The 67,440-nt window shown below is 36.5% G+C and overlaps 1 protein-coding gene across 1 annotated transcript; it reads right to left on the reverse strand.

Annotated features, from left to right (window-relative positions):
* Nucleotides 1-7,485: 7,485 nt before the first annotated feature.
* On the reverse strand, nt 7,486-17,601 carry HSPA13 (heat shock protein 70kDa family, member 13). Its single transcript, XM_012001955.1, has 5 exons — nt 17,369-17,601; nt 15,453-15,793; nt 12,416-12,629; nt 10,327-10,494; nt 7,486-8,958 (listed from the first exon to the last, which is right to left on the reverse strand). Exons 1-5 carry the CDS (start codon nt 17,391-17,393, stop codon nt 8,291-8,293), a joined length of 1,416 nt encoding a protein of 471 aa, XP_011857345.1. The 5' UTR covers nt 17,394-17,601; the 3' UTR covers nt 7,486-8,290.
* Nucleotides 17,602-67,440: the final 49,839 nt, after the last annotated feature.

Here is a 67,440-nt window from a genome sequence, read left to right on the forward strand (position 1 = left end):
AGGCTCCGTGGGTGTGGGACCCTCCCGGCCAGGTGTGGGATATAATCTCCTCGTGTGCCCGTTTGCTTAAAGCACAGTATTGGGGTGGGAGTTACCCGATTTTCCAGGTGTTGTGTGTCTCTGTTCCCCTGGCTAGGAAAAGGGATTCCCTTCTCCCTTGCGCTTCCCAGGTGAGGCGATGCCTCGCCTTGCTTGAGCTCTTGCTGGTTGGGCTGCAACAGCTGACCAGCACCGATTGTCCGGCACTCCCCAGTGAGATGAACCCAGTACCTCAGTTGATAATGCAGAAATCACCTGTCTTCTGTGTCACTAGCGCTGGGAGCTGGAGACTGGAGCTGTTCCTATTCGGCCATCTTGCTCCACCCTGGGCCTTTCTTTTAAAAGAACATTTAAAAGCTAGAATGCAAAAACATAGTAGTTAAGAGTTCAGGATCTCAAGACAGGATACCTATGTGAACTCAACCACTTAATAGTTGTATAAACTTGAGTAACTTTACATATTTCTCTGTGTTTATTTGGGAGTCATAATTCTATTTACCTCCTAAGTATGCTTTGGAAATTAAATCATGTAATACATGTAATCACTTAAGACAGTGTCTAGCACATAGAAAACATTGAATAACATATTGGCTATTATTTAAACACCAAAACTCATTGTTCCTTATAACCATAGTCTCACATTTACAAAATCACATCATAGGACACTTTTTTTTTTTTTTATTTTGAGCTAGAGTCTTGCTCTGTCAGCCAGACTGGAGTGCAGTGGCATGATCTCAGCTCACTGTAATCTCCATTTCCTGGGCTCAAACAATTCTCCTGCCTCAGCTTCCTGAGTAGCTGGGATTACAGGCATGTGCCACCATGCCTGGCTAATTTTTGTATTTTTAGTAGAGACGGGGTTTTACCCTGTTGGCCAGGCTGGTCTGAAACTCCTGACCTCAGGTAATCTGCCCACCTTGGCCTCCCAAAGTTCTGGGATTACAGGCATGAGCCACCACACCAGGACACACTCCTTTTTTTTTTTTTTTTTTTAGATGGAGTCTGTCTCTGTTGCCCAGGCTGGAGTGCAGTGATGCAATCTTGGCTCACTACAACCTCCGCCTCCTGGGTTCAAGTGATTCTCTTGTCTCAGCCATGTGACACCACACCCAGCTAATTTTTTATATTTTTAGTAGAGACGGAGATTCACCATGGTAACCAGGATGGTCTCGATCTCCTGACCTCGTGATCTGCTGGCCTCGGCCTCCCAAAGTGTTGGTATTACAGGCGTGAGCCACCGCACCCGTCCCAGGACACACTCTTAAGTAAATAAAAAGTGCAAAAAGTTTATAAAAGCCTATTTTATACACAGCAAACTTGGGATAACTGGAGATTCAAAGAAGATATAGGCCTCAGTGATGCATAATATTATCTCAGTGAGATCAAGCAAATATGAGGAGGCAGCAGTTAGGAACTTCTTCTAGCTCCTTCTAGTTCTCCTTTCCTACTTTCCTGGATGCAAGTAGATCATTTTTTAATACAAGAAGTAAGAACTTCTGGTTGTACTGTTATCGACATGTCTCTAAATCTCCTTATGAAAAGGAAGGCTATTTGGTAATTCACGTGTCTACTATGCTGCTGGGTTAATGGGCCGAGGTAATGGGTCTGAACCATAAGAAGAGTTCCTGGCTTCTTGATGATTGCTATCTAGGTAACCCAGGCTTCTCACTGGTTACTTTCAGAATGCCCAGTCTGAGCTTAGTTATCATTGTTGCCCAAAGATAGTAACTTTTTGCTCATCTCAATAATGCTGCAAAAAGAGAAAAGGAATAGGCATAGGAGGAAAATGTAAAATAGATCGTAAATAGAAAAATATTTTTGATGAATTTGCTTCAAACATTTAGAAAGAAAATAACACATATGCATTTTTTTGTGTGACAAGGACAGTAACATAGGATCAGTTTTGAATTCATATTTAAACAACTCAGATCTTCCTTAATGTGCTTGTGATGACTGGTCTATGGCCTTTTAAAACTCTGATATGCACAGTAGAAATAATGTGGTGATCAAGACGAAGACTAAAATGAATGATTTGGAATGCAAGACAATGGAGTGCAAAAGGAACTAGGCGTAAATATTAGTACAGCTTTAGTCACCACTAATTCCCTGTGAACATCTACTTCTGGCTTTCTGTCGTGAGCATTTGTGCAACAATTTCCAGATTTTACAGAACATCCTAGTGCTTGACCTATATTACCATACCTGTCTACAATATTAGAGAGGTAACAAACAAGAATTACTATCAGTAATGATACATAAGGTCTTGAAAAGTGTCGTTTCATATATTCTGTTAGACTTTTTAGTTAATACAGGCAGGAGGAAAATCAGTTTTCTTTTATTCCATCTTGGGCAGAAGCAGAAGTCCAATAAAAGATAATGTGACCAAATGTTTAAGTACATAAGGGTCATAAATTGAAAAGTACAAACATGAAAAGAAGTAAAACAAAGAAGTGTAAACAACCACATGGCTTGTTGTTCTCAGGTAGAAAGAAGTCCCAAAATAGAGAGTACAAAGTTGGTTAAGGTGGCTCCATATCACCTGGGCTGTACCTATCTGTTTCAAACATCCACAGCATGTTTGTTGCTTGGTAGTTGCAAACTCCTTGCTATCTCCAGTATCATGTCTGCATTCCAAGAAGGAGAAATGAATGGTGAGCAGACATTTGTACAATCTAAATGTGTAAAAAAAAAAAAAAAAAAAAAAAGTCTGAGTTTATACCTAGTGATTTATGCTTATATCTCATTGGCCAGAATATGTCACAGAGCCATCCCTAGCTGCAAGGGAAGCTGGAAAATATAGTTTTTGAAGTAGGGATATTGCTGCTCCAAATAAAAGTGGGTTCCAGAAGTAAGCATGAATAAAATAAATATTATGATAGCATTTAGCAGGGTCTGCCACAACTACTCAAAGAACTTTTCAATCATGTCAAAATTATCTTATTAGTTTAGCAACTTGGGAGACAGAGGAAGGGTACTGATTACACCTAATAATTGAGACCCAATTTCCAGTTTCCAACAGTCCATGTTAAATAATTTAAGGTGAATGAACTCTAAAAAAAAAAGTGTTTTTATATTAGCTTTACATACACACACACACACATTCACACATATATATGTATACATATAATATATATAAAATAAGTTACAGAGTTACAAGTGTTAGAGCATTTGAAATTTTTTAGGTATTTTAGGTAGGACAATTAATAGGTAATTCAATGAGGTATCAAACAGACTGTATTTATTCCTGCTTTAAAATGTGAATAATTTAATGTGAGGCAAATCATTTATAATTCTTGTAAAAACAAAGTAAATGCTTTACCAAAGCAAAATTTTTTTCATAGTTCATCAGAAGAACCCTCAATAATTTACAGAAATTTTAGACCCATTGAATTAGTCTCTGATGATACTGGGGAATGTAACCTATTTGTTGCTCCTTAACAAGCCCACATAAGGCCATGCGCAGTGGCTTATGCCTGTAATCTTAGATTTTGGGAGGCTGAGGTGGGTGGATCACCTGAGGTCAGGAGTTCGAGACCATCCCAGCCAACATGGCGAAACCCTGTTCCTACTGGAAATACAAAAATTAACTGGTTGTGGTGCTACCTGCTGTAATCCCAGCTACTCAGGAGGCTGAGGCAGGAGAATAGCTGGAACCTGGGAGGTGGAGGCTTCAGTGAGCTGAGGTCGCACCACTGCACTCCAGCCTGGGAGACAGAACGATACTCCATCTCAATCAATCAATCAATTAAAAAAACCCACATAAAATTGACAGTCACTGAACTTTGTTCATTTCTGTATCTACCATATGTATTAATTGTTATCGCTTTCTTTGTGCCAGGCACTTACAAAAACCAAGTGAAATAGGTGCTATTGATTTCATTTTGTATTTAAGAAATCGATAAATTCTAAACCTGCTTGTTGAAAATGTAAAGGAATAAAAAGCATAAATCTCCAATGTTAACATTAGCTGGTAAATACGAGGTCTTACATGGATACTATCCAGGTTTGGTAACTGAACAGAAAAGGTACTATGGGATTGTATTCTGTAATGGATAAGGCAGCACAGCACTGGAATTACAAGCATAGACTGGATTTGAATCCTGACTTTCTCACTTAATAGTTGTAATCCTGGGAAAACTGCCTAACATATCTATGCCTTAATTTCCCTATTTGAAAATGCAGATAATAGTACCTCCTCAAATGGTGCTAGAACTAAATTGATTAGTATTAGTAAAATATTTAGAGCAGTGCCATAGTAAGAACTCTATTATCTGCTGTTGTGTAACAAATTAATCCTAAGCTTAGTACTTTAAAATAACAGAAATGAATGATCTCACATTTTCTGTGGGTCAGGAACCTGGTAGTTCAAACTGTTTATAATTCTTGCCAAAACAAGAATTAAGGTGTCTCATGACATGGCATTCAAAGAGTCAACTGTGGCTGCATCATCTCAAGACTTAGTAAGGCTGGAGGGTTCATTTCTTTTTTTCTTTTTTTTTTTTGAGACGGAGTCTGGCTCTGTCACCCAGGCTGGAGTGCAGTGGCCGGATCTCAGCTCACTGCAAGCTCCGCCTCCCCGGCTTACGCCATTCTCCTGCCTCAGCCTCCCGAGTAGCTGGGACTACAGGCGCCCGCCACCTCGCCCGGCTAGTTTTTTGTATTTTTTTAGAAGAGACGGGGTTTCACCGTGTTAGCCAGGATAGTCTCGATCTCCTGACCTTGTGATCCGCCCGTCTCGGCCTCCCAAAGTGCTGGGATTACAGGCTTGAGCCACCGCGCCCGGCCGGGTTCATTTCAAGAAGGCTGTCTCAGGTAGCTGGAAATTCGTGCCTTCTGTCAGTGGGGGGTACCTGTCTGCCTCCATGTGGCCTCTCATCTTCTAGGGTGTCTTTCTACACCTGTATTCACCAAAACAGCTTCTTTACATGGTCTTCTTAATGTGGCAGCTGGGATCCGAAAGAGAAAGCCAGTGAGAAGGTGCATCCAAGAAGGAAGCTGATCTTTTTTAAACCTAATTTCAGAAATGACATCCCAGTATTTCTGCCCTATTATTCATTAGCAGTGAGTCATTATCTCTTGCCCAAATTCAAGAGAATAGGATTACACATGGATGTTAATTCCACAAGGTGGGATCACTGGATCCCACATCAGAGGCTGCCTACCTCAGTGAGGCACTATCTGTTAATTAAGATAAATATGAACTATTGCTGTATTCCTTCATATATTTGAGTCTCTCCAAGGCCAAGTCTACCGTCATTATCTAAAGGCTCATGTTAAAAGATTAAATTAATCAAATGAATTTCTTAAAGAAGCAAAACACAATTAATATATTGTTTATTTGTCCAAAGACTACTATAAACTTTGGTTAGAGAAATATTTATTAACCATCAACCAAAGGAATCCTGTTATGCAGGATTATTTATTAACTAGCTAGATTAGGTTAGCTTAGTTTCTGGCTCCACCATGGTCAGAAGCCATGAATTGGTGTTCAGAATTCTGAAGACACTGTTCATATGCTACAAGAACTGTCTTTTCTAAATTAGAGAAATAAGTGGAAAGCATATAACCAATACAAAGGATATGGAGAAATGTACATTTCAGGAACAACTAGGCCACAGTTACTGAGATTGAGGGCCTAGGGCATCAAATCAGTTCCATCCTCTTTTTTATTTATATGCCTGAAAAGTATACTCCAACTAGTCCTGAATGAAAAAGTACATAGTTTAAAAAACAAACTGCAAAATGGTATTTATTTACATTAAAACATGAATTGCCTGTATACACATGAATAGAAGAGGAACAATCTGTTATGCACAATAACTGTAATATTTAGTACATGTTATACACAGTAGTATCTGTTAAGTCAGTGGTTTGAGTGAAAACACAGTACCAAAACATTCCGGATACAAAATAAATTACTCATTCACATATTCTAATCATACAAGACACTTAATATTTTAAAAGTTACGTACTTCAAATAACACTGGCTAAATGTACAACTAAAGTGTATTAAGTTTTTTTAGGAAAAGACTTCAGATTGTTATTCATAAATGATCCCTTTCAGGATGCATTATCTTTTAAATAAATAAACTAAATTGACTTCAAGACTATTTATAAATAGCCCACTAAAATATGATTGAACACATTCTTTCATTTTATTAAAGGTGTAGCTATATACTAGAGAATATGCTCAACTACTGCCTCCAAATTCCAACACTGTCATTCTAATTTGCAAATAGAAATTATTTAAATTCCAACTTTAGTACATGAGATTAGCTGCCTGCCCTATGTTGTCAACTGTTTCCAAAAGTATTAACAGATTAACAGACTGTCTTGAACATTTCAAACGTTTGAGAAATTCAAGGGTTTTTTCTATGTTTTAGGTTAAAGCTGAGCCTATATATGGAGATTTTGAGATAAACTGAACACTTTTAGAAGACCTTCACAAAGAGTTTTTCAATTCTAAAATCTATTACAGATTTATATAAAGTCCAAGAGAACATTTGGAATATTTTCATAATGCAGTGAAGAATTCATCTTTGGCATTTCTCCATTCATTCTAAAACATTTCAACAAACATTTTATACATGTCTATCTACCTACTATTGACATTTTCTGTACACAAAAGTATTTGATTGAAATTTGAGTTTTAACAGCAATTTCATTGCTAATAATTTTTTTTTAGATATGAAAAGTATTAGTAACATTCAGTTTTTTACTATGAGAAGCTGAAATATTTTGATGTTGTTGAAATGAATTTGCTCAGTTTCCTTCTTCGATGACTGGCAATTCAACATCCTATCAAATTCAGCAATGGATAAAGCAGACATACTTTACATTAAAAAACAAAAATTGTGACAAGGACATAATTTTTGAATAATATGAAGCATTCCTCTATTAAGGAAAATATGTGTGTGTGTGTGTGTGTGTGTGTGTGTGTGTATATATATATATATCCATATATCTTCAAATGAAATGGGTATGACAGAAATCAAACGGTTATATTTTCTTTCTTGGTATCTGTGGTTTTTCTTAAAGGAAACAAACAACAAAAACCAACAACTCTGCTACAAATGCCGATTTGTAGAAACGTTGCCACAATGGCTTCCACATTAGATTTCCACGTTACTTCCAGTATTCACAAATTTTTTGCTCTCATCATAACCAACCTAATGTTTGAAAATAGTCCAAGTGTAATTATTTAAAAATAATAATAGAAAACAGTAACACAGCTTTTATAATTGAACACATTTTCCTCATTCAAAACTAAATATGAGGAAAAATCTCAGTAAAACGGAACCAAAACCATTTAGTAGCTCAATGACATGCTATATTCCCCAGGGCTTACCGAAAATATAAACAAAGAAACCAAAATGTAAAACAAATACAGTAGGTAATTGATGCTATTTGCCAATGTTTGCAAAGGCCTTGGGTAACAAAAATGAGATAGTAATTATGGCTCTGACATTAACACATTCTTCAAATGCAATTACCAATTTTATTCTCTAACCAAACAGAATAATGGAAATCCAAGCAGAGAATGATGTACAGGACATAAAGGAATTGGAATATAAATTGGGTATTTCTACTATATGGTGCTGAAAAACTTGAATGCCTTTAGAAACAAAATAAATTCATCTATTAAATGCATAAAACTCCTGGAGAATATAGATTACAAGAATATGACACTTAACAGGATACTGAATTTGTGAATGTAAATTTGTTATATAATATGGCAGTTGCTATTATGTATGCAGCGTATGCTAATAATACTGCTATCTTCCAACCACTGTAAATACCTGACAAGATCCTTCAAGTATAGTTCAAATTATTAGTTACATGTGATAATACAAGTAATTACCAGCTCCTGCTAATACAATTTAGTAAGAACTGGAAATCTCATAATTGGCACTATTTAATGTTTCTAGAATATAATGTTAAGTGCATATGGTTATCAATCTCCAGAATCCAGAAAATATAGTCATCCATATTCTTATAAGAGAGCTGTACCTCAATTTTATCATTTTAGAGTATTTGTTAGAATAGGATCTCTCCAAAATCAAACAGGATCAATTTGGACACGTCTAATCCTAAGACAACACGCCATGTAAAATTTTCCTGTATCTAAATGTTGCCCTCTAGGTAAATCTGTGATATTTTAGAAAGAGACTTTCTTTTGTGGAAAAGGTAATCTGATAAACGGGAAGAGATCACTAGACAAGATCACAAATAACCATTATTTCTACAGAATTCAGTTGAAGTTGGTTTTTTGTAAATGCTTATTGGGAATTTCTAAAGCACTGACTTGGAGAGGCCAAGAGCCTCCATCAATCCCTGCTTGGATAGCCACTCCCGTTACCACTGCTAGGTCAGGGTCTACCGATGTGTTGGGATCTTTTCCAAAGAACTCTTGAATGACCTGACGGATCCGAGGAATACGAGTGGAGCCCCCAACTAAAACCACCTCATCAATCTCAGTCTTTTCCAGGTGGCCTTCTTTCAATACTTGCTGAATGGGTACGAGTATTTTCTGAAACAGGTCTTCATTCAGGGTATCAAAGAGTTTGCGTGATATTTCCGTTTCAAATAAAACCTGACTTTCTCCACTTTTCTTATCAGAAAGGCCGAGTCCAAACCCACTGTTCACATGATGGTCATCTGCTGAGGAAAGTTTGTCTTTTGGCAGTTCAGTGTCACTAGTGTGAGGTTCCTTCCTGTCCTGTTCCTCCACCGTTAGTAATACTGACAACTGAGCAGCTTGATGAAGAGTCAGATTTAATTTGACCATTTCCACAGCTTGTCTCAATCTGTGGATCTCCTCTTTCCTAGAGGGCACAAAGCCATACGTTTGATAGATCTGTTTATATAAGTACTGAAGCAATCTCTGATTGAAGTCCTGTCCTCCAAGTTTATTGTTTCCTGAGTGAAAAATAAAAAAGTTTAATATAGTTACGCACATATGTGTGTATGTATACATGTATATTATTATGTATATGTAACAATTATATTCTGGGAATAACAAATCCCTGTTTCACGTATCATTACAATTTTATTCATACAAAGACTGGTTAAAAAGAACTGTGTTGCTGGGCATGGTGGCGCACACCTATAATCCTAGAACTTTGGAAGGCTGAGGTGGGAGGATTGCTTGAGACCAGGAGTTAGAGACCAGACTGGGCAACATGGCAAGACCCTGTCTCTACAAAATAAATCAATAAAAAAAAATTTAAAAAATAATAACTGGGTTAAAGCTATCTTAACCCAAATAAGTACTATTTAAAAACTAGTGCACATCAGGGTCAAAATTTTAAATTATGTAAAAGGAAGTATCTCTTCACAGCATCAAATACTTTTTCAGTAAATAGAGATTAAGAATACAGATTGGCTTATAAGTAGCTATTTAAAAACACTGAATGTCATTCTCAACAGAAGAAAGTGCTTCTTATAATGAAAAAGTAGGTATTTAATCTCTTTTTCTCCTTTCATTTTTTCTTGCCTGATTAGTAGGACCTGAAAAGGTCTTTCTACTTTTCTACCTGAAAACTAGATAAATAATTTCAAAGGAAAAGAGTAATGTAATATAATTTCCTGGTATTTAACTTGATTCGAAGAAGAGAAAAAACAATGCAGAGGTTAGAATACCTATAACTTACAACTCAACTCGTCAAACAGGTTGAATCCCTTAAGCTACATTCAACGAAACGAAAACCTTTAAAGAAAGGGTTTAGAATGCAAAATCCTATCATTTCCTAGGGAAAAATACAATTCGATTTTCTAAAGACATCTACTCTATAAAACATATTAAATGAAATATACTGATCACCCTTCATTTTAAATAAATTTTTCTGCCCTCTGTTTCCTTTCTTCACCATCACCATGAAAAGTCCTACTGGCTCCATGAGCCGTTAACTGGGTAATGGGCAATGTATTTATTTGACTTATAGGATGCCCAGTCATTTTTTGAGATTTAACTTTTGGCAGTAAATATATACAAATGGTGGTATAAAATTACATATACAGAAAATTATCAAAATAAAGTCAAAGAATTCCAGGGGAAAAGAAGGATGCACTACACATTGGATATGTTAAAGAAAGCACTGCCCAAACCTCTTCAACTCTCCCTGCATTTTTCTGTATTTTTTTTTTTTTTGTAGAGAAGGGGTTTCACCGTGTTAGCCAGGATGGTCTCAATCTCCTGACCTCGTGATCCGCCCGCCTCGGCCTACCAAAGTGCTGGGATTACAGGCGTGAGCCACGGTGCCCAGCCTCTCCCTGCATTTTTCTTACCAGACATTGCTCGGGTTAGAAACATCCCTCCTTGTTTATTCAGTAAAGACACATCTAGAGTTCCTCCACCCAAGTCGATCACCAACACGTGGAAGACGTCAGCCTTGTGGAGGCCATAAGCCATAGCTGCCGCTGTGGGTTCATTTATTACCCTCAAAATCTTCAGTCCTGTAAGATTGGTTGAAGGGAAGAAAAACTCAGGAGAGGATGCGATAAAGTAATCTCTTCCCACTCACACGATGTTTGTGTCTTCTGTGACATGAACTCCACCAATGAGTAATAATGATCTAGATGTGTATAAGAGACAGGAGCGAGACTCCGTCTCAAAAAAAAAAAATTAATCATTATATACTATCACTTAAGTGCTATGGAAATTAAAGAGGCTTATGTTGAGCAGGTAAAAGATCAGGTTTCTTTGAATGAAATTCCTGCTTTAAACTACATGTCACACTTATGAGTGGTATGGAAAGTAATATGGCATTATGTATCAGGAGCTATGACAACATTCAAACTCTAAAGAATTACTCCAAAGATCACAACACCCTTCCCTTCAGCTCTCTGATTTTACCACTTATTCTACTCTGGCCACACTGACCAGTTTCCTATCCTCTATGTACCAGCAAATTCCCAGCTTATGGCTGTTGCAGTGGCCATCTCTTCTTCCTACAACACACTTTCTCCATGTGTCTGCATGGTTAACGATTTTGCTTTCTTCAAATGTGCTTAAATGTTACTTTCTCAATGAGGTTTGCCTGATCACTCTATTTAAATTCTACAAGTCGTCCATCCCCTGACCACCAAAAGCAACCTCGACCCATTAGCCTGCTCTTTTCTTCATAGTAGGTTACTTTCTGATATACATTGTATCAGTGGCTCTCAACAACGCAGGATTTTACCTCCAGAAGAAATCTGGCAACATACGGAGACATTTTTCATTGTCACCACTTGGTGGAGGAGGGTGCTGGTGAATAGAGGCTAGGGATGCTGTTAAATATTTTGTAGTTCACAGGACAGTCCTCCACAATAAAGAATTATCTGGCCCAAAATATCAGTAATGGAGAGGTTGAAAACATTATTAAATTTATCTTTTATGCTCATTCTGTGTTTCCCTCTGGTAGAATATAAGTTCCATGAGAACAAAGATTTCTTTCTTTTTTTAGCAAGGCCCTCAATATTGGTTCAATGGCATTAAATGTTAAATCATTAAATGATCTACCTCAGATTTTATTTTAAAAATTATATTCACCTTAACATTAATGGAATTCAGAAGAAAGAATTCCTCACTGCTAACATGTGTCCATTTTCTCTTTGAGCCTTTGTCCTGTAGCTATCTGATTGGTTCTTATTACATACACATTTTATATTGTGCTATAGAGCTTTCAAAATTATAAACCTGTATAAAAATCCATCTACTTTACCTACTGTGATGGTTAATATTATCATCTTGATTGGATTGGTGGATGCAAAATATTGTTCCTGGGTGTGTCTGTGAGGGTACTGCCAAAGGAGATTAATATTTGAGTCAGTGGACTGGGAGAGGCAGGCCCACCCTCAGTCTGGGTGGGCACCGTCTAATCAGCTGCCAGAGCATGCCTAGAATAAAAGCAGGCAGAAGACTGTGGGAGGATTAGACTGCCTGAGTCTTCCGGCCTCCATCTTTCTCCCGTGCTGGATGCTTCCTGCCCTTGAACATCGGACTCTAAGTTCTTTAGCTTCTGGACTGTTGGACCTACACCAGTGGTTTGCCAGGGGCTCTCGGGCCTTGGGCCACAGACTAAAAGCTGCACTGTTGGCTTCCCTACTTTTGAGGTTTTGGGACTCAGGCTGGCTTCCCTGCTCCTCAGCTTGCAGCCAGCCTACTGTGGGACTTCACCCTGTGATAGTGTGAGTCAATACACCTTAATAAAATCCCTTTCATATACACATATGTACTATTAGTCCTGTCCCTCTAGAGAACCCTAATACACCTACCATATAGTTTGTTTATTTTGACTATCGTGTGGTTTGGGAGGTGGTAAATCTTACTACAGAAGGTTTTCAACCCAACACAATTTTGAGAAAAATGCATCTCAGTCAAGGGTACTGTTACCTGCAAGGTTAGCAGCTTCAATTGTTGAATTTCTCTGTTTTAGATCAAATTCTGCTGGTACAGAAATGACAGCATTGGCAACTGGCATTCCAAGATAGGCCTCTGCCATTTCCTTTAACTTCAACAATAGTCGAGAGCCAACATATTCTGGGGACACCGTGATGGTCTCATTACTTGTCACAGAAAACTCAACCATTCCATTTTTGTTTAAAACCTGTGAAAAGGATTTGCAAATAAGTAAATAAAAGAGTAAAAGTATATATACATATATATGTGTGTATATATACAGACAGACATACACATATACATAAATGCTAGACTTCCTGAGAACTTACCTTTATCTTTACAAAACAAAAAAATGCATTTGTAATGTATCCAGTACATTCACCAACATTAGAACTTGTTAAATGTTATACATTCAAATTTATACTATGAATACATATTAGTTTTACTTTTTTTTTTTTGAGATGGAGTCTTGCTCTGTTGCCCAGGCTGGAGTGTGGTGGCATGATCTCGACTGACCACAGCCTCCGCCTCCCGGGTTCAAGCAATTCTCCTGCCTCAGCCTCCCGAGTGGCTGGGGCTACAGGTGCGCGCCACCATGCCTGGCTAATTTTTGTATTTTTAGTAGAGACGGGGTTTCACTATGTTGGCCAGGTTGGTCTTGAACTCTTGACCTTGTGATCCGCTCGCCTGAGCCTCCCAAAGTGCTGGGATTACAGGTGAAAGCCACTGCGCTTGGCCCACACTAGTTTTTAATAACAGCAGAATAAAATTCATCACCAAGCACATGACTAGAACACAAAAGATTCTCAGTATATGTTTTCTGAATAAAGAAAAAATAAATGATGAAATGTAAGAAATGAAGGTTGCTCATTCAAGTATGTAACTCAGAATCTTCTCCCTTTTTTCCCCAAATTTCTTGTTTCTAAGAGTAATGGATAGCTGAAATAATTTTCTAGTACATATTAACAATAATAATATTAGTATATCATTATGTACTTATCTAAGAATCAAATCTCATTTACATTCTTGTTTCCCATGAAAACATGTATTGTGCATTAGCTCATTATCCCCGATAATGTGGGTATACATTTAAAAAACTATTTTAACTCTAAACAATACTATCCTAGTTTTACCGAGGTTGTATTAATATAAATACAAAAGATAACTAATCTACGAAATTACAAGAATGTTTTCTCACTTTAGGTCTCATGGTTAGGTTTCCATCATGAAAAACTGACCTTCCAAAAAGTACTTCACTAGTGTGGGTAAAACATAAAAAAAGCTATATGGAAAATATTAAACTACAAAACAAACATACCAGAACCATCAGTGCCCAGATGAAACAAAAATAATAACAAAAAAATCAGGTCACTTAGAAACTTTAAATAGTTTTGAGGTCAATAAGTAATGTACCCAAAGCTGTAATTCAGAGGACATACATAGCTTTAGACGACTTTTTCATTAACGATTGTAAGTCAATAAAGAATCCCAAAAAAGAAGTCAAAAAACAACAAAGTAATAAACCTAAGAAATGCAGGGAGCAATTTTTTTTTCTTTGAAAACGAATGAAAAATTTGAAAATTTTTATGAATAGGTTTATTCAATAAGCAACACCGAAACAACTATCTATTTTGAAACTAATTCATGGCCGGCATGGTAAAATCCCGTCTCTACTAAAAATACAAAAGTTAGCCAGGCGTGGTGGCGCACACCTGTAATCCCAGCTCGGGAGGCTGAGGGAGGAGAATCACTTGAACCTGGGAGGCAGAGGTTGCAGTGAGCCAAGATCATGCCATTGCATTTCAGCCTGAGAGACGGAATGAGACTCCGTCTCAAAAACAAACAAACAAACAAACAAAAAACTAATTCATTTAGAATTTCACTTCATAACTTCCAAGAAAAACTTCACATGGAAAAAAACTTTAAATGTTTAAAAGAAAAAAACAAAAGCAGCAAAATCCAAACCAACAAACACTCACATAAAAGTATTAAGAGGAAAAAAAAAAGTTCCAGTGGATAGGATGGGATAGGCTACAGTAAACATGGTAAAAGTCTAAAATCAAAAATTTAAACTTTGACATCCAGCTCAAAAACATCAGTGGAAAAAAAAGGTAAAGAAAAGATAACAAAAACATATGATGAAGGTCTTTTATAGTCTCTAAGGAAAAGAAAAACACACCAAAACAAAAAAGGAAAAGAACAAAAAATGGACCACAAAAGAAAATTAAAATATCAATAAAATTCTAAAAATTCTGATCTCACTAAAAAAACAAAAGAAATGAAAATTAATACAGGATACTGTTTTTCACTTATCTGACTGTTAAAGATTAAAAAAATAACTAGTGAAGATACAGTCACTCTAAAAAATTACGGTTAAAAGCATATAACCTTTCTGGTGAGCAAACCGGCAATATAAATCAAATGCCTTAAAAACATGCACACATTTGACCTATGAATTCGACTTCTAGTATTCAAGTTAGGAAACTTTCAGAGAAGTGTACAAAGATAAGTGTGTAAGGATATTACCTGAATCTCCAACCTTAGTGAAAAACCACAAAAAGGTACACTGACAGAGACTAGTCTAATTAATAATGGAATAGTCATTCCACAAAATCATTAAAGATAATGATGTGAACCTATTAATTATCCATGACATATTAAATAGCATAAAATGGCACACCTGGTATGTTCTCTTTATATGTATACAAATATGTACACATACACACACAGAATATCTATCTATGGTACACAGGGCTTCATCAACCTTCCTGCTACCTTGAAACAGCTAAGCAAGACATGCTGAGGATGGGAGAGCAAGAAAATGGCAAGGCCTTAAGTACCTGTTAGCATTATGGAGTCAGTGATTAACTCATCCTAGAGCTGCTGCGGAATTTCTTGTTATGTGAGATAACAGAACTGTCATGTATTAATAGATTCAGCTAGACGAGATAGAATGTTTTGTGACATGAAGTCAAAGCATTAACTAAAAGGGTACACTAAAATTAATACAGACTTTAGATTAATCACTTACCTTAAATGGGTATCTGCCAATTTCAGCCTCCAGCTCTTCTGGGGTGAAAATCTTGCCTATGAATCTTTTGGCATCATATATTGTGTTTTGAGGATTTGAATCTGCCAGCTCTACGCTTTCATATCCCACATATACATCATTGTCAGTGAAAGACACCATGCTGGGTATGCTGATATGCCCATTTTCATCTGGAATCACCTTTACTTTTCCTGTGCCAGGAAAAAACACCCCAACGGAACAATAGGTGGTGCCAAGATCAATACCAATCACTTTAGGAGTAGGCAATGGTAAATACTGTTGTGCCAAATAGCCAGCCAACAGGAGGGTCAAAACAGCCGATCCTGAAATACAGGAAAATTAAAAGATGTATTTTTTCAAACTAGTACAATGTACTAAATTACTGTAGCAAAGTCCCTCGTCGAAACAAGGCTAAAAAAGACAAACTCCAAAAATTTTTATAGGACTATTGATAACACTCCTCTCAGACAGCAAGTTTTTCAAAATGTAAACTGGTTATAATAAAATTTAAAATGAAGCAACAACACAAACAACAACAAAAAAACCCTATAACTGTATGTTTGTGTCATTCTCTAATAAATGTAATAAATGTAAAAACATTTCAATAATATTTGTGCAGATGCTGACAAGAAACATTTATCTGGAGCAAAAGCCAGATATAATCTAATATTCTTGAGGAATTGATATTTAGATTTTATAGTTTTATAAAAAGCTTCGACTATCATTTTTTTAAAAGCTCCATTATTAAAATCCTCACAACAAAAACTATTATTGTAAGGCTAAAATTCTGTCTTCGTATCTCACCTCCTTTTCCCTTTCAAAAGGATGAAATGGATAAATCGGATAAAATGATTTTGAAAGTTCCTTAGATATGAAACTGTCACTTCATAACAGAACATAGTTAACTTTTTAAGTATTTAAGTATGAACTAGGGACATCCTTGCAGTGGTAATATTTACAGGAGAAGAAGCATAAAAGTGGGCAACCCTGATGGCAATATCTATGAAAGCTTCCTGAAGACAAATTTTGTTCACTGTTGTATCCCCCAGACCAGGAATAGCAGATGCCCAACAAATACTAATTAAAAAAAAAAAAAGAAGAAAAAAAGAGTAGGAACAAATGCCACGCAGATTGTAAACATAAGTGAAGAAAGATGCCCCTTTGGTTTTTAGTTAATCTCGTATTTGGTATCAGGAGGCTGTGTTATACACCTGTGTCCACTCATATTACATATGACCCAAAATGTCAATTGTCAGGCCTCTGTGTTACCAATTGTTAGCTCATCCTCATCAACACATAACTCAAAGAAATAAAACCAAGTGCAAATCCCACTTTCCCCTTCCAGCTACAGGCAACATTTTAGAAGCATTTCATCACCTTGGAGACGCGGGGTGGGTGTTTGTGTGGGTGGGGGATAGGTAATTCCAAACCCGATTTGATGGAAAAAGCATCGATCGAGCTATACATCAGAGTCCTGAATCCCTCCAAATTCAGCATCCGTGAGCCAACAGATCCGGATGTAGCTCCTCCCCCTTCCACCACAAAGGGGTCCTGGAGGTGCACGTTCTCGCAGCCTTCCATAGCTTGCCCCAATTCAACAGGCAATTCAAAAACCTAGGTGCTGTTGAAAGGAACGCCTCCTTAAGCCTGATGTCCCTGCGATGGACACAGCTGGTCGCCCTCTACCCTACCTTGGCCTGCAGGGGCCAGGGCCCTCCTAGAGGCGTCCCCGCCCCCATCCACTCCGAACAGCCGAAAACCGCCTCTAAGTCACCTTTCTGACTCCCCTTCCGCTGCTCCAGCTGGATCCAGGAGGTGAGTCAACCACCCCCGCCCACGCTGGCATCCTCGAATCGCCTCTACGCCCGCAAGAGCAACAAGGACCCCCGGGAACCCACCTAAGATCGTCATCTCTCTGGCCATCACAGTCCCGCCGAACAGGCTTGTGATGACTGTACCAGACGTGAGGCACCGCCCCCACTCCGCCCGGCAGTCCCGCAGCCCCCTGGGAAATGTAGTCCTCTTGCTCTGAGGCAATCGGAGAAGCTATCACTCTGACGAAAGCAAAGACTTTATCTACCGTGAGGGCGCGGGGCAAAGAGCCTCCATTCAACCGCTGCCAGTGACGACTGAGTCCCCCTCTCACGCAACGGCCGGCAGGACCAGTCAGGCTGAGGGGGAGGAGCGCCGAGGCGGGAGACTAGAGTTTATAATCAAACCTGTTGTCCCGCGGCGGTATCTCTTTAGCCCCGCCCCACGCTTTGCATTCTGGGGAACGTAGTTCCAGCTTGTCTCTCTCCGCGGGAGGGAATGAAATGGAGGGTGAGAACCGTTAGTTATTGCTTTCTTTGGTCGCGCACCTAATCAGGTCCAGGATTCGAGTTTGTGTTCTTTCGTTTTAATTCTTTTGAAAGCGCGTTCGTTTGCCTGAGATCTAGCTTCTAGATGGCGTTCCCATAGCCTCCCGGAGCCCCAGCCATCCTCCGTAGAAGGGTCCCTGCCGCAGTGCGGGGGCCCGAGGGAAGTCGGCTCTGGCGTCCGTGCTCGCAGCCCTGGGAACAGCCATGAAACTCCAGTGACCCTCAGCCCTCTCTGCCTTTGTTTTGGGATAAATGAATTCAAGCATTCTTCAGTCAATTCGATTTATCCAAGGGATCAGGGACACATTTTCTCTATTGCTAACACTGAAGTGGGCCATTAAAAACAAAAACAAAAAACGAAATTAAAAGGAAAACCCTTAGCTCTCTCTTCAAGTAAGTCTTAAGTGGCCAAAGGGACCTTATGGACAAGTCCTGTAACGTGACAGCCATTTTAGGACGCTTGTGACATGCTGTTCAGGTTCTAGTCTGAAGTAGTATTTTTCTTGCATCCTGGTCACTGTGGGTCGCACTGAATGGCTCCTCTGAGAGTGGTTTTGTCATTTTTGCTGTTAGAGTTCACGATAACTAAGATCCTGGAGAATTGAATCCATTTCCTCAGCTTAGATATAAATCAAACCATCCCTGTTGACAACACGTCAGCCTGCTGTGGGAATACATCGCTGTTTATTTCTATCTGACTTACCAATGTGAATTTTGATTATGGAAGCTGAATTCTGGTTGATAGGGATCCATTGCAATGTTCTCTCTACTTTTGTGCATTTTTAAGTGTTTCATAATGCAAACTATAAAAAGTGTGTATCTACAATGAGTGCTGTTCAGTAAGATTCTTGTGAGGAGTGAAGAATTCAAGCACTTAGTTCTTAAGTATTACTTGTAATGGGCAATGCGCTAGAGGTGTTCCAGGCAGAGGGAACTGAGTAACCAAGAGCATAGAAGCAACAGATCATCTATTCCATAGATTAGAAAGTGGTGGATCATAAAGCATGAGGTAGAATTCTGAGAGACAGAACTAGAGACTTAAACCAGATGAAGATTAGCCGTCTGTGGCAAGCACTGGTCATTGGGATTCTCCCTGCCACCCACTCCTTTCTCCTTGCTAACAAGATCCTGATTTGTTCAAGAAGCAGATAAAGATTATGTGATCTCAGAGTAGAAGGCCTTTAGAATTAAGATTGAACTAAATAGGTTGTATTCATTTTCTATTTCTGCCTTAACAAATTACCACAAATTTCGTGTCTTAAACCAACACAAATCTATTATTTTTGCAATTCGGTATATCAGAAATTTGGTATGCGTCTCACTTAACTAAAAGCAAGTTGTTAGCAAAGCTGCCTTTCTTTCTGGATGTTCTAGGGGAGAATCAAGTTTCCTGCTAATTTAGGTTATTGGCAGAATTCATTTTCTTGCAGTTGTAGGGTTCAGGTCTTCATTTTCTTGCTGGCTGTAACCTGAGAGCTCTTTCCAGTTTCTGAGGCCATACGCATTTCTTAGCTCAGAGACCCTCTTTCTCCATCTTCAAAGCCAGCAACAGTGAGTCAGATCCTTCCCAGAAGACAGCTTTTTGCATCACTCTTTCAAATTTTAGATGTCACGTGTTTACATTGGACCTATCTGGACAATTCAATGTAATCTTCATTTCAAACCCGGTAAACTTATCATATCTGCAAAGTTCCTCTTGCTGTGTAAGGTAACTACACAGTTAGAATTCACAAGTTCTAAGAATTTGAGGAGGCTTTTATTCTGCCTACTAAAATGGTTCTGTGGCTCCTCAAATTCACATCTGTCCACATACAAAATGCAACATCTGCCAAAATCCCATCCCATTATAGCATGAACTCAAAGTCCAAAAAGTTCATCTATACTTCATTAATTCAAAAGTTTCACATCTGATTATCTAAATCAACTACATCGTGTAGTAACTAATACCACTTATCCCTTCTTGTTTGTTTACAATCAGGGGAACAATGAAATACTTAGATAAGAATGCTAGTGAGACTATTCCAGTGATGTTATAAAGAACAGAAAAGCCAAGGCATTGGGGTTGGGAAATAATCGTTGTTATCATTCTCCAATGGTGACCAATTAATTTGTTGTTTTTACAGTTATTGCTTGGTGTTTTATGTTACAATCCATTGCAATTATTATCCTTCTTGATACTTAGATTGTTTTAATTTTGGCCGATGGCAGCCTCTTCAAAATTCACTCATGAATGCTTTTGACACAATCACTTTACTTACTGCCTTGCTACCTGCTCTAAAAAGATATCTAACATCCTCTTATTTGTTTTTTTGTTTGTTTATTTTATTTCATACTTATAATTAACTGTATGTCTATGGAACCCTACTTTCTTTTATTAAGAAAGTGTGGTATCTGGAGACCATAATTTGTATGCTAGGTGGTTATTATTTTAAGGGTGCCAGTTCTTTTTATATCTTTGAATTCAGTGAAATATCAAATAAAATACCAGCAGAATATTTTATGACTTGATAAAATGACAATAAAATTTATTTGAAATATTTAAGATAAGAATTTAATGGGTATATAGTCCTTCCACATGTTAAGTGACAAAACTACAAACAATACTACAGAGGAAACAGAAAATGGACTTTAGGCTTAGCAGCACATGCTTGTAGTCCCAGCTACTCGGGAGGTGAAGGTGGAAGGAACACCTGTGCCCAGGATTTTGAATCCAGCCTAGGCAGCACGGTGAGACCCTGTTGCAAAAAACTAAATAAAAGAAATAAAAATAAAACGGACCAAAGAAGAAAGTGGCAATCTCTTCAAAATAAATGAAAGGTGTATTATTCAACAAATGTAACAGGGCAATTGGCTATTTATAACTTTGAATGTAAAAAGGGGTGTTATACCTTAACATCAAGGGTAGGAGAAGTCTTTGAAATTAAGACTTAAAACCTAGACACAAATAAGGCAAAACTAACCTGAACAGATAAATTGGATTATGTAGAATTTAAGATTATCTAGCAGGCAGAATTACCTATTTGAATTTATATGAAGTCAAAAGACAAATGACAAACTGAAGAATTACTAAACATACATGATGTACAAGAGATTTAATTCCTTACTTTATGGAGAATTCCTTCAGAGTATAAAGATGTACAACTCAATTGAAAAATAAGAAAGGACGTAAATGGACAGTAGAAAATAAAATAAAAGTAACTAACAAACATGAAAATAAATTCTACCTTAGTCACATGTAAATAAACATAAATCAGAATAATACCATGTCATTTCTACCTATCTGTAATCAATTGAATTGTGGTCGGCCTCCAAAAAAGATATACTGGAGTGCTAAACCCCTGTACCTCAGAATATGACCTTATTTGGAAATAAAGTTGTTGGACATATAATCAGATAATATGAGGTCACACAGGAATAGAGTAGTCTCTTAATCCAATATTACTGGTATCCTTCTAAGAAAAGGGCCATATAAAGGCACAGAAACACAAGGAGAATGCTATGTGATGACCAAGGCTGTGATTAGAGTTATGTAGCTACAAGCCAATGAATGTCAAAGTTTGTCTACAAACCAGCAGAGCTACGAAGAGACAATAAAGGATTCTCCTGCATGTTTTAGAGGGAACATGCCCAACTCATATTTTGATTTTGGACTTCTAATCTCCAAAACTATGAGACAATAACATTTTATTGTTTTAAAGTCATGCAGTTTGTGATAATTTGTTATGGCAACCCTAGGAAACTATATACTATCTTACTGGAAAATATTTAAATAAGCAGTGCTAGTGAATGTGCCTGTTGCTCATGATAGGCCTGTTTGTGGAGTACCTTTTGAAAGGGTAATATTGATTAAAATGCAGGGCACATAGACTTGCATTTATAGCCATGATTATAATGAATGGAATTATCCTTGCTCCACAGAGAAAGAGATGGAAAACAGCACAAAATTAGATGAAATAATAGTTTCAGACTTTGGAAAATAGGCAGAGAAACACTGTGATCCCTGAGAAAAAAAGAGATAAACCCCGTAAAATGTATAGTCATCCTGTATTTTTATTGAGAAAAACACTTGCAAGACCACAGTGTAGAGGAAAGTCCCAAGTAGAGTATATGGCCTTGCCTTGTAGAGAAGACACATATCAGAGTTCAGGAGTTTTGGAAGGAGGCTGAGGTTGCAGCAAAGGGCGCTGAAGAGATAAGCGCTATGCAGAACACCAGAAATCCCCAAGATATTGGGATACCTTTACTTCACACCATACACAAAAATTAACTTGAAATTAGTCGTAGATCTAAATGTAAGACCTCAAAGCTCAAACTACAAATTTGTGGGGAAAAAGCATGGGAGAAGATATTTGTGATCTTCTTGTAGGTAAAGATTCCTTACATGTGAAACAGAAAGCATGAATCATAAAAAAGTTGATAAATAGGATGTCATTAACATTAAAAATCTCTATTCTTACACACCATCAAAAAATGAAAAGTCAACTCATGAACTGAGAAAATATAGTACATATATCTAACAAAAGACTTGTATCTAGAGTTTATGAGTAATTCTTACAACTAAATAACAATATAACAGAAAATACCTAGTTAAAATTTGGTCATAAGATTGTAATAAACATTTCATAAAAGAAAATATACTAATAGCCAATAAATACATGGTAAGATATTTAACATTGGGGACAAACAAAATCACTACACGTCCACTACAATGGCTAAAACTTAAAGATTGATTCACTAAGTGTTGACATAGATATGGAACAACTGGAATTCTCCTACATCACCAGCAATGATATAAAATGGTACCTTAACTTTGCAAAAACAGTTTGACAGTTTGTTATGTTGTTAAACATATCCTTACCATATGACTCAGCAATTTCACTTAGTATTTAACCAAGAAAAATAAAACCATATCAAAAAAATTGTGCAAAGATGTATGTAGCAGTTTTTCTTGCAGTAGCCCCAAACTAGAAACAATCATAGATCCATTAACAGTTGAGTGGATAAATAGTTTTACTATACAATTGTGCATAAGAAGTATTAAAATATGTCCACACAGTGACTTATACATCAGTGATTTGGGGATCTCTGTTCACAATGGCTTCCAAACAGAAGCAATACAAATTCAGCAGGTAAATGGAGATGCAAATTATGGTATATCCATATAAAAGAATATTACTCAGCAACAGAAATAAATTGTTCATAAATACAATAACAGTATGATGAGCTAAGCAAAAGAACTCAGGCACAGAAGAATTTCTACTCTGTGATTAAATGTATAGGAAAGTCTAGAAAAGAAATACCTAATACACAGTGAAAGAAAGCAGGGCAGTGATAGCTGAGATGCAGGGAGGTGATTGATTGGGAAGGGGCACAAGGGAAGTTTTTACAATGATGCAAATGTTCTACATCTTAACTGTGGTAGTGGTTACATGGATATAGATCTGTATCTCTACATAGATATCTCCTTGTATGAATACTTATGTCTATTGATATATCTCTGTCAAACTCATTAGATTGTACAGTTTAAATGGCTGAATTTTATTTTATGTAAATTATACTTCAATAAAGTTATTTCGAAAAACATAATTTTCTATACCTGAGAACTGTGAAGAAGAACACAGAAATTCTAAGTATTCTACTGCTAGGAACTTATAGATATTCTATGAAAGCACACATCTTAATTGCTCAGGGCAGGACTCTTTCCCAAAAAATAATTGGAAATTACCTAATCAACCATTTATGGCTCTGTCAAACAGTGGAGTTATAACAAAAAATGAAATTGATTTGTATTGTTGTATTTCTAACAAGTGTTTCTAAACCGTGTTGTTAAGTAAAATCAATCAAAGTTTGGAGCACATATTAATTGATTACACATTAATACTACTTTCAGTGGATAAGCCTAAACAATATGTGCTAATAGCATAAACATTTTATGTCCATTTTAATTTAATTTAACTTATTATTGTCTTTACTATATTTTCTTATTTCTATTATATTTTCATTGGTTATTTAGAAGTGTGCTTCCCAATTTCCGAACATTTGGTGATTTTCTAATTACCTTTTTGTTATGATTTCTAGTATAATTACACTGTGGCTGGACAACATATTCTGTATGATTTTAATCCTTTGAAATAGATTCACACTTGCTTTATTGTCTAGAATATACTATATTAATTTTTGCCCTGTATTTGTTAATACTTAGTTCTTTTCTTTCCATTCCTTTTCTGTCTTCAAGTTGAATTTTTTCTGTCTCTATGTTCACTAATAATTTCTGTGCTGTGTCTAGTCAGCTATTAAACACATTCTAGAGTTTTTAATTCATGTATTTTATATTTTTCAGTTCTAGAGTGTTTCATTTGATTGTTATATTGATTCTAATTATATGTTAAAATTCTGTCTTTTCTTTCATTCTGCTCATCATTTATTGTCTTTTGTTTAAATTTATTCATTAGTTATTTTAAAGCTTTTATCTGTTTAGTCCAATGATATCCATAGCTAGGGAGAAGAGGAAGTGTCTTTATATCATCTGATTTTTTTTTCATTTTCTTTTGTTATGTTTTCCAGTTTATTCAGATACTTCATTTCTATGCATGTTAGAACCGTAGAGAGAGGTTGATGTTACTTTCCTCTCAAACAAGATTTTCCCTTTTCTCTTATGCAGATAGACTGAGGACGAATCATTTCAGTACAACTGGGAATTTAGTCACATAGGGGTTGGATTCCACCACAAGTAAAAAGTTAGTCCTTCTCTAAAGTACAGACATGCCCTGTGTTAGTTGCAGACTCCTCCTTCTAGAGGGACTTTATCTCTTAAGCATTGCAAGAAACAGGAGTTCCTGCTCTGCTTTGCACCACCTTAGCACTCATGTTTGGGGCTCCTTTATATTCCACTGCCAGTGTCCACCCAAAGCTCTGAGGGTTTCTGTTTCTCCTAGAGGAGTTCTTTGCTTAAGTCAAGCTTAATCGTTACTATGTGCACAGATTTGGCAAATGCTGCCATGAAGAAAACTGTTGGTCTCATCTTTCATAAGAAATATTCCACCTCTGGAAACAGTTCGTTTAGTCCTGTTTGCATCCTCCCTACTTCGATGTCTTACGAACTTGACTTTGGGATGTATACAGTTTTTTCTGTTTGTGGAAGTGGAGTTATAACTTGTACTCTGCCTTCTTCATTCCACTCAGAGGTTAAAATGACCAATATTTTAATGAGTTTATTACCTTTTATTGGTCCTGACTGTTACAAATACTGATAAAAAGGATTTTAAGATCACATTCATACTTTTGGGGAATGAGAGCCATAATTAATTAACAATATCTGCCATGAGATTGAATGCAAGAGTATGGCACTCATACTATCCCTACTTCCGTCTAATTACACTATTTGTTTCTATGTGCAAAAATCTTTGGTAGGTGGTGGATGTGCCCAAGACACAGGGAAGAAAAAGAAGTAAACAGGGAAGTACAATACAGACTGTGAATTGGGGCATCATGGAAGAAGGAGCTTTGTCGTTTTGTTCTTTGCTATATATTCACTTCCTACAACAGTGCTAAACACCTTGTGGATGCTTAAATATATTAACTGAATGCATAAATGAAAAGAGTAAATAAAGAGTGTATATGAAAGTATGTAGATAAAATTCTTCACTAAGCCTTAGGGATCCAGCTGCTTAAGGACTAAGACCATGTCTAGCTCCTTTTAGTATTTCCACAGCATGCCATGGAGATATATGTTTCTGATTATATATGATACATGGAAATTATATGTTGTTGAATGAGTGATTAAGTAAATGTGTATTAGGGCAGCTAATCGTAAATATTTCTGCTATTGCTAAAATGGCTGGATTTATCCGTTCATTCTGAGAGCTTACACTGATTGCTTATATTGTATCAAATACCATAACTGAGGGCAATGTTTACTCAAACGACTAGCACCATGTAAATTGATACAAACAATAAGACTATATCTTTAAAATATTTTCACTAAAAGCTGCATAAAGAGTGTATTCAACAACTTAATAGAATAATTTTACAATCTTTTCTCTTGCTTAATGGCCATTTGTGCCTTCTAACATGCTGCTAGTCATTCAAAGGTCACACTACCTTGAAGTTGAAGATCAAGACAAATGATTAGACTCATAAAAGACAAATCACTTCTTTCTGGACAGGTGATTATTAATAATTAATTAGCATGTAAACATGGATTATTCGAGTTTTCTATAAGTTATAAAGTCCATGATTTACTAAACAGTTTATGTAAATGGTGAATAAAACATAAAAGAAAAATAGTTACCATTTATTTAATTCCATAGCTTTCTTTCTGAAAACAGAGTTTGGAGGTGGGTTCATAACTTTCTACAAACAGAAAACTGAGATTTAGAGAGTTAGCTAGGAAAGAATTTAAAACTAGATCTGTCTTATTAAAAAAGCAACTATGTTCTTGTCTTAGTCAGCTTGGGCCTCCATAACGAAATACAATGGACTGTTGGCTTCAAAACCTGAAACTTACTTTCTCACAGTTTTCTTGACTGGTGGGTCAGAGATCAAGGTGCTGGCCAAACGTGTGTGTCTGTGTTTATTTATTTATTTATTTTTTTTGAGGATTCTCTTCCTGGCTCTCAAATGGCTGCTTTCCTTGTCATTCATTACTTGATATAGAGGGAGAGAGGGAGAGAGAGCAAAGTGTGTGTTTGTGTGTGTGTCTCTGTGTGTGTTTATGTTAGAGAGACAGAGACAGATCTTACACTTTTTATAAGGTCACAGTCTTGTGGTATTAGTACCTCATTCTTATGACCTCATTTAACCTTAATTACCTCCTAGAGTCTTTATCTCCAGTTACAGTGACATTTCACATCGAGGGTTTGGGCCTCAACATATAAATTCTGGGGGACACAATTAAGTCCATAGCAATTCTTAAGCACTATAATATACTCTTTTCAGTTTTAAATAAAGATGGAACTATTTAATATGTTATCTATCAGTTGCCTTCTGGGTGTAATTTACATTGTGACTTATATATAAAATACTAACTCCCTGAGAAACTCTCTGACACATAATATCTATTCAATTAAGGAGTAAATCCATCCCTAAAAAAACAAGTTTATGGTAACGCAGATGCGTGTTCTTGTATGATTTTCTTTTCTTTTTTTTTTGGTCTCTGAAGTATAAATTATGCACTATTTCCAATGCAAATGATACCCTTTAAGTTTTTTTTCTAGCAACTCTAGAATTTGGAGAATAAGCCTAAACTCAGGTTTGGTTTCCTAGGCTTAATTATGTCTTAAATATGAGACTTCAGTAGTCTAATTCTCTTTGAATCTTCATTTTTCCTCAGTCCACCAAAACCATATTTAGCCTCAGCAAGACCTTTAGATTTTGGATATGACTTTAGAATATATAAATAATACTATCCCAATGGCTAAAATTATTTTTCAAAGCTGGACTAGTAAGGAATTGCAATGGATTATAGAATATGGAAATGTATCAGTTTTCAGATGGTTTTCTCTTTTCAACAAAGAAAGCTTAAATAAAAATGATATTTTTAAAGAATTTACTTAGTTTTTCTGAACACAATCCTATGGCTTTACATTTTTGCCTGATCTGATGAAATTCAATAACATCACAAAAGAAAAGAGTTTTCTAGACTCAGCTCTATACATGTTGGAGACAAAGGAAAGAAGGGAAATTATGTCAAGATGTTCACAGTCTTTTTGTCCTAATCAAATGATCTGATTCAAATGTTTTTACAGTAACGTATCTGACATTTTGGTAGTAGGTGTTGAAGTGCTTGGCTAAATTTAGAGCAAATTAACTATACTATATACATCAATATTCTTTTGGTTCAAATTGGGAGGAAACCCACTAACTTGAAACAGAATAGGATCTGTTGCCTGGTACAGCAGAAAGAATTCTGGGTGAGCTATTAGAAAGCAGTTCCAGGGCCAGTTCTGTGACATTGATTACATGAGTCTTACATGTAAACATTGATAACATGATACTGAAAACGTCTCTTTAGCAGATATGGTGTTGGATATTCCTTTCTTTCTTTGAAAATGTGATTTCATTCCTCCCTCCTTCCTTTCTCCCTCTTCCTTTTCCTGCCTTCCTTTCCTACACAAATAGTTGTTGTACAACTACCATTTCCTAGGCACTGTGAATACAGTAAGGAACCAGAACGATAGGATTCCAGAGCTCAGGGAGCTTATAGCCCAATCAGAGGAGCCCAGACCTTTAGCAACTGATTGCTAAAATAATGATACGATTTTAAGCATGATAACTGCTTCAAAAAAAAAAAGATTTACATTGGTGGAAAGGGGGCTTTTGTGTATCATTTTATGTTTTTATGTGTATACACCTTTACTCTCATGTATTTTTTTTTGAGACGGAGTCTCACTCTGTCGCCCAGGCTGGAGTGCAGTGGTCGGATCTCAGCTCACTGCAAGCTCCGCCTCCCGGGTTCACGCCATTCTCCTGCCTCAGCCTCCCGCGTAGCTGGGACTACAGGCGCCCGCCGCCTCGCCTGGCTAGTTTTTTGTATTTTTTAGTAGAGACGGGGTTTCACCGTGTTAGCCAGGATGGTCTCGATCTCCTGACCTCGTGATCCGCCCGTCTCGGCCTCCCAAAGTGCTGGGATTACAGGCTTGAGCCACCGCGCCCGGCCTACTCTCATGTATTAAAGGGAAGTACTTCTATCTTTTTTTTTTTCCTATAAAGACAGAGATTTAATTGGTAATGGGCCAACATTTTAATAAAGAAAATAATACTTGTAATGCAGTCTACAGCTAATGTTAACCTTTTAAATATATTTTTAGTAAAATTAGTTTTCTCTTTTCCTAAAAAAATTCTTTTGCAAGATTCTAAGGATAGGCATAAGCTTATTTCAGTGCCATCCACTGTAAGAATTTCAAATGTTAGCAATGAGTTGTTTTATTCATGAAGATGACGAACTCAGAGGACTAGGTGAAACATACGATGGCCTAGGTTTCTCCTTTTCGTAAAGTGATTTTTTCCCCTAAATTTTAGGCCAGCTAATAACATTTTCTTTATATAGCTCATTGTAAGAAATTTAAACACAGCAGTATGTAAAGTTAGAAAACAACTTTCAAGCAATCCAGCTTCCCCATGTGGTGTTTTCTTGACTTTTTTTTTCCTGCATAGACATATATAAAATAGCTATACATTTTTATTGACAGAAATTTGTTAGTATTGTATATATTGTTCTATAATTTGCTCACTTCCCTTAACAATATATCATGGATATCTTTCCATATAGTCGTACATAATCCTGTTTCAGTCTAATTCCTACATAATTTCCCATTACACTAATGTACTGTAATTTGTTTAAACAATATCTCTTCTTGGATACTAGGTTTATTTCCAGCTTCTTAGTATTTTTCTTATGCAATAAAATCCTTCTAGATCTATCCTTCCTTTTTCTACCATTATTTCTGTGTATCACTTGTTAGCACATAGGACAGAGAAGCTGTTTTGTACCCAGGGTACTATAAGAGCATACTCCACTCCTAAATTATTCTAATTACTCTGTGGCTTGCTTCTGGGCCTGCTCATGTTTTCATACTTTGCTGTCCTTGAAGATCATTTTTCTCTAGGGGTGATTCAGAAAATTGATGCACCTTCTGCTCTGGGCACTGGGCACTACCTTCTTTTCCTGTTGAATTACTGATTTCTTAACTCAATTTTGTTTTCATGCCCTTCTTATGTTTTATACATACAAAATTATAAATGTACAAATAAGAAAAAGAATAAAACATAATATATAATGTATATTTAAGTTGTGAAGCAAAACAATAAAATGAACATGAGTGAATCCCTCCTCCCGTATTGAGAAGTCTGCCAACACCATTCTGAATACCACTGAGCCCACCAATGTGTTTCTTTTCTATCCTTTTCTATTCCTGCCTCCCTCTCAGAGGTGAATTTTATGTCTACCATTTTCTTTGTTTAAAAAAGTTTCATCATATATGATGCATACCTAAACAATCCATTATTTACTTTTAGTTTTGAGCTATCTAAAAGGCCTCACACTGGCATCATACAATTAGGGTTTGCTTAGAAAAACAGAAAGCATATGAGTGATATAGACCAAGGGACTAGAATTTAGGCAGTTATGGAACTGATTCGGCGGTGTATGTAGTCTTTTTGTTTGTTTGTTTTTGCCTCTCTCGGCTCAAAGCTAGCTGTCCCTGAGTCTGGAGGTAAAGCTGGAGTCAAGTGGGAGAGACCAAGGAGAAACTGGAGACACACCTGTCTCTCATGACCTCCAATCTTGATGATGTAGGTGACTTGACAGAGAAGATGATTCTCTTCACCACAGGGCTGAGCCACACCTGGCCAGAATTAGAGAAGGTGAAGGAGGAGATCTGGAGGGATTTGGGGAAGCTGCAGGGCTGGCTGCCGTCCTCTGCCAAGATCAGTGACAACGTGTGTGAGCTGCAACTGCACGTGAATGTTACCGACCATCTGAGACTTGAAAGTTTTACATTTTAAATATTAGACAAATTTCTTTTGTAGTAATATTAATTCGAAATCACACTGAGAAAGCACTTCTGGGTGACGTAATTCCAAATTAGTTGTATTGACAAAGTGGCAAGGTATCCACTCTTTATAAATTTCTGTGACTTTTCCTCTCAATATTTACATTGCAAGTTGTTTTTTGTAGCTATACGTCTTTAATTTTCATCAGTCGATTATAATCCATTTTGTGAAAAGTCTAAAATGTATTTATCCATTCTCTTGTTTATGGACATTTCAATTACTTCTGGTGTTTTGTGATTATGAAGAATGCTACTGTGGATATTCTTCTGTATTTCTCCTGATGTAATTGTGCAAGCATTTCTCTATGGCTTAGAAATAGGAGAACTGATGTCCAACTTTACAAAATAGTGCCAGTTGTTTTCCAGAGTTCTTTTTATGAAATTTATACTTCCATCAATGCCATATAGACTTTTTATTGATACATAATCATTATAAATGTTTATGGGGTACATGTGATATTTTGATGCATGCAATGTTTAATGATCAAACCAGGGTTTCTAGGCTTTCCATCATCTCAACCATTTATCATTTCTTTATGTTGAGAACATTTCAAATCTTCCCCTCTAGCTATTTTGAAATACACAATAGATTACTATTAATTGTAGTGAATCAACTGTGCTATTAAGCACTAGAATTTATTCCTTCTATCTAACTGTATTTTATATGCATTAACCAACCTCTCTTCATCCCCATTCCCTTCCCAGCCTCTAGTAACCATCATTCTACTCTCTACCTCCATAAGATCAACTGTTTTAGCTCCCACAGATGAGTGCAAACAGTGATATGTGTCTTTCTGTGCCTGGTTTATTTCACTTAACATAATGACCTCCAGTTCCATTGATATTGCCGCAAATAGAATTTTATTTTTTATGGCTGAATAGTATTCCATTCATCCTGTACAATGGGGAAAATATTTGCAAATTATTCATTGAACAATGTACTAATATCCAGAATATGCAAGTAACTCAAACAACTCAACCACAAAAAAACAAATAGTCCCATCAAAAAGTGGGCAAAGGATCTGAATAGACATTTCTTAAAAGAAGACATATAAGTAACAACAGGCATATGAAAAAATACTCAACATCACTAATCATCAGTGAAATGCAAATAAAAAACACAATGAGATTATCATCTCAGCTCAGGTAAAATGGCCGTTATTAAAAAGACAAAAATGACAAGTGCCGGTGAAGATGAGAAGGTGGAACTTTTATACACTGTTGGTGGAAATATAAATTAGTATAGCCATTATGGAAAACAGTATGAAAGTTTCTCAAAAAACTAAAAAAAGAACTATCGTATGCTCCAGCAATCCCACTACTGAGTACTTGTCTAGCAGAAAGGAAATTAACAATCAAAAGAATACCTGCATCCCCATGTTTTATATTGGCACTGTTCACAATAGCCACATAGACTTTTAATTGAGCTACATGCTTGCCAACACTTAGCATTTATCATGCTGGTCAATATTTTCTAGTCTAATGAAAGTAAAATGACATCTGTTTGTGATATTTACGTGCATTTTTCTAATTGTTAATGAAATTAAATAATTTTTCATATGTTTACTCTCCATTTTTTATTTTCTATAAATGCTTGTTCATGTAAATTTTCTCATTTTTTCTAATTTTTTTCTTTCCAATTTTAGGAATTCTTTATATATTTTGAATACGAATATTTTACAAGTTATATATGTTGCAAATGTCTCTATGGATTATTTTTCAATATACTTAGAATATCTTTAAATGACATAAATTATTAACTATACAATGTGGTCAATTTTATGATTAGTACGTTTTGTATCATTTGAAATCTCCTTCCCTGAGTCATTAATATATCCTTCTATTTTATCTTTTTTAACTTTTATATTTGGGACTTTAATCAACCTGGAATTGATTTGTGCATGTAGTGTGCTGTAAGGATCCTATTTTTCCCCCATATTTGTAACTATGAGCCTACCCTATTATTGAATAGTCCATAATTTCTGTAATGTTTTGCATGGCTATCTCTATAATATACTAACTTTTAATATGCACAAGTTCGTTTTTGAGCTCTCTATTTTGTTTTACTAGTCAATTGATCTACTACTGTTTTATTATTATATTTTTATAATAGTTTATGCTGTTTATCAAGACAAAGATCTTCACTTTTTATCTCTTCATGAGTGTGTTAACTATTTTTCTTCCCTTTATTATTTATGTCAGTTTTAGAAAATAATTTTTAAGATAATTCAACTTGATTCTGGGCGACCAACCTGGCTTTACATTAAGCCTGTCCTAGGCCCCTGGCTACATCTGTGAGTTTTGAGTTTATCTTCCCTGTTTCATTACTGGCCCAGGATTTGGAGTGATGATCTTGGGATTTGCTCCAAAGGCATCCTGTCTCTTGGGGGTTCTTTTGGTTTTTCTTCTTGAGTTTTAGCAAACTTAGTTTATTTTTTAGTTCCTTAGAGGTTTGCCTGAAATTCTCAGTAGCCCAGCATGCAATAAAAACAATGTTTCATGGAAGCTCTTTTTTTTTTTTCCCTAGTGAGAGGGAGCTTTGCGTATGTAATATATAATTCTAGAAGTTCTCCAGATTTCTTATGTTGTAACCTTAAAACTCTGAGCCAAAAATGTCATATTTTGAATTAACCATTGACCTCAGAAAAGACAATTTTTACTTGTGAGTTAGGGTAAGTGAAAGTGACTGAACACCTTAACTTCTGCCATTAAAGTCAATTGACCCAGACCCATTTTCTTTCTACTGTATATTACTGCCGAATTGGAAAGAACTTTACAGCTAAATAGTGAACAGCCCTTAACTTTCTTTCTCTCTTATTTAAAAACTATAAACCAGAGATGATTTGTTTTCCAGATAAGGATATACTAATCAATAGTAGTGAAAAGCCATGCCAAAATGAGAGAGGCAGGCTAGTAAAATCTCTATGTCAATTATTTATGTCAAGAGCATTTAAAAAGTAGGCCAGAATGTGGAGTAGCTTGAATTATATCCCTTAAACGAAGTAATTAAAACAAACAAACATAAAATAAAAACCTATCAGGAGGATTATTATGTTGTTAACTGTTATTCAATCTCAGGCTTCATAATGACTCTAGGATACTGAGAATGAATTTTAAAATTATTAATTGAAACTCTGCCATTTGAATTTTTAGCGAGATCTTTCTATCAATACTTATGATTTTCACCACAGTAGTCCACTAACATTTTGGCACACAATAATTTGGATGTAGTTTGAAGTGGCCTTCAATGTTGACATTTAGTTTCTTAAGAATGAAACAGGGACAGGTGTCCTCACCAGAGAGGCCAGGTGGGATCATGCAAAAAGCAGAATCTTTGGAGCCAGACAGACCTGGCTTCACATGCCAGTACACAGTCTGAGAGAACATCCTCCAGGTCTTGTGAGCCTCAGGCAACCCAGTTACAGAAATTGAGATCACAATCCCTTCTTCGCAGGGCTGTTGTAAGAATGACATAAGAGAAAATTTTTTTATGCTTAGCAACTAATAGGCACTCATTAATAGTAGAATATGTTATTATTATAACTATTATCATTATTAGTGTCTACTTTAGAATCTTACGTAATTCAGGACAAATTCTTCCAGGATTGGCTAATAAAAAGAGAACAATAACCATTCATTTGCCTTGAGCAATATTTTTCCTTTGATCAGGTAGTGGAGTAAAAGAGGTAGAAGATAGATAAGTATGGGGTCTCATTTACTTTGTTGGTTATCCATAGAAATTAAACGTATTGCTTAGCTTTCTTTCTCATTTATTGTTGGCATAGACACCAAGTATATAATTTAATTATCATATTGAATGTATAAAGTTATATATGAACCATTTTCCTTGTAGCTAAAGTTTGAATCCAAATATTATCAGCAAAGTTACCCAACTGAAGCCAATCCATATTAGACCACTTATGCTAAAGGCTGCTGCCAAACTAATCTTTTTAAAATAGTGGATTTATCAAATCTCTCTCTTTGAATTTATAAAAATTCATCTTTTAATGTCCTGATGCATCAAATTTAAACTCTTCTGCCAGGCTTTCAAGAATTTCCCTACACGGATCCCGTTCTTTTTAGGGAAATATTTTTTGCTATTCCCTCAGTCCAATCTCTGCTTTTAGTGAGATATATTCTCTTCCCAGAAACCAATTGCCATCAGGCTTAGATTCTTTCCTATTGCTTGTGTTCTTTCCTTTTCCTGAAATAACTTTCACTGAGATTTCCATGTACTCAAATCCAGCCTGGGATTCACATGCCCATTCAGTACTCATTTCCACCATGAACATTTCCCTAACTAGTTTCTAGTTATCCCAACTGTCATGTAGAAACTTTTAGATGACTTTGGGTCTTCATGTTATATAGTTCATAACTAAGTGCTGACTTTTCTCATATGTTATTATTTATGTGAAATAAAGTGGTCTATACAATTAGAATGTGGGTGCCTTGAAAATAGATTATCTTACAATTTTGTATCTCTTATAATTCTAAGCACAGTATTGAGCACAGAGTGTTAATAACTACCTGTTAATTACTGAGCTAACTGATTATGGTAAGCACTTTTTACATTTGCCCCCATTGTGAATATAGCCATGTACAATATTTACCTTACTAAGTTGATTTATACTACATGCCATTTTAGATTCTGATTGTGATTGCTGGTCTCTGGAATATTTTTAAAATCTTTGCTTTCAAAATATGAAATTTGAGGGTGCTAAATAAAACACAAATTATATTTTGCTTGCCAAAAGTATATTATCCATAATATCTTAACTAACTTGAATTATTTAAGGAAAAGGGCTATATTCTCATTGAGTCAAGATTCTCTTAGAGATAGGAGACCCAACTTATCCTCCATAATCACCCAATTAGTCTTCATGTTTGACCCCTCTTAAGTACTACTCTGGTTGCTATGGACACACCCCATCAATCTTGATAATTTTATAACATTAAGAGAAAACAAACCCACATTTATTAGTGATTTATTATAAGATAAACTTTTAATATTTCTAGATAATATCATTTGCATTTCTTTTCTAAAACAGATTCCTAATCTGGCATCTTAGATATATTTGTTTTATACTTTTTTTTAATCTGTTTTTTTCTTTTCTTTTCTTGTCTTTTTTTTTTGTTTGAGACAGGAGCTGGCTCTGTCACCCAGACTGGAGTGCAGTGGCACGATCCGGGCTCACTGCAGCCTCTGCCTCCTGGGCTTAAGTAATCCTCCCAACTCAGCCTCTCGGGTAGCTAGGATAACAGATGCAGGTAAGTTTTTCTTTTTCTTTTTTTTTTTCTTCTATTTTTTGTAGAGATGGGCTTTCACTGTGTTGTGCAGGCTGATCTCAAACTCCTGGGCTCAAGTGATCTGCCTGCCTTGACCTCCCAAAGTGCTAGGATTACAGACATGAGCCACCACACCCAGCCTCATCTTTTTGATTACCATAATATTATTCTGTACTTTCAGCAAACAAAACTCTTTCTTTTTTCTGGTTAAGGAGTTGTTTGATAGACTTTAGTCTAACTTTTAGTGGCTTATTATACAAAGCAGATTTGATACATTACAATGACATTATCAAAGTTGTCTTGCTGCCTGAGGTTTTTCCCCAGATTCAATGTGACAAATACAGTCCATTGATTTAATTATTATCATTTTGGTATGAATCTTGCATCATGTTTATGTTGTGAATTTTCAAGAGATTAGAGACTATCTGCGGGAGTAGGAGGTAAAAAGTGAATGAGCAAATGTATTTTGAGTGTTCTAACAGTGAAATATACAGTGACCAGCAGGTGTCTCTGTTACACAACGCAGATGAGATTCTCGAAGCTTTTCTACTATTAATCCTACTTTCTCCATCTAACTGAATTCACTTTTCAATTTTAACATTTACATTTGCTTTTCTTCTCTAACAACATATAAAGAAACTCTTACCTGTCTCATATCTTTAATCAGGGCTCTATTTTTTTTTAATGCTGTATCAAAGATTATTTCTTAGTGTCTAACTTCTACCCTCTTTTTAAATGTTTATGTTAATTTTTTCTTTAAAAATATTTTTAAAAAATATAATAGAGGCAGGTTTTCACCATGTTGCCCAGGTTGGTCTCAAACTCCTGGACTCAAGGGATTCACCCACCTCATCCTTCCAAAGTTTTAACATTATAGGTGTGACCCACTATTCCCTGCCTCTACCCACTTTGTCTAAGTTTATTTTGCACCATTTTATAGAATGAGGGCTAGATTAAGATCTTTATTTAGAAACCCTAAGCACTGAAAAGTTTGCAATATCACATCTCGTCATATGTTAATTAAATAAAATATAGTAAACTATAAAGAAATTGTAAGGAAGTTTGACAAAGTTTTTTTTTTTTTTTTTAAGATAATTAAAAGTTAAATAACAACCACGGCAGTGTTTTCCTAATATATCAAATGTATTTTTCTTAGAAGTTTGGGGAAAAATCTGATAATCCTATTTTTGGTGAATTTCTAAATTTAGTTTGTCTTTTGTATAATCTATGACTGTATAAAATGAAAAGCCTAGACAGAAACAAGAATTATGCAAAATACCCCTGCCAAGAATTTAAATCACAGGCCAGGCATGTATGAATGGATGAAGGGGGACGAGAGAGAGCCAAAGGAAAGCAGAAGAGTGAATGAGTACACTTAGACACTGCCAGTGGGCATATAATTTCTACGTTCTTTCTAATAAAAATGAAATCTAACACATACTCATAGTTTATTATGTGCCAAACTTTGCATATGCTCTCTTATTTTTTCCCTCACAATGGCCCTGTTAAATTGTTGCTGTGATTAATCCTATAGTAAAATGAATAAACTGAGGCTGAGAGATAAGTTACAAAAGGTTGTACAGTCCGAAGTCTGCTCACGTTTTTAACCTCTCTGCTGTATTTTGAGAAGGTAGTTTGACACAATATGTGCTTTTCAACTAAAATTTTGCATGCCTTTGGCTTAGCATTTGTAAGATTTTTACTAAAGAAATGATAATGGATAAGTGCAAAAGAGATCTTTAGAGTTTTTATTATAGACATTCATTACATTGAAATTCCTGATTAATGCTACGGAACCAGACTGACTAACTCTTACAAAAATGTATTTGTTAAGAGGCTCCCTGGGAGTCTCCAGAAGAATGGGAAACAGATTCAGTGGGACTCAAGTTATCAAGGAGGAAGACATAAGAAGCACAGTTACAGGCTTGTAGCCAGCAGAGGTGGTTAGGATGCCCTCAGAACTCCACCCCTGTTGTGATGAACAACCTCTAACATTTCCCTCCAGTACTTGATTCAAAGCTCAAGGTTCTAAGTCCCAGAAGAGGGTCTCCAACTGGCCAAATTTAGGTCACATGCTATCACCAGGATGTACAGTAACGAAGAGAGAGGATTTCTTTTCACTGGCTTCTTTAGTAGCAAGCAATCACCCAGAATTCTTTCCTACTACTTAAAACAGTGAGAAAGAACTGCTTCCTTTGTGGGAAATTAAGGTTTTATGGGGACTCGACAATGAAACTGGGCAGACACACACAAAAAAAGTTAGGGGGTAAGTAAAGTGACAAATGACCACTACACCACTGTAACAGTATAAAATTGAAGCATCCTGCAACTGAGGACTAATTAAATCGTGTAACATCAATATAATAAAATACAAATAAGCAACTACAAATGAAATTATAGAAAACTATTTATTTTTATTTTTAACTTTTGTGAGTATGTAGTAGATGCATATATTTATAGGGAACATGAGATATTTTGATTCAGGCATACAGTGCATAATGATCACTCCAGGGTAAATAAGGTATCCATCAGTAGTATAGTTTGGATATTTGTCTCTGCCCAAATCTCATGTTGAAATGTAATTCCCAATGTTAGAAGTGGGGCCTGGTGGGAGATATTGGGATCATGGGGTGGATCCCTGATGAGTGGCTTGGGCCATCCCCTTGGTGACAAGTGAGCTCTTGCTCCGAGTTCACACAAGATCCAGTCCTTTAAAAGTGTGTGGCACCTGCCCCAACCCACTCACTCTGTCTTGCTCCTGCTTTTGCCACGCTTTTGCCAGGTGATGTGTCTGCTCCCTCTGTGCCTTCCTCCAGGAAGCAGAGGCTGTTATGCTTCCTGTATGTACAGCTTGCAGAACCATGAGCCAGTTAAACCTCTTTTTTTATATAAATTACTCAGTCTCAGACATGTCTTTATAGCAAAGCAAGAACAGGCTAGCACAATCATCTCAAGCATTTATACTTTTTGTGTTACAAACATTCCAAATATACTCTTTTAGTTACTTTAAAATGTACAACAACTTATTGTTGACTGTGGTTACCCTGTTGTGCTATCAAATACTAGATCTCAGTCGTTTTATCTTATTATGTTTTTATACTCATTAACCATCCTCACTTCTCTACCCGCTGACCTCGCTAGTCTCTGGTAACCATTCTTATACTCTCTATCTCCATTAGTTCAATTTTGAGAAAATTTAATTTTCTAGCTCCCACAAATAAATGAGAAGATGCAAAGTTTGTCTTTCTGTGCCTGACTGATTTCACTTAACATAATGACTTCCAGTTCCATCCATGCTGTTGCAAATAACAGGATTTTACTCTTTTATAGTTGAAGAGTACTCTACTGTGTATATGTACCGTATTTTCTTTATCCATTCATCTGTTGATAGACATTCAGGTTGCTTCCAAATCTTGGCTATTGTGAACAGTGTTGCAATAAACATGAGAATCTAGATGTATCTTTGATATAATGATTTCCTTTCTTTTTGGTGTATATCTAGCAGTGGGATTGTTGAAATATACGTTAGTTCTATTTTTAGTTTTTCAAAAATCCTCCAAACTGTTTTCCATTGCAGTTGCACTAATTTACATTCCAACTAACGGTGTACAAGGGTTGTACTAATTTACATTCTCACCAACAGTGTATGAGGGTTCCCTTTTCTCCATGTCCTCACCAGCATTTGTTATTGCCTGTCTTTTAGATAAAAGCCATTTTAACTGGGGTGAGATGGTACCCCATTGCAATTTTGATTTGCATTTCTGTGATGATCAGTGATGTTGAGCACCTCTTCATATACTTGTTTTCCATTTGCATGTCCTTTTTTGAGACCTGTCTCTTCACATCTTTTGCCAATTTTTATTAAATTATTATTTTTTCCTATTGAGTTGTTTGAGTTCCTTATATATTCTGGTTATTAATCTTCTGTCAGATAGATAGTTTCCAAATACTTTTACTCATTCTATGGGTTGTCTCTTCACTTTGTTGATTTTTTTTTTTTTTTTTCTGTGCAGAAGCTTTTAAACTCCCATTTGCGCATTTTTGCTTTGGTTGACTGTGCTTGTGGACTACTACTCAAAAAATCTTTGCCTGCTCCCTCTGTGCCTTCCTCTATGACTGGAAGCCTCCCCAGAAGCAGATACTGTTATGTTTCCTGAACAAATAGGCTGCAGAACCATAAGCCAATTAAACCTCTTTTCTCATAAATTCGTCAGTCTCAGGCATTTCTTTATAGCAATGCAAGAACAGCCTAGCACAGTCTTCTCAAGCATCTATCTTTTCTTTGTGGTCCAATGTCTTAAAGAGTTTTCCCAATGTTTTCTTGTAGTAGTTTCATAGATCGAGGTCTTTGAGTTAGGTCTTTATCCATTTTAATTTGATTTTTGTATATGGCTAGAGATAAGGATCTAGTTTCATTCCTCTGCTTATGGATAACCAATTTTCCCATTACCATTTATTGAAGAGACTGTCCTTCCACAATGTACATTCTTGGCACCTTTTTTGAAAATGAGTTCTCTGTAGATGTATGGGTTTATTTCTGGGTTCTCTATTCTGTTCCATTGGTCTGTGTGTTTTTATGCCCATATCCTTCTGTTTTGGTTACTATAGCTCTGTAATATGATTTGAACTCAGCTAATGCAATTTCTCTAGTTTTGTTCTTTTTGCTTAGGATAGCTTTGGCTCTTCTGGGTCTTTTGTGGTTCCATATAAATTTTAAGATTTTTTTTTATTTTGATGAAGAATGTCATTGATATTTTGATTGTGATTGCATTGAGTCTGTAGATCCTTTTGGGTAGTATAGATATTTTAACAATTCTGATTCTTCCAATCTATGAACATGGAACATCTTTTCATTTTTGGTGTCTTCTTCAATTTTTTGTATCAATTTTTAAACAGTTTTTATTGTAGAAATTTTTCACTGATTGGTTCTAGATATTTGACTTTATTAGTACCTATTGTAAGTAGTATTTCTTTTTTTCCCCAAATTATTTGCAGTTGGCTTTCAAATTGTTTGCTGTTGGCATATAGAACAAGATACTGATTTTTGTATATTTATTCTGTATCCAGCAACTTCACTGAATTTATTAGTTCTAATAGTTTTTGGTCAAGTCTTTAGGTTTTTTCAAATATGAGATTATATCATATGCAAACAAGGATAATTTGACTTTTTCTTTTCTAATTTGGATACTCTTTATTTCTTTCTCTTGTCTGATTGCTCTAGTTAGGATTTCCAGAAGAGTATTTCTTGACATTGAAAAATGATCACTGAAAAATTATGACATTAAAATTAAGTTAAAATAAAAAGCAAATAAAAAGCAAATGTATGAATCTTTTTTAGAAATATACATATATGTAGTTGCATACCTACAGTTTCAAATATGCATTTCTTTATGGGGAATTAAGAGGCACTAACTCTTTCTTTTTTTCCGCTTTTGTTTTAGATTTAAGAGGTACATGTGGAGGTTTGTTACATGGGCTAATTGTGTGTTGCAGAGATTTAGTATACAGATTATTTTGTTACTCAGGTAATAAGCATAGTACCTGATTGGTAGTTTTTTTTAAATCCTCACTCACTTCCCATCTTCCACTCTCAACTAGGCCCTGTTTTCTGTTGTTCTCTTATGTGTGTCAATGTATACTCAAGTTTTAGCTCCCACTTACACATTCAGTATTTAGTTTTCTGTTTCTGGATTAATTTGCTCAGGCTAATGGCCTTCAGCTCCATTTATGTTGCTTCAAAGGACAATATTTTGTTCTTTTTTATAACTACCTAGTATTCCACAGAGTATATATACCACATTTTCTTTAACCAGTCCACCATAAATGGGCATATAGGTTGATTCCATGTCTTTGCTATTGTGAATAGCATTGCAATAAACATTCATGCGCATGTGTCTTTGTGGTAGAACAATTTATATCCCTTTGAGTGTATTCCAAATAATAGGATTGCTGGATTGAATGGTAGTTCTGTTTTAAGTTCTTTGAGAAATCTCCAAACTGCTTTCTGCAGTGGCTGAACTAATTTACATTACTACCAGCATTTATAAGTCTTCCCTTTTCTCTGCAACCTTCCAAAATCTGTTAATTTTTGGCCATTTAATAATAGCCGTTCTGACTGGTGTGAGATGGTATCTCATTGTGGTTTTGAATTGCATTTTTCTATTGATTAGTTATATTGAGGATTTTTTTTCATATGCTTGTTGGCTTTGTGTATATCTTCTTTTAAGAAGTGTCTATTTATGCCCTTTGTCCATTTTTCAGTGGAGTTATTTCGTTTCTTTGCTTGTAGATTTGCTTAAGTTCCTTATAGATTCTGAATATTAGACCTTTCTCAAATAGTTTGCAAATATTTGCTCCCATCCTTTGGTTGTCTGTTTACTCTGTTGATAGTTTCTTTTGCTATGCAGGAGCTCTTTAGTTTAATTAGGTCACACTTGTCAATTTCTGTTTTTGTTACCATTGCTTTTGGAGTCTTTGTCATGAAATCTTTGCAAAGTCCAGTGTCCAGATTGGTATTTCCTAGGATTTTCTAGTAGAGTTTTTATAGTTTTAGGTTTTGCATTTAATTATTTAATCTATCTTGAGTTGATGTTTGCATATGGTGAAAGGAAGTGGTCTAGTTTCAATCTTCTGCATATGGTTAGCCAGTTATCCCAGTACCATTTATTGAATAGGGAATGATTTCCCCATTGCTTGTTATTGCCAGCTTTTTCAAAGATCAGATGGTTGTAGGTGTGTGGCTTTTTCTCTTGGTTCTCTTCTCTGTTCCATTGGTCTATATGCCTGTTTTTGTACCAGTACCATGCTGTTTTGGTTACTATAGCCTTGTAATACAGTTTGAAGTTGGGTAGTGTGATGCCTCTGGTTTTGTTATTTTTACTTAGGATTTTTACTTAGCTTTGGCTATTTGGGTTCTTTTTGATTCCATATACATTTTAGAATAGTTTTGTGTAATTCTGTAAAAATTGTTGTTGGTAGTTTGATAAAAATAGCATTGAATCTGTAAATTGCTTTGTGTAGTACGTCCATTTTAACAATAGAAATTCTTCCTATCCATGAGCATGGAATGTTTTTCCATTTGTTTGTGTCTTCTCTGATTTCTTTCAGCAGTGCTTTGTAATTCTCACTGTAGAGATTTTTTGCACCTGTCTAATTAGCTGTGTTCCTAGGTATTTTATTCTTTTTGTGGCTATCATGAATGGAATTGTGTTCTTGATTTGGTTCTCAGCTTGAGCATTATTGTTATATAGAAATGCTACTGATTTTTGTACATTGATTTTGTATCCTGAAACTTTGCTAAAGTTGCTTATGAGATCTAGGAGCCTCTGGGCAGAGACTGTAGGGTTTTCTAGGTATAGAATCATGTTATCTGCTAAGAGAGTTTGACTTTTTCTCTTTCTATTTGAATGCCTTTTATTTCTTCTCTTTTCTGATTCCTCTCGCTAGGACTTCCAGTGCTATGTTGAAGAGGAGTGGTGAGAGTGGGCATCCTTATCCTGTTCTGGTTCTCAAAGGAAATGCTTCCAGCTTGCCTATTCCATGGGATATTGACTGTGGGCTTGTCATAGATGAACCTTATTATTTTGAGATATGGTCCTTCAATGCATAGTTTGTTGAGAATTTTTAACATGAAGAGATGTTGAATTTTATGGAAAGTCTTTTATTCATCTATTGAGATGATCAGGTAGAATTTATTTTTAGTGCTTTTGTTGTAATGAATTACATTTCTTGCCTTGCGTATGTCAAACCAACCTTGCATCCCAGGAATAAACCTACTTGATCATGGTAGATTAGCTTTTTGATGAGACATACTAATTCTTGGTAGAATGAAATAATTCTGAAATTTCCTGACAGTTTTCTTCTTAACTGTTTGCTCTTCTTTTTTCTCACTACTCTTCATTAGATCTTCCATCACTTATGACTCCCAGGTTTATTTTTGGACAGAGAGGAATCATTTGCATGTGTGTGTATAAGTGTGTAGAGTAGGAGGTCTTCTAGAAATATAACTTTTCTTTTCCCTTTAGCACTTGTTTTCTGTGTATATGTGCCCGCTCCTGTGAATAGATGCATAGGCTTGTTTAGGTCTTATGGAGTGTGCTATGTAAACCTTGAAGAAACATTGAGTAAGATGATCATCATTAGATTTGAGATAATTGGAAATTTTAGTTCATTCTAATCTCTTTGCTTACTTCATAAATTAAATTACTTTCTCTATGAGGGAAGAGCAGTCATATTGCTGATTAAACTTAGAGTAGCACTGAGAAAATAATATTTGTAGAATGTATGTTTTAGGCAAATTTTATTATAAAAGCATTAGGTAGTAATGATAAATTCCTTTTTATAAATGTCCCTAATTTTTGCATCTAATTTAAAGTGAACTTTTTTGAAATACCACCTGGTCTTGAAAATACATCAGAAAAGAGTTTGAAACACAACTGAAAACACATGTAGGATCATGCTGATGTTGGTTAAATGATTCTTCTAAGGCAGTCCAAGCTAGTAACTATTGCAATGCCTCATCATCTAGATATTTCTCTCACCTGTGCTGTCATGTGGCTTGTAGTTGTCTAAGTGTCTTATTAGTGTAAAGAACATTTGTTTAGAATAGATGGAATTTTGAGCCTTCCTGCTCTCCCTGGACTGCTGAGAATGATCTAATTCACACAGACTCCCTTAGTGCACCATACATGGTGCAGGAAGTCATAGCTGAGCATATTTTGAGTTTGAGTATAATGTTGATGAGGTGGGCTTTACAGGCCAGTTAGCTTCCTTGTGTTCCTGACTTCATACAAGCTCCATACAATTAAATTCATTTAATCACTTGTCAGACACATAGAGCAAGAGAACTAGGTCAAAGTTTGCCTTTGGGTCAGTGAAATGAACTACCTAGAAAAAGGAATCTAGTTCTAGAAAAAGGAATCAAGACTCATATCACATTTCTCTTGTGACCATCAGAGCATTTCATGAAATATACTATTTAATAATTTTGAAAAAAATTCGTACCGTGCAGAATGCAGTATGGGCTAAGACATGTCAATTTAAACAGTATAGTAAGTTGTTAGAACATACTTGCAAAGATTTAAGTAGCAAAGAATAAAAAATCCAGGAGTGACTCTGAGATCTCATTTGGGTCATATATCATTTTATCTGCCTGGAAGCAAGACAGAAAGTCAACCTTCCAAGAAAAAAATTGTTCTCTCCTCTTTTATTTTTTTGATTTCACACCCTCCCTAATCACACATTTCAGGAGAATGCAATCATGTAAATGTTTTGAAATATTGTAAATCAAATCATGAAAAAAAATGATACCAGTTTCTATTCCTTTTTGAAAGTCATATTTCCTGTACTATTTTTATTTTATTTTACAAAAGGCATGTTCTAGAAAATCATAGACAACACATTGTGTGTGTGTGTATATGTGTGTGTGTGTGTGTGTATACATATATATATAGGCAGTGTCTCACTCTGTTGCCCAGGCTGGAGTGCAGTGGCATGATCTCAGCTCACTGAAACCTCTGGCTCTCAGGTTCAAGAGATCCTCATGCCTCAGCCTCCCGAGTAACTGGAACTTCAGGCATGTGCCACCATGCTCAGCTAGTTTTTGTATTTTCAGTGGAGACAGGGTTTTGCCATGTTGGCCAGGCTGTTTTCGAGCTCCTGACCTCAGGTTTTCCACTCGCCTCAGCCTCCCAAAGTGTTGGGATTATAGGCGTGAGCCGCCATGCCCGACCCACATATTGTATTATATACTTGAAAACAGTTAAATAATCAGGAGCACTGAACCAATAACGTGTAAATTTTCTAGTCAATGTGCATAAATTAATATATATGTAGATGCATGAAAATAAAGAATCCAACTTTTGTACCACTTTGCATGTGAAGGCAGTATTGGAGCAAAACACATTTTGAACACTTTTCTATTTTCTATGAAATATTTTTCAAAAGAGTTTTCAAGGTTCTTGTTCTGTGTCTCTGATAGAGTCCTTCCTCAAAGTTACTTTAGTTTGTATTCCAATGTGCAAAAAAGGAATTAATAGGTTTACCTCTTAAATTTCCATATACAACAGTTAAATTAAATGGGATACTCCCAGCTGGATGCCTAAGGAAAAACTAAGTAAATAAATGAACACGCACACACACAAGATTATCCTTAGTCTTTCCAAGGCCCCCTATTGCCTCCACATGCCTTGTTAAGGATTTGTGCCTCCTAAATTTCCTAGGTTAAAGTCCTACCCCCTTGTACCTCAGGATGTGACTTTATTTGAAGATAGGGTAATTGCAGATGCAATTAGTTAGGATGTTTTCATCAGGGTGCACCCTAAGCCTGTATGACTGCTGCCTTCATAAAGGGGGATCTTTGGACACAGGCATGCATAGGGAAGACGATGTGAAGACACAGAAAGAACGGCCATCTCCAACCAAGGAGAAAGGCCTGAAATAAATCCTTCCCTCACAGCTCTCAGAAGGAAACAATTCTGTTGACATCTTGATTTCAGACTTCCAGCTTCCAGAACCATGACAGAATACATTTCCGTTAAGTTGAAAAAAAAAAATGATTATCTTCCTGCAAACAAAAATGTAGTAAGTTTTAAATACACAGATGAATTCAAAAGAAGAAAGGAAAACGTTATGTGCCAAAAATGAAGTGGCAACTAATCCCCAGAGTGCTAGGTGCATAAACTCACCATGCAGTTTATGGGGGTCTCAGTCCTTGTAACTAAAGAGTTCTGTTTTAAGACTTTTTCAGGGGCTGGATATGAAGTCTAGGATTTGACTGGCCTTTGGATCTAAGATCAATACACAAGCCAAAATTCTTGAAGAGCTATCCCATTGAGAAAAATTATATACTAAGGGGAGAAAAGAGGAAGACATCGCCAGTACAGGGCAACAAGGGAGATTTTTCTACCTGGGACCTGAGTGAAAATAAAAATGAAACACAACAAGAGTGGTCTTTTCTGAGAAATCAAAACCCCTGGTTGTATGACTTACAAATTAAGAAGCCAAATTTACACTTTACTGCTGATGCTGACACTCCAAGCTGAAGAATTAACATAAAAATTGGTCTCAGGTGGGGGATACTGTTGACTCTCTTGCAGAAGGCTTTGCGAAACTATGCTGGAATTAGAGTGCATGATTCAGGTCACATGGAAATCTTCCTGCAAAATAGCTCAAAACACAAGAGGAGATTTAAAAAAAGGGAGAGTAGAACTTCTAGAATTTTGTATAATAGAACAATCTGAGAAGACTGTAGAATAAGGTTGTTTTAAGATACAAACATAGAAATTGAAGCAATAGGAAGAAAATACTGCTTTTAAAAACCAAATAGAATTTATTGGAAATAAAAGTTTCACTTGTTCCTAAGAACAACTGATAAGGTAAAAGAAGTGTCTTTATAAATTATCTTTTACCTGATAAGGTAAAAGAAGTTTATTTATACATTATTTATAAAAGAAGTTCTTTATAAATCATCTCGTTTTAGGCCTTCTGTTATAGAAACACAAAATGGACTTAAACACAGGCAAAACTAATCTACTATGCTAGAGGGGAGAATACTTGTTCCTTTTCCAGAAAGTGTTGACAGGGAAGGAATACAAGGAAACTTGCTGGGCTCATAAATGTTCTATATCTTGATCAGTGTGGTAGTTACACAGGTATATAGACATATAAATATTGTATGCTACAATTTCTAAAATTTAATGTACTATACATAGTTTATAACTCAAGAAGAGGTTAAAAAAAAAAAAAACCAATTGGGTTTGTTTAAAAAGAAGAAAAAGGAAATAATACCTGCAAGATATCAAACAAGGAGGTCCTAATTCTCATTTCTTTCACAAAATAATGAATAAACAACTATATGACAAATAAAATAATGAAGGGAGAGCTCTGGAATATAGCAAAGGAGTAGCACAAACCCCGTGGAGCAGAGAAACCTAGCATGGCTGCACAGAATAGGGTGGGAAACACCTTGTCTGGGCCACTCCATTGCCCGGTCTGGATTATCTCAGAGGCAAGAGGTACTTCCTTCTGCATGGAAAGGTTGAGACGGAAGATCCCAGTGGCCCTCATTATTACCACAGACACCAGCAGTGCTCACCAATGGATACCCCTGCAATCTTCACCAGTCCTGAGTCCAACATAGGGAGCGGCCTGGAGTCCATGCTGCTACACTTACCCATGAGAAGGAGCCAAGGCTGTGCCTTCTGCCCCATGAGCTGAGCAACTGTAGTTTCATGACATTTTAGAATTGGGGTTGCCGCTGTGCTGCACCCTGCTGTTAGGTCTTGAGTAGCCATTGTTTCCTTACATGCCTAGGGTCTTACTGTCACTGCATCCCACCACCTGGAGCCTGGGTTGCCCAGTGGGCCACTATCTCTGGGCCTAGGTTGGTGCCATAAGCCTGGGTCCCCACTGTGCCCTACCTTTTCAGCAGCCTTACTGCCACAGTGCCCTGTCTCCCCAGGGTGTGGATTGCTGAGGCACCTTGCCTTCCTAGGGACTAGAGTTGCCACTGCACTGAGCCCTATACCCAGGAGCTTGAGTTGCTTTACCATCTGCCTCCCAGGAATTAGAGTCACTGCTGTGCTATCCCATGACTTAAGACCTGAGTTGCTCTGGCATTCTGCCTTTCCAGGGACCAGAGTTACCTCTGTGCTGTGCTCCACCTCCTAGAACCTGAGGTTCTCTTGCACCCCACCATCCCAGGGACTGGTGATATTACTGTGCGGTGCACTGTTCCCAGGGCCTGAGCTTCTGTGGTATCCCATCTTCCCAGGGACTGGAGTTACTGCTGTGCTGTGTTCTGACTGCCTGGAGTCTGAGTTACCATTGTGCCCCACCCTCTGTGGCTGGGCTCCTACAGGGTCATGTCCATCCTGGGGTCATGTTGCTGCTGTACCATGCCTCTCAGAGCTGGAGTTCCCACTGCATCCTGACATACCAGGGGGCTTAGCACCACTGAGCTCCATCCTTCGTAGCCCTTGCTGTGGCAATACTCTGCCTTCACAGAGACTGGCGTCACCACCGTGCTGCATCTGGCTCTCAGGGCCTGAGCTACAGCTGTACCCCACAATTCCATGGGCCTTGCTGCCACTGTGCCCTGGCCTTTGAGACAGAGCTGCTGTGGAGCCATACCAACCCTGAAGCCTAAGTCACTGTTAGGTCCACAAGTCCCTAGGGTCTCACTGCTGCTCTAAGGCCTGGACCAACACAGTAATGTGTCTCCCAGGTGCCCAAGTGCTACTGCACTGCTCCCTGCCCCTTGGGGCCAGAATCACAGTTGTGCCCTGACATGGAACTAGAGTTCCTGCTGTCCCCACCCTCCAAGACCTGAGTGGCCAGAGGATCACTTTACCCCTGGGCTGTGCTGCTTCTGTGCCTATCTCTCAGGGTTCAAGCCATCATTATATCATATATCCCCAGGCCCAAGCCACTGAGATGAGCTCCAAAGTCCTAGACCCTGGAAACATGGGTGATAAGTGCATGCCAGTGCCTTGGTACATCAATTTGCTCTCCAGGATCCAGGTGCCATGGCAGTTCACAAGCGCCTGAGCCCAGGAAGCCAGTTCTGCAGTGGCTCTGAGCACCTGTATCCTGAAACCCCATGCCACTGTGGCTGCCTGCAGGTCACATTAGACTTGACACCAAAAGGGATCCTCTTGGCTAGGTTTCCCCACAATAGGGAAAAGGAGAGCAAGAGGACTCCAAGAGTCTTTGCTACTGAGGACCCCAACTGTCCACTTTGCCAGTACCACTGCCACAAACACCTGAAACTGTAGCTGTTAATGCTCCTGCAGTCTTCATTAATGCTGAATTCAGTTGATGGAGCCACACAGAAACTGAACTGCTACATCTTTTTAGAACCAGAGCTACCCAACCAGTGCCATTGCATCCACCCACAGGTGAAAGTCTTTACCCACTAAAACCAGTCTTTAAATTCTGGAAGAGATAACTGCTCCATCAAATGCATAGGCATCAGCACAAAATCACAAGAAACATGAAAATGCAAGGAAACAACAGCACTAAAGGAACAAAATAATTTTAAAGTAACTGACCTCAAAGAAACAGAGATTTTAAAATTGTCTGAAAAGGAATTTAAAATAATTTTCTTTTAAAATATAAATTACAAAAAAGAACCAAATAGAAATTCTGGAGCTGAAGAATACAATGAGTGGAATGAAAAATACAAGCATCAAAAGCAGACTTAAGTAAAAGAAAGAATTTGTAACTTGAAGACATGTCATTTGAAATTACAGGTTAAATGTCCCTAATCTGAAAATCCTAAATTTGAAATGCTTCAAAATCTGCAACTTTTTGAGTGCCAATATGATGCTGAAAGGAAACACTCATTGGAGCATTTAGGATTTAGCATTTTTGGGTTAAGGAAGTTGAACCAGTAAGTATAATGCAAATATTCAAAAATCCAAGAAATACTTGTTAATTTGGTGTTCTTGCAAGGGTGAACACCTTTCAAGTGTCTCACCCTTTCAATTGTCTTGAAAATTCAAAACACTGTCTTCCTAAGAATTTCAGATAAGGTATACTCAACCAGTATCTAGTTAGAGAAGAAAAAAGAAAAAAGTTAAGAAATTCTATGAGATTTATGGGACACCACTATGCAAACTGATGTATACATTATGGAAATCTCAGAGGGAGAAGAGAGAGAAAGGGCAAGAAAGTTTATTTAAAGAAACGATGGCCAAAAACTTTCTAATTTTGGGAGAGATATGGCCATCACAAACTGTGAAACTCAAAAGTCCCCAAATGGATTCAACACTAAGAGTCCTTTAGCAAGACACGTTATATTAAATTGTCAAGAGTTGGACAGAATTTGAAAGCAGCAATAGAAAAGTGACATGGCACATACAGAGGAATGACTATTAGACTGTCAGCAGATTTCTCAGCAGAAACCTTATAGCCTGGAGACGATGGGATGATATATTCAAAGTGCTAAAAGGAAAATATCATCCACCAAAAAGACTACATCTAACAAAGATGTCCTTCCAAAATAAAGTAGAAATAAAAGCTTTTCCAGACATGTAATAGGTGAGACAGTTCAATACCCCTAAACCCATCTTATAAGTAATGCTAACGGAAGCTCTTCCAGCAGAAATTATAGGACACTAACAACTAACATGAAGATGTATGTTGTATAAAATTCACTAATAGGAGCAAGATGACAGAATAGAAAACTCCACCAATTGACCCCACACACCCTTGCAAGAACACCAAGTTAACACATATCTTCAGAGAAAAAAACACCTTTCCAAGAACCAACAATCAGATGAGCACTCACAGTATCTGGTTTTCACTTCATATAGCAGAAGGAGGCACTGAGGAGATAGAAAAAGCAGTCCTAAATCACCGATGTCATCCTTATGTCACCCCCTGGCAGTGCCAAAGTGAGGCAGACAGTATCTCTGGGTGATGAGGGAAGAACACAGCAATTGTGAGCCATTGTACTCAGTGCTGTACTATTAGAGAAGAAAGGAAATCTGAACCAAACTTAGTTGATGTTAGCCCATGGAGGGAGCAGTTAAACTAGCCTGAGCCAGAGGAGAATCACTGATCCCAGCATTCTGAACTTGAGTTCCTGCAAACCTCACCACTGAGAGCTACAGCACTCCATGACTCCAAGTAAACTTGAAAGGGAGTCTAGATCATAAGGACTGCAACTCTTGGGTGAGTCCTAATGCTGAACTAGGCCCAGAGACAGTGAACTGAGGGGGCATACAACATACTGAGACACCAGCAGGGGCAGCCAAGGGAGTGCTGGCATCCCCCCACCCATAACCCAGGTTGCATAGCTCAAGATTCCAAGACAGTCCCCTTCCTTCCAGTTGAGGAGAAGAGAGGGAAGAATGGGGAGGACTTTGTCTTGCTTTTAGAATAGCAGCTCAGCCACAACACGATAAGGCACCAGCCAGAGCTGTTAGGCCCCTGTTCCAGGAACTAGCTCTCAAATGATGTTTCTAGGTACACCCTGGGCCATAAGAGAACCAGATGCCTTGAAGGAAAGGACCTAGTCCTGGCAGTATTTAACACCTGCTAACTGAAGAGTTCTTGGACCCTGAATAATCAGCAGAAAGTCCCAGGTACTATATTGAGGGTCTCAGGTGAACCTCTGAGACTTGACTTCCTTCAGATGAGACTCAGGATATTGCCAGCTATTGTTTTAGGAAAAACTCCTTCTGCTTGCAAAAATCCAAGGGAAAAGTAAAGGGGACTCTGTCTTTCACTTTAGGTACCAGCACAGACACAGTGGATTAGAGCACAAAGCAGGCTCTTGGGGTCCCCTATTCCAGGACTTGAATCTTGGATGGCATTTCTGGACCTGCCCTCGACCAGAGGGGAGCCCACTGCCCTGAAGAGAGGCCAGACAGCATTTACAGACTTAAGCAGACTTAAGCAGACTTAAGAGACCTTGAGCCTTATGGGAACATTTGCAATAGTCTGGAAGTACTCCCTGTGACTTGGGGTGGTAGTGCCTACAGAATGAAACTCCTCTGACTTTGGAAAGGGGAGGAAATAGTGAGAAGGACTGCATCCTGTGGTTTGAGTGCCAGATCAGCTGCAATGTGATAGAAGACCAGGTTGACTTCTAAGGTTTTGACTCTAGTTCCCAACTCCTAAATGGCATTTCTGAATCTACCTGGGGCCTCAGAGATCTCACCGCACTGAAGGGAAGGACACAGGCCTGGCTGGCATGGCCATCTGCTCATTGTAGGGGCCAAGAGCTTTGAGTCAATACAGGAAGTAGCCAGGGAGTGGTTACAAAAGGTCTTCAGCAAGACCCAGTGCTGTGCTGGCTTCAGGTCTGACCCAGCACAGTCACAGTAGTGATAGCCACAAGGGTGCCAGTGTCACTCCACCTCTAGCTTTTGGTAGCTCAGAACACAAAGAGAGACTCTGTATGTTTGGGAGAAAGTAACAAAAGAGAACAAGAGTCTCTGGTAATCCAGGGAACTCTCCTGGATTCGGTCAAAAACCACCAAGGAGGTACCTCTACAAGTCTGCAAGAACCACAGTGCTACTGTGCTTGGGATGTCCCCTAAAGCAGATACAACTTAGAACACAAAACACAAGTCCTTTCAAATATCTGGAAAGGCTCCTCAAGAGGAATAGCTACAAATAACCCCAGACAGTGAAGACTACAATAAATACTTAACCTCCTTAATGCCCAGACACTGAAGAACATCTACTAGCATCAGCACCATCCAGGAAAACCTTATCTCACCAGGTAAACTAAATAAGGCACTAGGGACCAGTCCTGGATAAACAGAGATATGTGACCTTTCAGAGAATTCAAAATGGATGTGTTGAGGAAACTCAAATAAATTCAGGATAACACAGAGAAGGAATTCAGAATTCTATTCAATAAATTAGCAAAGAGATTAAAATGATTAAAAAGAATCAAGCAGAATTTCTGGAGCTGAAAAATGCAATTGGCATACTGAAGAATGCATCAGAGTCCTTTAGTAGCAGAACTGATCAAGCAGAAAAATTAGTGACCTTCAAGACAGGTTACTGAAAATGCACAGTCAGAGAAGACAAAAGAAGAAAGAATAAAAAAAAAAACAACACGAAACACAACTATGGGATCTAGAAAATAGCCTCCGAAGGGAAAATCTAAGAATTATTTACGTTAAAGAGAAGGTAGAGAAAGCAATAGGAGTAAGAGAAAATAACAGAGAACTTTCCAAACCTAGGGAAAGACATCAACATGCAAGTACAAGAAGGTTATAGAACACTAAGCAGATTTAATCCGAAGAAGACTATCTCAAGGTATTTAATAATCAGACTCCCAAAGGTCAAGGATAAACAAAAAAATCCTAAAATCAGCAAGAGAAAAGAAACAAGTAACATACAATTAGAAAATAAACAAATAACATATGATTAATTTTATGTTATCTGTTTCTTTTCTTTTGATGCTTTTAGCTCTAATATGTCTGGCAACAGGCTTTTCAGTGGAAGCCTTACAGGCCAGGAGAGAGTGGCATGACATATTAATCATGCTCAAGGAAAATAACTTTTACCCTAAAATAGTATATCTGGTGAAAATATCCTTGAAACATGTAGGAGAAATAAGGACTTTTCCAGATAAACAAAAGCTGAGAGATTTCATCAATACCAGACCTGTTCCATAAGGTTCTATAAGGAATGTTAAAGTGAGTACCTCAATCAGAAAGAAAATAACATTAATGAGTAATAAATAATCACTTGAATGTACAAAACTTACTGGTAATAGTAAGTACACTGAAAAACACAGAACATTATAACACAGTAACTGTGGTGTGTAAACTACTATTATCCTAAGGAGAAAGATTAAATGATGAACCAATAAAAAATAATAACTACAGCAACTTTTCAAGACATAGTCAGTACAATAAGATATAAATAGAAACAACAAAAAGTCACAAAACAGGGGGATGAAGTTAAGACATAGAGTTATTCATTTTCTTTTTGCTTGTTTGCTTGTTTATACAAAGAGCATTGTTGTTATCAGGTTAAAGTAATGGGTTATAAGATAGTATTTCCAAGCCTCATGGTAACCTCAAACCAAAAAACATACAATGGATACACGAAAAATAAAAAGCAAGAAACTAAATTATATCACCAGAAGAGAAAGTTATTTGCACTAGTGCAAAACAGGAAGGAAAGAAAAAAAGGAAGAGAAGATCATAAAAGAACCAGAAAACAGATAACAAAATGGCAAGAATAATTCCTTACTTATCAATAATAGCACTGAATGTAAATGTCCTAAACTCTTCAATAAAAGGATATAGCATGGCTGAACGGATAAAAAACAAGACCCTTTGGTCTGTTTCCTACAACAAACACACTTCACCTATAAAGAAACACATAGACTGAAAATAGTGGGATGGGAGAAGATATTCCATGCCATTGAAAACCAAAACACAACAGGGGTGACTATACTTATATAAGACAAAATAGATTTCAAGACAAAAACTACAAGAACAGACAAAGAAGGTCACTATATAATGATGAAGGGGTCAATTCAGCAAGAGGATATGACAATTTTAAATATATATGCCCCCAACATGGGAGCACCCAAATATATACAGGAAATATTGTTAGAGCTAAGGAGAGAGGTAGTTCCTGCTACAATAATAGTTGGAGACTTCAACACTTCACTTTCAGCATTGGACAGATCTTCCAGACCGAAAATCAACAAAGAAACATTAGACTTAATCTGCACTATAAATCAAGTGGATTTAATAAATATTTGCAGAACATTTTATTTAAGAGCTGATGAATACACATTTTTTCCTCAGCAAATAGATCATGCCCAAGGATAGACCCTATGTTAGGTCACAAAACAAATCTTAAAACATTTAAAAATTGAAATAATATTAAGCATCTTCTGTGACAACAATAGAATAAAAATAGAAACTAATAACAAGAGGTATTTTGGAAACTATACAAGTACATGGAAATTAAGCCATGTACTCCTAACGACCAAGGGGTCAATGAAGAAATTAGTATGTAAATGACGAGTTGATGGGTGCTGACGAGTTGATGGGTGCAGCACACCAACATGGCACAAGTATACATAGGTAACAAACCTGCACGTTATGCACATGTACCCTAGAACTTAAAGTATAATAATAATAAAAAAAAAAGAAAAAAAATAAAAACAAAAGTCAAATATATAAAAAAAAAAAGAAATTGAATAGCTTCTTGGAACAAATGATAATGGGAACAAAACATACCAAACCCATGGGATACAGCAAAATAAGTACTAAGAGGGAAGTTTATAGCTATAAGTGCCTACAGCAAAAAGAGGAAAAACTTCAAATAAACAATCTAATGTTTCATCTTAAAGAACTAGAAAAGAAGAGCAAAGCAAACCCAAAATTAGTAGCGGAAAAGATAAGAACAGAAATAAATGAAATTGAAATGAAAAAAAAATACAAAAGAGCAATGAAACAAAAAGTTGGTTTTCTAAAAAGTTGAACAAAGTTGACAAACTTTTAGCCAGACTGAGAAAAAAGAGAAGATACAAATAAAGTCAGAAATGAAAAAAGAGACATTACAACTGATATGGCAGAAATGCAAGAGATCATTAGTGGTTACTATGAGCAACTCTATGCCAATAAATTGGAAATTCTAGAAGAAATGGAGAAATTTGTAGATATATACAACCTACTAAGATTTAACTTGGGAGAAATCCAAATCCTGAACAGACCAATAACAAGTAACAAGACCAAAGCTATAATAAAATACCAATCCCACTCAAACTCTTCTAAAAGATAGAGGATGAGGAAATACTTCCAAACTCATTCTATGAGGTCAGTATTATATTAAAATCAGACAAAGACACCTCAATAAAATAAAACTACATGCCAATATCTCTGATGAATATTGATGCAAAAATCCTCAGCAAAATAGTAGCAAACTGAACAATACATTAGTATTAGTAGCAAATTAGTAGCAAACTGAACAATACATGTACAACAATACATTAGAAATATCATTCATCATGACCAAGTGAGATTTATCCCTGGGATGCAAGGATAGCTCATCATACATAAATCAATCAATGTGATACATTATATCAACAGAATAAAGAATAAAAATCATAGGATCATTTCAATTGATGCTAAAAAAGGAAGTTAATAAAATTTAACATCCCTTTATGATAAAAATTCTCAAAAAACCTGGAGACAGAAGACATATACCTCAACAAAATAAAAGTCATATATGACAGACCCAAGATAGTATCATACTGAATGGGAAAAAACTGAAAACCTTTACTCTATGATCTGGAACACAACAAGAATTCCTGCCATCACCATCATTATTCACCATAACACTGGAAGTCCTAGCTAGAGCATTCAGACAAGAGAAGGCTATAAAGAACATCCACATTGGAAAGGAAGAAGTCAAATTATCCTTGTTTATAGATGATACGATCTTATATTTGGAAAAACCTAAATCCTCCACAGGAAAACTACTGGACCTGATAAAAGAAATTTAGTAAAAGAAATTTAGTAAAGTTGCAAGATACAAAATATACAAACAAAAATCTGTAGGTTTTGTTTTGTTTTGTTTGAGACAGGATCTCTCTCGGTTGCCCAGGCTAGAGTACAGTTGCCATTCCAGCTCACTCCAGCCTTGAATTCCCAGGCTAAAGTGATCTTCCCACCTCATCCCCCCAGCTACTGAGACTACAGGTGTGCACCACCATATCTAGCATACACACACACACACACACACAGATATAGATATATATATATTTGTAGAAACAAGATTCTATCATGTTTCCCAGGCTGGTCTCAAACTCCTGAGGCCAAGCAATTCACCTGCCTTGGCCTCCCAAAGTGCTAAGATTACAGGTGTGTGCCACCATTCCTTGCCAAAACTCTGTATCATTTCTATATGCCAACAGTGAACAATATGAAAGAGAAATAAAGCAATGCAGTCCCATTTACAATAGCCACATGTAAAATTAAATACTTAGGAATTGACTTAACCAAAGGAATAAAACCTTTCTATAATGAAAAGTATAAAATACTGATAAAATAAATGTAAGAGAACACTGAAAGGTAGAAAAATATTCCATGTTCATGAATTGCAAGAATCAGTACTATTGAAATGTTCACAATACCTGAAACAATGTACAGATTTAATGCCATATCTATAAGAATACCAATGACATTCTTCACAAAAATAGAAAAAACAATCCTAAAATTTATACAGAACCACAAATACCCAGAAAATCCAAAGCTATCCTAAGCAAAAAGAACAAAACTGGAGGAATTTCATTACCTGACTTCAAATGATACTACAAAGTTATAGTAACCAAAATAACATGGTGCTGACATAAAAACAAACACACAGGCACATAGACCAATAGATCAATGGAACAGGATAAAGAACCCAGAAGCAAATGTACAAACCTAGAGTGAAGTCATTTTTGATAAAGGTGCCAAGAACATACACTGGGGAAAAGACAGTATCTTCAAGAAATGCTCCCAGGAAAACTGGATATCTGTATGCAGAAGAACAAAAGTAGACCTCTATCTAACACTATAAATAAAAATAAAATCAAAATGGATTAAAGACTTAAACCTAAGACCCCAAACTATGAAATTACTACAAGAAAAATTCGGAGAAAATCTCCATGACATTGATCTGAGCATAGATTTCCTGAGTAGTGGTCCATAAGCATAGGGAACCAAGCCAAAAATGGAGAAATAGGAAAACATTAAGTTAAACATTAAGCTACCCAAGACTGGGAAATTTATAAACAAATGAGGTTTAATTGACTTACAGTTCCACATGGCTGGGGAGGTCTCAGGAAACTTACAATAATAGCAGAAGGGAAAGCAGGCATGTCTTACATGGTGACAGGCGAGAGCGAAAGAGCATAGGGAAAACTGTCACTTATAAAACCATCAGATCTAGTGAGAACTCACTGTCACAAGAACAACCTGGAGGAAACCACCCCCATGATCCAATCATCTCCCACCACTTCCCTCCCCTCGCATATGGGAATTCAGATTACAATTCCAGATAAGATTTGGGTGGGGACACAGCCAACTCATATCATTCACAAATATGCAGAGATTAAACAACATGCTTCTGAACAACCAATGGTTCAAAGATGAAATAGAAAGGAACATTTGTAAAACTTATGAGACAAAGATGAAAACACAACATACCAAAAACCTAGGAGACGCAGCAAAAGCAGATCTAAGAGGGAAATTTATAACAATAATTGTCTTCATTAAAATGTAGGAAGATCTAGGCCAGGCACCGTGGCTCACACCTATAATCCTAACGCTTTGGGAGGCAAGAGGCGGTCGCATCATGAGGTCAGGAGATCAAGACCATCCTGGCTAACATGGTGAAATCCTGTCTCTACTAAAATTACAAAAAAAAATTCACTGGGCGTAGTGGCACGCACCTGTAGTCCCAGCTACTTGGGAGGCTGAGGCAGGAGAATCGCTTGAACCCAGGAGGCGGAGGTTGCAGTGAGTCAAGATCGTGCCACTGCACTCCAGCCTGAGTGACAGAGCAAAAATCTGTCTCAAAAGAAAAAAAAAAGTAAGATTTCAAACAACCTAATGTTATACCTAAGGAAACAGAAGAACAAACTAAACTTAAAGTAAGCATGAGAAAGAAAATAAGAGATATCAGAGCCAAAAAAAAAAAAAAACCCCAAAAGAATAATGAAATAGAAAAATCAATAAAACTAAGAGTTGATTTATTGAACAAATAAAATATATATACACTGTTCTGGACCAAGCAAAAAAAACAAAAAGGAAAAGACTAAATAAATAGAATCAGAAATGAAAGTGAAGACATTACAATAGATGCCTTTGAAATAAGGATAGAGACAAATATGAATAATTAATTATATGCTAATAAATTGGATAATCTACAGGAAAAAAATAAATTTATGTAAATATACAACCCACCAAAACGGAATCAGGAAAATAATGAAAGCCCAAATAGAGCAATAACAAATAAAGAGATTGATGTAGTAATTGAAAACCTTCCAACAAAGAAAATTCCAGGATCAGATGGCTTAATGGCTGAATTCTAGCAAACATTGAAAAAATTAATATCAGTTCTTCTCAAACTCTTTCAAAAAATACATAACTTGAGGGAATACTTTCAATCTCATTTTATGAGGCCAGCATTGCCCTTATATTAAAGTCAGACAAAAGCAGTGCAAGAAAAAAAATAAAAAAGGCTTACCAGCCAATATCTCTGATGACCACAGTTGCAAAAATCCTCAATAAAATAGTAGCAAACCAAATGCAACAACATATTGAAAAGATTATACATTACAACCAAGTGGAATTTATCCCTGGTATCTAAGATTGACTTAACACATTCAAATCAATCAATGTGATATCTCACATTAACAGAATGAAAGACAAAACTCATAAGATTATTTTAGTGGATGTGGAAAAAGCATTTGACAAAGTTCAACATCCTTTCTTGATAAAAACTCTCAACAAATACTACCAAGAGCAATCAGACAAGAAAGAGAAATCGAAGACATCCAGATTGGAAAAGAAGAAGTAAAACTATTCTCTCTGCAGACAATATGATCCTATATGTTGAAAAACCTAAAGGACACACACACACACACACACACAAATACACACTTAAAACAAATGAATTCAGTAAATTTGCAGGATACAAAATTGAAATTCAAAATTGACTTACATTTCTTTATACCAGTAATGATCTATCTGAAAAACAAATAAAAAAGATAATCCCTTTTACTATAGCATCAAAAAGAATAAAATATTTAGAAATAAGTTTAACCAAAAAGATGGAAAATCTGTACACCGAAAGCTATTAAACACTAATGAAAGAAATTAAAGACACAAATACATGGAAAGATACCTCATGTTCATGGGCTGAAATAATTAATACTGTTAAAATGTCCATATTACCCAAAGAACTACATTTGTCCTCAATATCCGTGGGGCGATTGGCTCCAGGACACCCCGTGTGGATAACAAAATCTCTGGATGCTCAAGTCCCTTTTATTAAATGGAGTAGTATTTCATATAACCTACACACCTTTTTTTTGTTTGTTTGTTTACTTTAACTCATTTCTAGATTCCTTGTAATATCTAACACAATGTAAATGATATGAAAAGAGTATCGTTGTTATACTGTATTTTTAAAATTTCTTATTTTTTAATGTTATATTTTTTCTGAATATTTTTTGATCTGTGGTTGGTTGAATCTTCAAGTATAGCACCCATAGATACAGCAGGCTGACTTTATACAGATTCAATGCAATGCCTATCAAAATTCCAATGGCATTCTTCACCTAAATAGAAAAAATTGTATGGAACCACCAAAGACCCCAAATAGCCAAAGCAATGTTGAGAAAGAAAAACAAAGTTGGAGGCACTAGGTTTTCTGACCTGAAATTATATTACTAAGCTATAATAAAAAGAGTATGCTACTTGTATAGAAACCAATACACAGGCCAATAGAATAGAATAGAGAACCCATAAATGAACCCAAACATATATGGTCAACTAATTTTTAATAAAGGCACCAAGAAGACACAATGAGGAAAGAACAATATTTTCCATAAATGGTGCTGAGACAACTGATATTCACATGTGAAAGACTGAAATTGGATGCTCATTTTAAACCATACAAAAAATAAAAACACTGAAAATGGATTAAAGACTGTAAACTGCAAAACTCCAAGAAAAACACATAAGGAAAAAGCTTCTTGACATCAGTCTTGTCAATAAGTTTTTAGATATCACAGCAAAAGCTCAGGCAACAAAAACAAAAATAAACCAGTGAGACTAAGCAAAAACAGACAAATGGGACTACATCAAACTAAAAATATTCTGCACAGCAAAGAAAATAATCAACCAAATGAAAAAGCCTATGGATTGGGGAAAATATTTGCAAATTGTATATCTGATGAAGGGTTAATATGCAAAATCTATAAGGAGTTCACACAACTCAATAGCAAAGAACAAGTAATCTAATTAAAATTTGGTAAAGTACCCCAATAGGCATTTCTCCAAAGAAGATGTAAAAATGTCCACCAGGCATATGAAAAGGTGCTCAACATCACTAATCGTCGGAGAAATGTAAATCAAAATCACAGTGAGATACTGTGTCACACCTGTTACAGTGGTTATATCAGGAAGACAAGAGAAGTATTGACAAGGGTGTGGAGGAAAAGGGAGCTTTTTCATACTGTGGGTGGGAAGGTAAATTGAAACAGCCATTATAGAAGACAGTATGGAGTTCCATCAAAAAATTAGAAGTAGAACTACCCTATGACCCAGCAATTCCTCTTTTGGTATACATCCAAAAAAATTAAAACAATATGTTGAAGAGATATCTGCACCTCCATGTTTGTGGCAGTTTTATTCACAATAGATAAAATATAGAAACAATCCAACTGTCTGTCCATAGATGAATAAAGAAATTATATAGGTATATGTGTGTGTGTGTGTATTTTATATATATATAATATACATATCTCATATATATATATATATGAATATTATTCAATCTTAAAGAAGGAGATTCAGCCACTTGTAACAGCATGGATGAAGTTGGAGGACATTATGCTAAGTGAAACAAGCCAGACATAGAAAGAAAAATAGTGCATGGTTTCACTTACATCCAGAATTTAAAAACAGTTGAATACATAGAAACAGAATCGAATAGTGGTTACCAGAGCCTGGAGGATGGGGAAATAATGAGGAGATGTAGGTCAAAGGCTTCAATGTTGCAGTGTCTCAGAATGTAACTGTATCTGGCTATAGGCCTTCAAATAGAAGATTAAGTTAAATAAGCATGTTAGGGTGGTCCCTAATTCAATCTGACCAATGTCCTTATATTAAGAGGGAATTTGGACACATAAAGAGACACCAGGAATGCACATGCACAGAGTAAAGTCCATGTAATGGCACAGTGAAAAGGTGACCATCTCAAGCCAAGGAGAGAGGACTCTTTTGGCCTCAGAAGAAACCAAACTGCTGACATCTTAATCTCGGACTTCTAGCCTTTAGGATGGTGAGAAAATACACCTCTGTTGTTTAATCCACCAATCTGAGTATTTTGTTATGGCTGCCCTAGCAAACTATTAGGTAGACAAGAACAGTGCTCGTGTCTTTTCTAGACCTAAAATTCTACTGTTGTTTTAAAAAGATTGCTGCTCTTTTCTCGAGAGTCAAAAGTAAATGCAGATAATTCCCATAATCCTGGGGTGGTCTTAAGGAACTTTTTAATGTCCTCATTATCTTTCTTCCTTCATTTCTTACTTACTATGAGATACTTACTATAAGTTTTCTAGTAGCAATATCGGAATCCTATCAATTCACAGTGTATGAGCCTAATATTATACATGATAAATCATTCTCACTTGCATTTTGTGTATACTTCATTATTAATATATTTGTTATTTCAGCTCAGAACCATTGCTTAACGACTAAAGTATAGTTCTTTCTGAACTTTATCTTTTCTCTGATTATCCTCTGATTGATAAAGTCTTTACAGTTAAACTCTTGGACATTACCATTTTGTTTCTACAATGTCAATATCTTCATGTTTCCAGTGTCTTTACTATCAGATCCTTGCCAAATCATTCTTTTCACATAATTATGATAAATTATAAAAATCTCAGTGTATTTGGTATTATTGTAGGTTAAATGATATTTCTGGGATTTGCAAACATATATTGCACATTTTCATGATGTCACAAAAAACTAATGATAACCAGGACTCCTTAGAGAAATGATTAAAACTGAGGCACGAAATGTACAAGGTGAGCCTAGACTATTTTTTAGTGCCAGAAAGCAAATAAATGCTTACAAACAAACAAACAAAACCCATATTGATCATATTGATGAAGGTATGTCAAAGGGACGCATGAGTATAATCATGAGAAAAACATCAGACGAATTCCAGTAGAGGGACATCCTACAAAACACTTTACTCCTCAACAGTGTTCAGGTACTCATGTAAAAACAAAAATCTAGGAAACCGTCACAGGCATCAGGAGCCTAAGGAGACAGACATAATAGCTGAATGCAATGTGGCATCCTGGATGACTTCCTGGAATAGGAAAAGGATATTAGGTAAAAACCAAGGACATCTGAACAAATTATGGACTTCGATAAATAAATAACAATGCATTTGTATTGGTCCATTAATCATAACAAATGTACCATATTACAAATAGGAAAAACTGAGTCTGGAGTACATGGAAACTCTGTGTACTATTTTATCAATTTTTCTGTAAATCAAAACCTGTTTTAGAGAATAAAGTCTATTTAAAAAAAATGAAATCAGACTTCAAAACTTCTTGGCTATTTTGAGCTTAGTGCTGGTAACATTAAAAAAAGGTTTAAACTATCTTTAAAACTTTGTGAGGGATGATATGACATATACCTAGGTATTTTTACTAGCTTTTCAAATAAAATTAACTGAGTTTTCGCTTACAAAAAGATTATGATGAAGCCTACTCTAATTTCCCATACATCAGAAAGCTTTTTCCTAAAATAATAAGTTTTAGGAAAATGTAATTTAGTAGGACTTTTAAAATAACTTTTATATATACATACATTTTTAGTAGAGATGGGGTTTCACCATGTTAGCCAGGATGGTCTCAATCTCCTGACTTTGTGATCTGTCTGCCTTGGCCTCCCAACGTGCTGGGATTACAAGCATGAGCCACTGCGCCAGGCCATATAACCTTTTAAGTTTGGAAATTGCCTTTACAAATGTGTCGTAGTTACCATTAATTCTCACTTTGTAGATAGGTTAGCTAGTACAGAGATGTGCTTAATGTTCAAAGCTAATAAGAAAGAATCAAGACCTGATCCCAATCATCAGACTCCTAGTTGAAGTTTCTTTTCACCACACCAGTGGTCTCCAAACATTTTTACTGCACACTTATCAGTAAAATATTGTGAGAAGCAACCACAGGATATGATTATGTGTTTATAAATTATATGTATTTATATCTAAATTATTTTGGGTAAACTACAAAGCATACCTCAAAGTAAGTATTAAGATGATTCAATTACAAATTTATACAAACTAAATTTTTATTTTTTTAATGCACCAGGTGTTTATTTGTGCAGCCCTCTTTGTAAACTACTGCTCCAATTATTTATTGATGTGTAACAAACCATCTCAAAACACATTATTTTGTGGCAAAAAAAGCTCACTTATTATTATCTCTCATGGGCCTGGGGTTGACTGGGCTCAGCAGGGTGGTTGTTACTTAGGGCCTCTCATATGGTTGCTGTCAGATTGTGACTGGGGCTTGAATCATTGGCTTGCTTACTCACCTATTATAGTACGGTTTTTGTTTGTTTGTTTGCTTGTTTGTGGTTTTTTTTTTTTTTTTTTTCATTCTGCTCTTTCATTGTGCTTTAATGTAAATTACTGGCATTTCACTAGCTGTACCAGGCACTTTTTTCCCTCCTTGGTATTCATCAAACCCAATATATTAGTCTTTGGATTACATTTGCCCTCTACAAAACCAGGGACTAAGAGCTAAAGAGCAGACATAGGCCAAGAACTGTGGCTCACGCCTGTAATCCTAGCACTTTGGGAGGCTGAGGTGGGCAGATCACTTGAGGTCAGGAGTTCAAGACCAGCCTGGCCAACATGGTGAAGCCCTGTCTCTACTGAAAATACAAGAATTAGCTGGAAATCTCATGGACTCAGATGGCGGAGGTTACCAATATTGCACCACTGCACTCCAACCTGGATGACAGAGCAAGACTCCATCTAAAAAAAAAAAAGGAGAAAGATTAGTGCCATTGCCATCTTACTTCATAAGCATAATTCTGTCTCAAACATTGCTCCTCTTCAATGAAAACAAACTACATGCACCTTGTGACAAAGTGTAGTGATGTGCCCCTCTTCTTAGTGTATGTGCTGAAGACAATATCTGTTTTTCCCACTACGGCGCTATTTTTTACCCTGCCTTGGAGTTATGCTATTAACTTTTCTATTCCCTTTGATTATAATCGGACTCTGATAACTTTAAAACTCAAAATAATCTCATTTTAGTAATAGATTCAATCTAGTGTATTAATATGAACTCTTATTTTATATAGAGCAAAATAACTTGTTCAGTTCGGGTTGCTGCAGCCTGGAGGCCACATTATGAATGGAGTGACAGATTTGTCTTTGTATTTTTCTCTCTTCCTCTGCTTTGAGCTTTGCTGCCTCCTGCCCAAGATTATCTCTGGATCTTTGAGGGTTGGAGATAGTGGGAAAGAAAGCAAGGAGAAATGTTTGTCTATATTACACTTTCCAGATTTGAGGACACAAGTGTTGTTACCTTCCTCCTCCTACTTAGTACTTTACAGTTCTCATTCTCAAATCTTTCTGACCGTTTTTCAAACTCAGAAACTCCAGTATGGGGAATTTGTACATTGAAGGGTTTAAGGAAGCAGAACTTCTAGGCCATGTGGATGTGGTGCACTCTAAGTACCTGGGGGTTTAGATAAACCTGAAAAGGGAAGAAAGCACAGGGTACATGAGTTTTGATCCCTGATACATTAGAGTCTTGAGAACAAGAATGATAAAGGATCAAGAGAGCTAATGGATAAGACTGGAGGAAAGGAAACAGTGGGCAGGAAGAGTGGAGCTTGAGCAGGTGGGCCCTGGGTCCTGAAGCCTGAAAGGATGAGTGCCGCCTGGACCCACAATATTCTGCTGTCAATCAGCTTCAGACTCCCTCGGTCACTGCCATAATCCAGTCAGGCTCCGGTTTGTTCTCTCTTTCACTCAAGAGAAAAGATCATGGAATGCAATGAGAATTTACAATTGTATTTAAGTTTCATATGATGCCTAAAATTAATTTTATGAGAGACAAAAATGTTTTAAACAATTAGAAACAAGGCTTAAATGAAAATTCCTTAAACTCTTATAATGATTGAATTTATTCATACTAAAGAGTGAATGATTAATATAAAAATCCGTCTTTGAAATGATGGCAGAAGGAGAGAAAGATCACTGGACTCCTGATGGGTGATAGGGTGAAAACACCCAATATTCAGATTTGAGATGGCATAAAGATGTTTAAGGAAACCAAGACTTTCTCTCCCTCTCTCTTTTTTTAAACCACAAATGCTTTTGGATAAGTAAAAGCTTTATCGCAGATATACGACATTTTACATGGGCCATGTCCCAAATGTTCTGTCTCAAAGTACACAGAAAATGGCTTAAAAGGGGCATGGGAGCCAGATTCCCTGTGGACAGTAATTCTAATTCTGAAGAACACATGCAGTTGCTCAACAACGCTGCTGGATTGAGAAATGAGGTCTTGAGAATTACCAAAGAAGTGCTTTCAAGATAATAAAGCTTTGCAGTGTTCCATCGCCTGCAGAGGAACAGCAGGACAGACGGTTTTCCCTCTAAAAGGGCTAAACTTCTGAAACCTAACAATGATGGAACTGAAGCTTTGGAGTTGTTTTAAGTAAATACAGGAAAAAAAAAATTCTGTCACAGTTCACATCATTTCAGGACTGACATTACCTGCTTTTATTTATTTTTTACTTTGTTTTGGTGATGCTGGTAAAATAGATGTCACTTGAGAGGTCAAGTCTTCAAAACAGGAGGGAAGCAGAGAGGTGAAGCAACTATGTGGAAAATTCAGGGAGATTTGCTGCTCATGCATACATTAGCCTAGGCATTTCTTTGAAGAAGCTGCTAGGTTAAGGAAATGCCAATGCTAAGAAACTCCTTTTGAAGTAACTTTTTGAAATAATGCATTGCTTACGTGGGATTCTTTCACCTCCAGAATTTTTAGGACTACTGGATCCCTTATTATTTGTCATTTTATGAAGGAATTTCAATAACTGCAGATTAACTGTTTGTCTAAACTTCCATCTTTTTCGTTTTAGCTTTGAGCCAGGCCTTTGCTAATATTTACTTATTTTATGGAAAAACAAACTTTATCACAAGACACAAAATTTAAGAGAGCATGGTCTGTCCCTTGAGCTCACCCAGCTTTCTCGTCAGCCCTGCTCTTGGTGATCCTCTTGCCTCAGTCCGCTTTGGCTCCTACATCCTGGCACCAGTTCCATCATGGGTACCACTCTCAGATAGCTTTATTTTATTCTCTCTCTCAGTAAAGATACAGGAAATGGTGGCATTCTTTATTTTATTTTATTTTTATTTTTATTTTATTTTATTTTTTGAGATGGAGTCTCGCTCTGTCGCCCCGGCTGGAGTGCGGTGGCGCGATCTCGGCTCACTGCAAGCTCCGCCCCC

Source organism: Mandrillus leucophaeus, unplaced genomic scaffold, assembly GCF_000951045.1.
Source record: "Mandrillus leucophaeus isolate KB7577 unplaced genomic scaffold, Mleu.le_1.0 Scaffold671, whole genome shotgun sequence".
Taxonomy (NCBI): domain Eukaryota; kingdom Metazoa; phylum Chordata; class Mammalia; order Primates; family Cercopithecidae; genus Mandrillus; species Mandrillus leucophaeus.

Bases quoted from the DNA above. Each gene is read 5' to 3' on its own strand.
- HSPA13 (XM_012001955.1), bottom strand. From the start codon at position 17,393: ATGGCCAGAGAGATGACGATCTTAG. The intron at 15,794-17,368 runs GTGGGTTCCCGG...CCTGTATTTCAG, and splicing joins CAGAGAGATGACGATCTTAG to GATCGGCTGTTTTGACCCTC. The intron at 12,630-15,452 runs GTAAGTGATTAA...TCCTTTTCACAG, and splicing joins TTGGCAGATACCCATTTAAG to GTTTTAAACAAAAATGGAAT.